Source organism: Microtus oregoni, unplaced genomic scaffold, assembly GCF_018167655.1.
Source record: "Microtus oregoni isolate MIOR12 unplaced genomic scaffold, Mior012 000153F_ref0000387, whole genome shotgun sequence".
Taxonomy (NCBI): Eukaryota; Metazoa; Chordata; class Mammalia; order Rodentia; family Cricetidae; genus Microtus; species Microtus oregoni.
This window is the reverse complement of record NW_024544808.1, coordinates 314,172-386,260: the sequence shown is the minus strand read 5'-3', so window position 1 is coordinate 386,260 and position 72,089 is coordinate 314,172. Positions and strand designations below refer to the sequence as shown.

The 72,089-nt window shown below is 39.7% G+C and overlaps 3 protein-coding genes across 3 annotated transcripts; all 3 read right to left on the bottom strand.

The window, feature by feature from the left end:
- Positions 1 to 26,127: 26,127 nt before the first annotated feature.
- Positions 26,128 to 26,508, bottom strand: LOC121445040 (histone H2A-Bbd type 1-like). The gene has a single exon (XM_041647014.1). The coding sequence runs from the start codon at positions 26,506 to 26,508 to the stop codon at positions 26,128 to 26,130; it is 381 nt and encodes a 126-aa protein (XP_041502948.1).
- Positions 26,509 to 32,243: 5,735 nt separating this feature from the next.
- Positions 32,244 to 40,623, bottom strand: LOC121445039 (membrane transport protein XK-like). Its single transcript, XM_041647013.1, has 3 exons — positions 40,379 to 40,623; positions 32,906 to 33,168; positions 32,244 to 32,305 (listed from the first exon to the last, which is right to left on the bottom strand). The coding sequence occupies exons 1-3, from the start codon at positions 40,621 to 40,623 to the stop codon at positions 32,244 to 32,246; spliced, it is 570 nt and encodes a 189-aa protein (XP_041502947.1).
- Positions 40,624 to 49,779: 9,156 nt separating this feature from the next.
- Positions 49,780 to 68,262, bottom strand: LOC121445038 (lanC-like protein 3). Its single transcript, XM_041647012.1, has 5 exons — positions 68,119 to 68,262; positions 63,964 to 64,087; positions 60,228 to 60,425; positions 53,870 to 54,077; positions 49,780 to 49,939 (listed from the first exon to the last, which is right to left on the bottom strand). Exons 1-5 carry the CDS (start codon positions 68,260 to 68,262, stop codon positions 49,780 to 49,782), a joined length of 834 nt encoding a protein of 277 aa, XP_041502946.1.
- Positions 68,263 to 72,089: the final 3,827 nt, after the last annotated feature.

Sequence of the window (72,089 nt, the reverse complement as noted above, 5' to 3'; positions counted from 1 at the left end):
ACACACTTTAAACCATTCAGAAATTTTTTCTGTCTTTGAATCTCTCTTTACTGTATATCTCTCTTTTTCTGACCACATGAATCTTTAATTTACCAAGCGATCTCAGTAGGATTAAAGGCGTGGCTTTGCCAGCTAGATCCAGTCCATTCCTTAGCTTTCCAGCCTCATGGCGGATATACAGGCTGTAGCCATGTTTACTGCAACAACTGTATGGCATTTCAAGGTCCCTGCCAGCAAGTGAGCTACAACAGACAACACTCACGTCCTCTCTTGGTAGCCGGCCCTCCTGCCTTAAACAGTCAGAGTTTGCCCTGGCAGGATGGCCCAGAAAGCTAGCATTTTTAAACGGCGCAGCTTTTTTCCTGCTATGGCTGAAAACCGAAAAGCATGCGTTCAGCTTTTCGTCAACACCATTTAAGTGTTTCGTGGCAGGACCTCTTAATGAGCTGCAGGCTTTGCAGCTAAAGCTGAGTCAGGAAGCCTCTCTTAGATGAGGCGCTTACTTGCCTCTAGCAAGCAGAGTAGAACCGAGAAATTGCTGCTACCAAGAAACCAGGCACAATGCTTTCATTTTGTTCTAGAATTACTTCCCAAGCTGTCTCAGGCTTTATGTGGAAGCAGTTGTCCACGTGGGCGCCATATGAAGTAATAAGGGCAGCGTGGCTGCATCCCCAACACCCCGGCCGCCTGCCCAGCTAGCTTATGCCCCAAAATAATTACACGGACACTGTATTCCTCCAAACACTGCCTGGCCCATTCTCTTCTAGGCTAATTCTCACATATTAATTTAGCCCACCTCTAATCATCTGTATGTAGCACCCCAAGGTGCGCTTACCAGGAAGATTCTAGCCTAGTCCATCCTGGGTCGGAGCTTCATGCCGGGAGCGGGGCATGGCGTCTCTCTCTGAGGCGTCTGCCCCCGAGAGAGCTGTGGAGTCTCTGAGCTCACTTCCTCTTCCTCCCAGCGTTCCGTTCTGTTTACTCCTCCCACCTATCCTCTAACCAATAAAATGGGCCAGGGCAGTTCCTTTATTAGCCAATGACCTTCCTCCATCAGTGGACCTCGCCCACCTCCGTTCTCTTCCTTCATTCCCTTCCTTCCTCACTCCTTCCCTCTCCCTCTTTTTCTCTTTCTATCTCTCTCTTCTCTCTTTTACCTCTCCTATCCCCCGAGACTGATCTTCCCTCTCCCCCCCAATTTCCCATTTGTTTTCCCTCAATAAAAACCCTCCACCTGAACTCTGTCACATGGTATCTTTTTCTCATCCACTGCTTTTTAAAAGTTACAACAATGAACTTCGGTAGTAATTTGAGAAAATTCCTCTTTTAACATTATTATTACTGTTAATTAACTAGTCATTTTAAAAGGCTTCATTGTGACTTTTTTGCATGATTGTATTATGCTTTGACAAGAATCACCTCTCCTCTATTATCCGAGGGAATCACTAAGCAAAATGCTGAACATATAACCTTTATTTTTCTTACTGCAAAAAACAAAATAGGAAAAAGATGAATTGAAAAAATTGTTAAAAATGGATACAAACATAAATATTTAGAATATTCATATTGTATTTTAAAAGCATATTCTAGTAAGTATACTATTATACCCATATTATTGCATTCCCCAAGAACATCACTAAGCAAAAGCCGTATGCAAAAGCAAAGAGCCTTTATTCATTTAAGTCTGAGTTGGGACCTTCTTGTGTGTCCGATGCGGCAGTGCAAATGGAGAGGTCCAGTCCCGGTGGGGTAGGGTTGTTTTTTTATTTATCATAGCAGAGTTTGGGGGTGAGGGTGTTTTCAGGTTTCAAACCCTGACTGACTGTCATTTGTCTAGGGGTGTTTTGGGGAAGGGAATAGGTGAGTTCTGGGTTCAAGGAATCTGGTAATCTCATTTAGTCTTACAGAACATTTAGTATATTCAGAATGTCAGGTACTTGTCCTTAGATACTGGCCTGTCCCTGGATGGTATCAGCTTATGGCTTTCCCTGGAATCGTGTGCTGCCTGCCAGGGAATGGAAACTCAGGCCTACTCCTTTGGCTGGTCTCAATCAAGCCTCTCATAGCAGCTGTGCAGCTTGGACCCCATATATGTGTCCAGGCTTCCCTTAACTCCATATATATCAAAGATGAGGTTGAACAAATTTCTAAATACACAACTACTGAAATCATGAAAAATATTCTGTAGTTTGTATCTTAGACGTTCTTTAAAGGCTCATATTATAACGGCTCAGTTCCCAGTATGACTCTGTGGAAAACATTAAGAGATTTAACATAGTGGATGGTTATCAGGTCATGTGGTATGTTATTCCTCATAGCTTGCTCAGCCTTTGTCTTAGTTAAAGTTTCTTTTGAGTGTTTTCAAGACATGGTTTCTCTGTGGGCATGGAGCCAATCCAGGAACTAGCTCTGTAGACCAGGCTGGCCTTGAACTCACAGAGATCTGCCTGCCTCTGCCTCCCAAGTGAAGAGACAGCATGATCACAAGAACTCTTATAAAGATGAAGAAAATCATTTAATTAATGTACTAGCTTATAATTTCAGAGGTTTCGTCCATTCTCATCAGAGCAGGAAGCATGATGGTTGGGACTATGGTGTTGTGCAGGCAACAGGAAGTGGCTCAAGACACTGGGTGCTATCTTGAGAGCATATATGAGATCTCAAAGTCCACAATGACATGTTTCTCTAACAAGGCCATACCCACTCCAATAAAGCCATACTTCCTAATAGTACCACAGCTTTGGGAACCATTTTTTTCTTTTTGATTTTTGAGACATGGTTTCTCTGTAGCTTTAGAGCCTGTCCTAGAACTCACTCTGGAGATTGGGCTGACCTTGAACTCACAGAAATCCCCCTGCCTCTGACTCCAGGGTGCTGGGACTAAATATGTACACTACCACCACCTGACTGCCATTTTCTCTAGAACTATCTCAGTCTGCAGGGAGGGCGAGGTTCTCAGGAGCCCCTCCTGTGTCCACAATGGACTGTTCTATAGCACTCTGCTTGTTTACTTCTTTATTGGATGTGGGAACATGAGGCTTCCAACTGTGTTTACATCTTTATGCATCTCTCTTCAATTCTGATATTTTTGGTACATATATGTGTTCATAATTATTGTATCTTCTTCATAAATTAGTTTCTTTATCAAAATTTTTGTCTTTACCTCATTATAGTTTTTGAATAAATTCTATTTCATTAAATGTTAATGTAGATATACCAGCTTTCTTGTTATCTTTGAACTTTTTGACTGCAGAGAAATATTTGATTCTGGGGACTACTAAGCTAAACCAACATGTATATTTTAAAGGCATCTTTACTTTGGAATTTGAGTCAAAGGAAGTGTTGCTTTGGAAAAGAGGTTCTTCTTTTGTTTCCACAGAGGATAAGAACCTGTGGATTCATTACAGACTAATGTGGTTTGATAGACCAAGAGCCCCTGAAAGGTCACCTTGAACACCCCTCAAAAAATTACTTCACCCAATAAATAGCAAGAAGAAGTTTGGAGAAAACTGTGCCAAAATGCCCCAAATATTGTTTATAAATGTTTCTTTATATTTAAACGGGGATATGCTATAGAGATTTGCATTGGTAAGGATTTTGGTTTATTGATACAAATTTAAGGTCAATTTTGTTATACTGTGTATATGTATTTCTTATCTTGATTAAGGCATTGTGTTTGTCTGGCTCATTTAAAAATGTAAAGTATAATTAAGAAATATAGGTTAATAGATAGACATCTAAAATAGTCAACCTTGTATTCATGTTAGTTAAGTTTTCTAGATATATAGAGATATATTTCATTGAGATAGGTATTTTTTAAATCTTTCAGAGACCTTCAGAATATGGCTTTTAAAACGTTTTAATTACTGAGGACTTTTTATGACAGTGAGACACATTTGCTCCTTGCAAAACCAATTTACTTCAAGAGGTTTATGGGCGTTGAAGAGGCTCCTTATGGATTTATTAGCTAGCCATTTGGGCCAAAAAAAAACCCCTGCTTTTGCCTGGGCAGCTTAATGTTATGCTGTATAAACCAGACATACAGGACCCATAGAAAAATGACTGCTAAAACTGCCTAAAGAAAGTGAAACAATCCTTCATGGTTTCTGCTTCATAAAAGAGTCTGCCAGACATTCTGTAGGACACAAAAGAAAGTGACTGTTAACTGCCAGTATAGGCGGAAATGTCTTTGAAATTTCCTGCTTCATGGAAGAGTCTTCTAGATACTATGGGCCTATGGGCCAAAGATTGGATGCTTCAACAATACAGAAGAACATTGGGTGACTGTCCAGGCAGTGAGATGTCTCTGTCAATACTAAAGTTTGGAAGTTGCTTATAATGTACTTCCTGTTTACTTAGGTTGTATTATATCCTTCTGTGATCTTTGATGGAGTTGAAGAATTGATAGTTATAGTTTTTATTAGTTATGATAAAAGATAGAGTAAATATAAATATTGTAACTATAATTCTTGCTTGATACCCATTTTGTTATATGTAATTTTACTATGTTAAAGTTAAAACCTTCCTTTTTATGTAAATAGAAAAGGGGAGATGATGTGGGATTCCCCTGTATGCTGTGAATATGATTTGTTAATTAATAAAGAAAACAGGCTTGGACTGATAGGGTAGAATAGAGCAAAGTGGGGAAAACTAAACTGAATGCTGGGAGAAAGGTAGACAGAGTCAGAGATAAGCCATGTAGTCCTAACTGAAACAGAAACTAGAATTTTACCCGATACACCACAGCCTCATAGCGATACACAGATTAATGGGGATAGGTTAAATTAACATGTTAGAGCTGGCCAATAACAAATTAGAGCTAATGGTCAAAGCAATGATTTAATTAATACAATTTTTGTGTGGTTATTTTGGGTCTGAGCTGCCAGGCAGCTGGGAAACAAATAAGTGGCCTCTTATTTCACATACCAACCCTATGGGCAAAGCAACCTTACAGAAAATGTACCAGAAACTTCAAATTGATGATTCATCAGGCCTATCAACATTTCCTCATAGAGAGGGAAGGAATCGAATCCATCCCCCAGTGACTGTTGTAGTAATCAGTTTTCAGGGTAAGGCAAATAATTTTCTTCAGGGGTGCAACCATTGATAAGTTGCTTTTGCTCCAATAAATCATCTCCTACTCATCGTGAAGCAACAAACTAATTAGTTTGTTATTAATTAACAGAAAAATAAAAGAGAAAAGCAGGGAAAGGACTTGTTGGAAAGAAAGGGTCCCATGAGAGACAGAGGAAGATGAGAGAGGGGAGAAGAGTGAAAATGACTAAACTTTATTATCTAAATATATGAAACTATCAAAGAACAAAAATATTCTTAGGAAATTGCCAAGTCGAGACCCCAGATGTTTCATCTGGGTTATGTTGTCCAGACTGGAGTTAACTTGTATCAGCCACATAGTTGTATATGCCTCATCTTTCATTGTTTACAAAGATGTAACCAAATCTACCACTTGAAGGTGGTGTGGATCTCCAAGAGGCTATAATATGCCTGAAAATTAGGTCCATTGGTGCATGGCTTCAACTCAAGAAACCTGCCTAAAAAACAAATACATGTTTTCAGTCTGGATCATGTAATCTTTGACTGTATGACATATGAAGATTGCTGGAGACAATACAGTGTACATTTTGAAAACATAATAGATTAAAAATAAGCTTGCGATGTCAACTAAGTTCATTGGAGCCTAAAAATGTTAACATTGATCCATACATGTTGGTACACAACATCAAGTCCAACAACTGGGAGGCAGAGGCAGATTCATCTCTGTGAATTTGAGGCCTGCCTGGTCTACAAAGCAAGTTTCAGGACAGCCATGGCTGTATCTCAGTAACCCTGTCTCAAAAACCAAAACCAAAGCCAAAAATGTTAATATTCTTTTTTTTCTTTTTCACTTATTTACTTCTTTGATCATTGATATAGGGTAATAATAAAAACACATGAATTCCCCCCCCCCCTTTTTTTGGATTTTTGAGACGGGGTTTCTCCGTAGCTTTTGGTTCCTGGAACTAGCTCTTGTAGACCAGGCTGGCCTCGAACTCACAGAGATCCGCCTGCCTCTGCCTCCCGAGTGCTGGGATTAAAGGCGGGCGCCACCACCGCCCGGCTATGAATTCACTTTTTTTTTCCATTTTTTTATTGAGAAAAGGAGAAAAAAAAACAAGTTTCCACCTCCTCCCAGCCTCCCATTTCCCTCCCCCTCCTCCCACCCTTCTCCCCCTCCTCCCACCCTTCTCCCCCTCCCCCCACTCCTCTCCCCATCCCTCTCCAGTCCAAAGAGCAGTCAGGGTTCCCTGCCCTGTGGTAAGTCCTAGGTCCTCCCATCTCCATCCATTTCTAGGAAGGTGAACATCCAAACTGGCTAGGCTCCCACAAAGCCAGCACATTACATAGGTTCAAAACCCCGTGCCATTGTCCTTGGCTTCTCATCAGCCCTCATTGTTCGCCATGCTCAGAGAGTCCAGTTTTATCCCAAGCTTTTTCAGTCACAGTCCAGCTGGCCTTGGTGAGCTCCCAATAGATCAGCTCCACTGTCTCAGGGGATGGGTGCACGCCTCGTGGTCCCGACTTCTTTGCTTATGTTCTCCCTCCTTCTGCTCCTCATTGGGACCTTGGGAGCTCAGTCCAGAATGGGAAGTATTTAGCTATGGCTGCTGAATGAAAACCTTTCTAAAGCTAAACTACATGCTATCAGCAATTAGGGCTTTAACCTCTGCTCTAAAATAATAAGTAATATGGAAAATATGTGTAGTTCAGTCTGGTAAGACATATGTCTTCATTGTTCCATACAGAGTCCAAAGTAATCACCAGGTCCTTCTAAAGTCCCAGACCAAATTGCCCTATGTGGCCTTTGATTTCATCCTTTTCTTCACCTCAACCACAGCAATTGTCAAGAGCAAACACTTAAATTGGAGCCTTGGGAATTTATCCAATGCCATATAAACCTGCTGAGTAGATTGTGCTTTGTTTGGTGAAATACTTTGACTATAATGGTGCTGTTAGGCATGGATGCCCAAAATCTCTGTTCTATGGCTTCCAAACTCAATGGAGGCAAAGGCTACTGGAGGTACATGAAAGTTGTGCCTCATTTTACTGTGAGAATCAACATGATTATATATATATATATATATATATATATATATATATATCACATTAAATGATACTTCCACATCAGAATGCATCTTACACGTATTGAGAACTGTTGTCTGTAGTTCATGGGACAAGGCAGTAGTGATTGTGGACCATTGCTTAAAGCCTACCTGTTTCTTCTTGGTTGATCCAACACAAATAAACATACTCTTAGGAAGAGAGAGGAAAAAAATGAATCCCTTATATAATACTCAATGAAAGTAATGATAGTAAGAATAATCTTCCCAGCTCCATCAAATCTCTAAGAGGAGCTGAAGTCTTGGAACAAATCGTCAAGTTCATCCCAGCAATGGCCTGAGCTGTTGCAGATATAATGACTGTAAGACCATTTTAGAAACTGACGGCACAGGCAACACAGTTTTAGACATTTATTATACCTTCTTTTTATACTATTGCCACCGGTGAATTAGGATATACTTTCCTTCACATATCAAAAGCTGTAATATGACTCACTATGCCTTGTTTTTCCTTGTTTGTTTTGAGACAGGATTTCTCTGAAGCTATGGAGCCTGTCCTGGAACTAGCTCTTGTAGACCAGGCTGGACTCGAACTCACAGAGTTCTAGGATTAAAGGCATGTGCCACCACTGCCCGGCAGGCCTTGGTTTTTTAATTGCCCTAATGGAAGTATGCTTTAAAGAAAAAAATGTTTGTTACCCCTCTCAGGGAAATTCAACCCCAGACTCTTCTATCTACAAAATTACTGGCTAGATGAAAGTCATTGACTCACAAAACTTGGGCTAAGTACTTGAGCCTGGTTCATCCACGTGCAGTATAACTGAATCCTGAGATTGTCTGTTGGCTTGTCATGCATGGTAAATCTCACTGGGATAATGTATGTAGAGTCAAAACATTTTCAGAACTGAGTTTTCTCGGTTTCTACAACTTAAGGCTATTTTCTCAGGTCTTAGTTATATTCTACTAGATCAGAGGTTCTCAACCTTTGGGAAATGACCCTCGGAGTAGAACAGCATTTTCACAGGTATTGCATATCACCTAGCCTGCATATCAGATATTTATGTTATGATTCATAACATTAGCATAATTACTGTGATGAGGTAGCAATGGAAATCATTTTACAGCAGGAGGTCACCACTACACGAAGAATTGCATTAAAGGATCACAGCAACAGGAAGGTTGGGAACCACTGTGCTAAATGAAGTTTTGTATACTTTGGCTGACTCACAGGATATTGGGAATGGACTAGTTATTAGGTCTGCCATCTGGGGCTGAAAAATCTAGAAAAGAAATTTCTACTGCTGCTGCTGCCAAACCTGAGTTTTCATGCATATGATCACCAAACTAATAAAATACTTTCTGATGAGACTGAAATCATGACCTAGAATTAGCATGCACTATCTAAATTGTTATAATTTGTGGCAGGATCCATCTCTGTACTGTACATGGTAACATACTGTCAAAACAGAGATTAAAGTGTACACTTCTACTCCTGCTGAAGTTTACTACTAGATGCTAGGTTTATTAATTTTTTCAAACTCTGTCTATAAGTGGGAGTTGTCATACTGTGTGAGGCATTTCCTCTGCCACGGTTACTAACACATTGGTTGTACTAGATTTTATCTTATCTCCTTTAGTGCTTGCCAGTTGTGTCTTACTACCACTAAAATTTTTCAGATGAGTGTCATTGATCCAATCTAGCAAGCCAACGCTGGATACAATATCATGGTCATTGATGCTAATGCAGTCATGAATTTATATTTTGACGTCATTTTTCAAAGGTGTAACTCTTGTCTTAGTGACTTACCTCTTGCTGTGATCATACATCCTGATCAAAGTAACTCATAGGAAGAAAGAGTTTATTTTGAGCTTCTGGTTCCAAGGGGTTAATATCCCATGATGCTGAAGTGGTGGTAGCAAGAAGCAGGCAACTGAAGTAGCAGCTGAGGGCTCATGTCATGAACTGCAAAGAACCTGAGAGCCCAGCACACTTCTTTAGCAAGGCCACACCTCTTAAGTCTACCAAATAAGGACAGAATATTCAAATGTGTGACATATATGGGAAGCATTTAAAGTGTCACATTTATATTTAAATATCACATGTATATCATTGCCTTTTTATGTTGGAAGTATGTAATCTTTTTTTATACTGATTTTACAGGGTATTGCAGTTAAGAGACTGCATGATGCAGGGCCATGGTAGGCCATACCTTTAATCCCAACACTTGGGAGACAGAAGCAGGAGGATCCCTGAATTTAAGGCCAACCTGGTCTACTGAATATATTTCAGGACAGCCAGGGCTTCACAGAGAAACTCTTGGAAACTGTAGATTTATGGCTACAAAAATCCAAATTAAAAAAAATAAAGAGACTGTGCAGTGGTGGCTCATATCTCTAATCCCAGCACTTGGTATGCAGAGACAGGTAGATCTTTGTGTCAGGACTGTCCCACAGAGAAAATAGCATGAATCTCAGAAGAGACTTTGAAATGTCACAACTTTCACTTGCAGAGTTTTGGACATTTGAGGCATTTGAATTGTTTAAGAACTGTCTCATTATTTGGCTAATATATGAAGATGTATATAAGTATGTTTTAGACACACATTCTGCCATGGATTATAGTTAAATTTGGTTGAATTTCTTATGTATTTTCAAATATTCCCCTAATTTGCTATTAGAGATTATGTGCACTGCAATGGAAGCATTCTCCGTTTTCTGGCTTGTTTGATTTTCTTCAGATGAATTCTGCAAGGAGAATGATACCTAACAATTTTATGCTTCCTTCCCAGATTGGGTGTACATAGTAATATCATGTCCAATAGGTAATAAGAAAATTATCCAAAAATGATGATAATTCTTTTGTTTTATTTTTATCAGCCTGGAAATACTCCAGACAGTTATGTTAGAATTGCAGAGAGTTAAGAAATGAACTTTTGATAATGAACCAATTGATAGCTAATTCAAAAGTTGTCATATATTGAAATTTATCTGAGTCTTCAAATGGTGTGTATATGAAATAAGGTTTGCTCTTGTAGCATGTCTGAGTAATATAGAGGTCTTTATACACAGAAAGGTTTTAAGGTGCATTGCCTACATGACACCCTGTTCCCCACATTCTGAGCTTAAAAATGGAAAAGGGTATTTGTTAGTTCCCGCCATCACAGCCGCTTGTCTCTGCTGTCAAAGCAGTTCCGTCATCACCTGTCACCAGATGCCTTTCCACAATCAGCTATGCAACATGTGTACCCTTTGTAGGAGTCCATGAAGCACAGCTCACCCTCTTCACAACTCTTTACCTCTCTTGTCTCTCGACTCAATTGCCTCTTACTCTTCTCTTTGCCTCTTCCCTCTCTTGCCTCTTCTTTTCTCTCTTGCTTCTCTTCTTCCTCTTGTCTGTCTGTCTCTCTCAAGTCCCTACTCCAATAAGGCCTTTCACTCTTCTGCTCTCCCACGCCCCCAATAAACCTCTTTCACTGACTCTGTTGCATGTGACACATTTCCTTAGTGGTATACCTTGACAGGGCCCACTGAAAGACACTATCACCTTTCTTTTTATTTATCCTTTCATTGGTGCTGAGACTTAATAGGTTCTCCTGGTGTTTGGTCTGGCCATGCTGGTACCTTACCTGCTCACTCTACTTGCAACAGATTCATTGTCTTCCCCCTGCAACAGATCTGCTTTCTCAGTCACTGAAGGTTTTTGCCTTTTATTCAATACCAGCGATTAGATCTCTGGTGAGGCTGCCCACATCTGTCCATTACCCTGGATGTGAGGCTTCATTTCTTGAACACATTCCTCCCTTCACCTTCTCACTTTTCATGAAGTCTGGTAATTAACGACTGTGTGTTTTTCGGGTTCAGAGTGCTTGGCCCCTGTTCTTGATTGACAATGGAAATACTGAACAGCATGTACACACTCACTGTGATCTTTTCTGTATCCCGAAAACAGCAGGTCATTCAGGCTTTGGACTTTCTTCCTCTACCTCACCTTTGGGAACTGTGTCACTCACCTCCTTGCTCCATTGGGATGTCTTTTGGAGACCGACTGACCACTGCTTTCAAATCAAACCTGGCCCCAGTATACTGTGGACAAGGCAGTCATGGAACTGACAAAGAATTCTCTACTCTTTTTCTTTGTCCAAGACCTGCTTGTGTGTCCCTGATCTCCCTCTCTAAACTTTGTCAATGTCCGGTCTCTGTTTGTCGCAATGTGGGAATCAGAGATGGAGAGGCCAGCTTCATCTTGCTCAGCATATGCCAGCTCTCCCCTGCAAAATCTGCTGATATAACCCTCAATAAGGTATGTAAGATGCAAAGTAAGGGCCTTCTTGGTAGCCTAGGAACCCAAGGTTATATACCTCTTAAACTGTTTAAGGGTGAAGTCGGAGAGGTGTAGTGCTAGGGTCTGGAGGAGGGCCTGTTGGAGCTCCTGAAAGGGCTTAGTATTGGCATGAGAATGGGTGTAACATGGAGTTCTGCTTGTTGGGGTTTCTGTCCTGCCCAGTTCCTACAGCCACTAAGGTCCCAAAGATCACCAGAGGTCTACATAAGTTATAAACTGATTCTCCCATCAGCTCAGGCTTCATAGTAGCTCTTATAATGTATGTATATTAACCTCTTATTCTTATCTATGTTAGCCACATGGCTCGGTACCTTTTTCAGCAGGGTAGATCACATCTTGCTTCTTCCATGGTCTGGGCAAGACTGGGGAGGGAGCTTCATTCTTCCCAGAATACTTCTATTCTCCTTGCCCCACCTCAACTTCCTGTCTGGTTTCCTACCTATACTTCCTGCCTGGCTATCGACCACTCAGCGTTTATTTAAAACATAACTGACAGATATAGAATTGTTCTCCCACTCCAAAGGGGTTCATGTGAGGGGTGAAGGGATGGGCAAGATGGGAAAAAGAGGGGATCCAGGAACATAAGAAGCCACCTATTCCTAGGAATGATAAAATTTCCTCTTTAGTAGAGGGGACTGTGAGACTGGATTTGGTGTTTTCCATCCAAGGTCATGACTTTGTGGGTTGGGGTAATGGTTAGTCCCAAGTAGGTGACTTGAGGGGCTGACAGTTGGACCATAGAAGATGAGACTCTATAGCCCCAGTTGGACAAGAAATTTGGCAGAGCAGAGGTGTCAGTTTGACTAATTTGTAGGGTAGGTGTTTAAAGAGGACAATGAGGGCAATGGGCTTGTGAGTTTATGTGTGTCCAGAAAGCATACAGGGACAGTGGATATATGAATGGAAGTACCCAAATAGGCCGGGGGCAGTGGGCATGTGAGTGTACTTGCCTATGAGGCCAGTGGGCATATGAGTACATTTACTGCAGAGGCAAGAGCAGGGCATTGGACATGAGAGTGAAGAGATATGAAGAGTGTAAGGTGATAAACTATTTGCATGTTATGGCATATTATTGTGAGGAAAGAGAAAAACAGGGAATGAGTGAGTGTTGGTATCTGCAGAGGACAGAGATGAGGGGTGGCCATGAGTGCAGGGGCCTGTAGGAGTCTGCAGTGACCAGGAAGGCAGTGAGCATGTAAATGCAGGTGAGTGTGGAGGTCTAACAGGGCCAGTGGGCATGTGATTGCAGGTGCCTGCCAAGGCCAGAGGTGTGTGGTATGCAGCTAACGCCGGTGGTGGTAGTGTTAAAGTAGGCAGTGGGAATGTGGGTACAAGTGTACACAGAGGCATAAAGGTGACAGATTGCATGGACATGAATGTTCCTACCAAGTTAGTGGTGGTCATGTGACTGTTGGTGCCTAGGTCAGGGGGCAGTGGGCATCTGAGTGCAAGTGCTTGCAGTGGGACTGTGTCCATGAGAGTTCAGGTGTGCACATAGACCAGAGTGTGGGCATGTGAGTGTAGGTTCTTGCAGACTCATGGTTGGCAGTGAGCATGTGAGTGGAGGCACCTACAAAACCAGATTTGGGCCGTGAGCATGTGCATGCAGGTGCCTACAGAAGCTTGAGTTGGAAAGTTGACATGTGAGTTCAGGTGCTTGAGGAGGCCAGAGTGGGGCAGTGAACTGGTGAGTGCAGGTGCCTGTAGCGGGTATGGAAACACCTGCTTTACCCATAATGGGGCAGTTATCATGTGAGTGTACTTGCCTATGTAGGCCAGAGGGCTGTAGCATGAATAATAAAAAAAAAACAGAGGCAGATACTGGGGTTCAAGCAGAAGATCAGAAAAGCAAAACAGCCAACCACTAGAGACTTTTATCTCTACCAAATCTTCAGCCCGAAAGGGCAATAGTCTGTTTCCACAATTCCTCAGACTCCACACTCTAGTGAGTTCCTGTCTCTTCCCATTTATAACCCACTCTCCCTAGCCATATTGCTCCCATCTCCACCTCCTTAGTGCTGGGATACTGGAATTAAAGGTGTGAGTCACCACCACCTAGATCTGTTTCTGGATATACATTGTGTAGCACAGGGTAGGCCCTGAACTCACAGAGATCCATCTGCCTCTGTCTCCCAAGTCCTGGGATCAAAGATTTGTGCCTTCACTCCCTGAACTGTAGGGTGGGCTAGTGTGGCTGCATTGCCCTATGATCTTCAGGCAAGCTTTATTTATCAAAACACAAATAAAATACCACTATATTTCCCCTTTTGTCTAAAATAAAAGAGAAGGCAATAACTAATACAAAAACTATATATACAATAAGTACAATAATTATAAACAACGTATGAGGTAATAAATACATCAACAGTGTCTAATCCATTTGTCTTTGAAAATTCAGAGAAAATACTTTATTATCTATCCTATCTTGGTGAGTCCAAAGTATTCTATCTAATTTACTTTCTAACATAGCTTGTTTTTGTGTCTGGTAAACAAGGAAAAGGATAACTATCTATCTAGTCTTCAACTCCTTGAGAGGTCAAGAAGGAAATAATATTAATTAAATAAGCAGGAAGTTCAAGCAGGAAACTTCCAAAAATTGTGAGAAATGACAGAAACCACTGGTTGCCTGAATGGTTACTTCAAATTCCTCTGCAATGTTGAGGCATCCATTTTTGGCCTACAGGTCTACAATATTTGACAGATATTTCAGTGAAGGAGGCTATTCTAAAGGATTGTTCCGCCTTGTCTTGAAAATATTTGGTAGTCACATTTTTGTATGTACTGCTAGTCCAATTAGGGCAGCCTACTGTCAGCAGTCAAGACAACAGCACTTTATTTCCCAGTGGCTTACTTTTGCCACGAAGAAAATAAACTGCATATGGAATTTCCTTGATGCTCATCATCTTCTCTGAAGTAGATTGCTGCTGTCAGGAGCAGATGTGTCTCACTGCCATAAACAAAAGAGCCAATCACCCGAAACAATGACAAATATTCATAACCCAATAAAAGATAAAAACTATCCACCCCACCTCTTGGGAATGTGAGCATTGTTTTCTTAAATTTATTCCTGTTGTCTGGAGGCAACAGAATCTTGAGGGCATCCTGAAAAGAAAAGTTTGGGTTAATTGTCAACTCCTAGGAGAGGTAGCATTGTCATTTGTTGCTAAATGTCTGAAAAATGGGGAAGTGCAGGGCTTATCTCAAGTCTTAGTTAGTGTTAGGCTGGATCATCTTACCTAGCCACCTTGAAATTGTTCTGAGAAGATTGTAACCCAAAGCCAATCTTTTTTTTTTTTTTGTTTTTGTTTTGTTTTTTATTTTTTTTATTTTTTTTATTTTTATTTTTATTTTTATTTTTTTTTTAAATTTATTTATTTATTAAGGATTTCTGCTTCGTCCCCACAACCGCTTCCCATTTCCCTCCCCCTCCCCCGAACAATTCCCCCTCCCTCATCTGCTCGAAGAGCAATCAGGGTTCCCTGACCTGTGGGAAGCCCAAGGACTGCCCACCTCTATCCAGGTAATCTTTAGGTGGTGTTTTTCAGCTTATTTGTGTTAACGCAATACTGGAGGAATCATCCTTGTGAGTCCCATCATCCTTTTGGAGACTTCAAAGGTCCCTGACATTGACCAATGGAATCGAATTGAAGACCCGGATATTAATACACAAACTTATGAACCACTGATTTTTTGACAAAGAAGCTAAAATTATATAATGGGAAAAAGAAAGCATCTTTAACAAATGGTGCTGGCCTAACTGGATGTCAACCTGTAGAAGAATAAAAATAGATCCTTATCTATCACCATGCACAAAACTCAAGTCTAAATGGATTAAAGACCTCAATATAAATCATACCACACTGAACCTGATAGAAGAGAAACTGGGAAGTAGCCTGCAATGCATGGGCACAGGATACCACTTCCTATAGATATCCTCAGAAGCACAGACACTAAGAGGAACAATGAATAAATGGGACCTTCTGAAACTGAGAAGCTTCTGTAAAGGAAAGGACACAGTCAATAAGACAAAAAGGCAACCTACTGAATGGGAGAAGATCTTTACCAACCCCACAACAGACAAAGGTCTGATCTCCAAAATATATAAAGAACTCAAGAAACTAGACTTTAAAAGTTCTGAATAACCTAAATAAAAAAAATGGGGTACTGAACTGAACAGAAAATTCCCAACAGAAGAATTTCAAATATCCAAAAGTACTTAGGGTCATGTTCAACTTCCTTGGCTATCAGGGAAATGCAAATCAAAACAACTTTGATATATCATCTTACACCTGACACAATGGCTAAAATCAAAAAGACCAATGATAGCTTATGCTGGAGAGGATGTGGAGTAAGGGGAACACTCATCCATTGTTGGTGGGAAACTTGTGCAACCACTTTGGAAATCAGTGTGGCATTTTCTCAGGAAACCGGGAGTCAACCTACTCAGCATCCAGCAATATCATTCTTGGGAATATACCCAAGAGATGCCCAATCATACTACAAAAGCATTTGTTCAACTATGTTTTAAGCAGCAATATTTATAATAGCCAAAACCTGGAAACAACCTAGATGCCCCTCAATGGAAGAACAGATAAAGAAAGTGGCACATCTACACATTAGAGTACTACTCAGTGGTAAAAAAACAATGACATCTTGAATTTTGCATGCAAATGGATGAAAGTAGAAAACACTATCCCAAGTGAGATAACCCAGACCCCAAAATAGGGTTTGGTATGTTCACTCATTTGTGTATTCTAGCCATAAACAAAGGACATTGAGCCTATAGTCCATGATCCAAGAGAAGCTAAGTAATAAGGTTAACCCGAAGAAAAACCTATATAGATCCACCTGGAAACTGGAATCAGACAAGATTGCCAGGCAAAAGTTGGGATCATGGGGGTGGAAGTAGGGTGGGCGGAAGGGGAGAGGGGATAAGAGAAGTGAAAAAGGGAGGATCGGGGAGAGCTTGGGGAAGTGGGATGGTTGAGATGGAGGAAGGAAGTATATAGGAGCAGCGAAGGAGATATTCTAATAGAAGGAGCCATTTGGGGTTAGCAAGAGGTTTGGCTCTGGAGGGGCTCCCATGTATCTATGGGGATGTCCCCACCAAGGTCCTTGGGCAGTAGAGGCGAGGGTGCTTGAACTGGCCTTGTCCTGTAGTCAGACTGATGACTATCTTGCATATTACCATAGAACCTTCGTCCAGCTACAGATGGAGACAGAGACAGAGCCCCACATTGGAGCACTGGACTGAGCTCCCAAGGTCCAGTTGAAGAGCAGAAAGAGGGAGAATATGAGCAAGGAAGTCAGAACCACTAGAGGTTTATCAACTAAGACAGTTTGCCTGATCTAACGGCAGCTCACCAACTCCAGCTGGACTGGGAATGAACAAGCATGGGATCAAACTGGACCCTCTAAATGTGGCTGACAATTGAGACAGACTGAGGAGCCAATTACAATGGCACTGGATTTGTCTCTACTGCATGTACTGACTTTTTGTGATCCTATTGTCCATGGATGCACACCATGCTCAGCCTGAATGTACTGAGGAGGTCCTTGGACTTCCACAGGCCCTCTCTTAGGACTGGAGGTAGTCTTGGGGAGCATGTGTTGGGGGGAGCTGGAGAGAAGAGGGAGGAGGGGAGGAAAAGAAAGAAAATCAGTGCCTGAATCCCAGAACATGAATAAAGACCTGAATGTAGAAAAAAACAGAAAAAATTGTGTTACTGAAATGGATTAATAAAAATGCTGCAGAATCCCTTACAGTGGCAGGCAGCAGGCCATGTGATAGCAGGCAGTGGGCAGGATGTCACATGAGCAGCCAGTCCCAGGCAGGGACAGCTGCAGGTCCCCAAGCAGTAGCTGGTCCAGTGCAGGGACACACGTGACAGCAGGCAAGAGACAGAGACATGGACAGGCACACCATGCAGAGTGAGGCTGGATATTTGTTCCATGGGTTATGGGGGGAAGGGAGAAGGGGAGAAGAGGAGAGAGGGGGAGACAAAAATGGAGAAGGGGAGAGAGGGGGAGACAGAAAGGGAGAAGGGGATAAGTGGGGAGAGGCAGAATTTGCCTCTTCGAGAGGGAGAAGGAAAAGAAAAGGAACTCAGGCTGGAAGCTGAAGATCAGCTTTCCTAAGTGGACAGTGGATGGAGTGGGTGTGGCTTGTTTCTTAAAGGGACAGAACAGATCATTACAATTACCTCTTCAGCCCCTGTAGCTACAATTTTAATATAATTACAGAATGGAGGAAGGCTTTGTATTATATCATTGTTATTGAAGCCCTTTGCACATATTTTCTTTTGGCCTTGATTAGAGGGACAAATATAAAGTTCTTCTGAAAGAAAAAGAAAAAGAAACCTTCAAAGCCCACTCCCAGGAACATATTTCCTCCAATAAGGCTACACCTACTCCAACAAGGCCATATCTCCTAATTCTTTCAAATAATGTCTCCCCCCCCAAACCCTCCTCCTAGGTACCAATGCTCCCAATTTACTCAGGAGATCTTATCTTTTTCTACTTTCTACTTCCCATGTAGATTAGGTCTAAGTAATTCTCTCTTAGTGTCCTCATTGTTGTCTAAGTTCTCTGGGATTGTGGTTTGTAGGCTGTTTGCATTACTTTAGGTTTAAAAACCACCCATGAATGATTGCATGTGATAATTGTCTTTATCTGTCTGGGTTACCTCACTCAAAATAATGTTTTCTAGCTTCATCCATTTTCTTGCAAATTTTAAGGTGTCATTATTTTTTTTTCTGCTGTGTAGTACTCTATTGAGTAAATGTATCACATTTTCCTTATTCATTTTTCAGTCGAGAGGCATTTAGGTTGTTCCCAGGTTTGGGCTATGACAATCAATGCTGCTATGAACTTAGTTGTGCACATGTCCTTATGGCATGATTGAGTTTCATTTGGATATGTACCCCAAAGTGGTATTACTGGGTCTTGAGGAAGGTGGTGTCCTAATTTTCTGAGAAATCGCCATACTGACATCGAAAGGGGCTGTGCCAGCTGGAATTCCCAAAATCAATGCAGACGAGTTCCCGTTACACCACAACCTCTCCAGCATAAGTTGTCATCAGTGTTTTTGATCTTGGCCATTCTTACAAGTGTAAGGTGAAATCTCAGAGTTGTTTTGATTTGCATTTCTCTTATGACTAAGGATGTTGAACATTTCCTTAAGTGTCTTTCACCCATTTTAGATTCCTCTGTTGAGAGTTCTCTGTTTAGGTCTGTACTCCATTTTTTATTGGATTATTTGTTCTTTTGATGGCCAATTTTTTGAATTCTTTGATATTTTGGAGATCAGACCTCTGTCTGATGTGGGATTAGTGAAGATCTTTTCCCATTCTGTAGGCTGTTGCTTTGTTGATCATGTCCTTTGCTTTACAGAAGCTTTTCAGTTTCAGGAGGTCCCATTTACTAATTGTTTCTTTCACATTTCTTGGGAAAGTTTTTCTAAAATATACATGTTCATGATCAAATGAGCTAGAATTACCCATAGCAAATATTTAAAATGACCAAAGTCTAAATTTATGTTTAAAAATTAATGATTTTTATTGAATTAGTATAATATATTGAGTGGGTTACTTTGATTATTATTTCTGAGGGTTTTTAGAAAACTAAAGATTAGTTATTCAGTGTGATTTTCAAAGATAATTTCCAAATCAGAAAAGACACTGAGAATAGATGGGTAAATATAACATCCACACTAGAGCTATTATATCTTTGGGTCTGTAAATGAATACGATCATTTCTGCCACATTATGGAAGGGAAATAAGTGGTGTAGGGATGCATAAAGTGTACCCATGAGACCTACTAAGTCTGATTAAAGGACAGAAATTTATCATTTTCCACCACACTTCTTTTCTTTAAGAACGACAATAAGCTACTTTATAGCTATAATATGTGAATGAAATTCTTTTAGGAATCTCAAGATAATAAGGTGTATTTTTTGAGACAGAGTCTTACACTGTAACTCAGGCTGACCTGCACTTGTGTCTTCTAGACTGGCCTTATTGAACTTATGGCAATTCTCATACTTTAGCCTCCCAAGTACTAGGAATATTTTAAGGGCAAAAATGATAGTGTTTCTGCACTAAAGCACAGTGATTTGCTGTTCTATGTAAGGATTGATGAGTCACAGGCAAAAACATCAAGGCAAAAGAGGTGCTTAGTCTTTTCTATATTAATTTCAGTAGGGAAAATGGCGTTGATACAAGTATAGCTAGGGCTCTTTATGTACGGCTTCTCCATCTGCAATTCAACCAACTAAAGACCAAAAATGTTAGAATAATGTGTACGCACTGAAGAGGTATAATTCCTTGTCATCCTTCCCTAAACAATATAGAATGAAAGTTATTTACATCCTATTTACATTGTGTTTTTATAAATGGCCTAGAGCTGACATGAATTACAGGCAAGTGGTAGTGTATGCCTGTACTCGTCCCAGATAGTTAGGAATCTGAGGCAGGAGGATCATTTGAGCTCACAAATATGAGATCAGTCTAGGCAATATAGCAACGTACTGTTCACATAAAATAAAATGAGGTAAAATATAGGGAGATATGGGTGTACACTATTAATAAATATAACACCACTATATATACTGGACTTAAGCATGAATCAGATCTTCATATCAAGAAGGGTATTCTGGGAACCAATATCAGATACTGGAGGGCAGAACTATTGAAGTTCTAGGTTATATGGAAATTTTTAGAGCCCAACTTCTAATTATCAAGGTCCAGTTGGTGCTTCCTCATGATATAAGGCAAAACATTATAGTGTTAGCAGTTGTTATTTTAGGAAACTAAAAAAAAATTAAATCTTTCTTTTCAAATTTTTGTTAAGTATATTTTAACAGTAAGTTTTGAATGAAGACTCATGTCACACTTTATTAAAAACATACACACCTAGAAAATAGTATATGTGTCTTTGAAAATATACTTAATCATTTTAATTGAAACATTTTGACCAAAATAATCCTTTTTATTACTTTTAGCATATTGTGTCTATCACTTTTTCTATTACAATTATATCCTTCATATTATATTTACTATGCATTCTCATCTGACTGTCCAGTTGGGAAAACTATAAGAAATCAACAGTGAACCACAGAGCCTTAAGTTTCAGTCACCTCTGGCTAATTTTTGGTCTTCAATGAACCAAAAACTGTCTCATAGTTCAGTGAAAATGGACTTCAGTGACTGTAGAGAAGAGGCTCTTAGACGCAGGCTCATGTAACATGAGGGTCTATTTGCTTGTGGAGGTTTCTGTCCTGCCCTGTCCCCATAGATGTTTAGACCCAAATAAAATCACACAGAGAATCTCCATAAGTTATAAGCTGATTGGCCCATTACCTCAGGTTTATTGTTAGCTCTTATGACTTATATTAACCCATTATTCTGTTCTATTTTAGCCATAGGGTTCGGTAACTTTCTCTGTAGTGCAGCTCACACCTTGCTTCTTCAGAGTCTGGGCAGGAGGGGGAGGAATCAGCTTTCTCCTTCCCAGAATTCTCTTGTTCTCATTGCATCACCTCTACTTCCTGTCTGGTTTTCACGCCTATACTTACATGGCCAATGAGCATTTATTTAAAACATGATTGACAGAATACAGACAATTCTCCTGCACCAGGCTCATACCATCATGTAAGCCCTTTTCAGAACACCAAAGTGGTCAGTTTAATACCAGGGTCTGCTAGGTAAAATGCATGGGTCTCCCTGGGAAAGGGAAATGGAAGAGATCTCCTAGGTGAACTAGGGGCAGATTGGGATGGAAAATTGAATGATTGGGTTTGGATGTGAAGTGTAAAAATATTGAAAGAGATGACTGGAAAGGGGTTATTTTGGAGTCAGGTAGAAACCTTATACAAGGGAAATTCCCATGAATCTACAAAGATGACTTGGCTATGACTCCTAGAAATACTGGATATGTAGGCTAAACTGGCCATCTCCCATGATCAGACGGGTGACTACCCCAATTGTAATCAGTGAGCCTCCATCCAGTAACTCATGAAAACAGATGCAGAGACCCACAGCCAAACATTGGACGGAGCTCAGAGAATCCTGCTGAAGAGAGGGAGGAAGAACTGTAGGAGGCAGAGGGATCAATGACATGACAAGAAAACTAACAGAAACTGCTAACCTGGCTCATAGGAACTCAAAGAGTCCGAACCAACAACCAGGAGGCCTTCACGGGACCAACCTAGGCCATCTACTTATATGTGACAGTGTGTAGCTTGATCTACTCATGGGACTCCTAACAATGGGAAGAGAGGCTGTCCCTAATGCTGTGGCTGGCTCCTGGGAACGTACTTCTTATACTGAGTAGCCTTTCCCAGCCTTAATACAAGGAGAAGTGCTTAGTCCTAACACAGCTTGATATGTTATGCTCTGTTGATACCCATGGGAGGCCTGCCCCTTCCTGAAAAGAAACAGTGGGAGAATGGATTGAGAGAAGGAGGAAAGGGAAAGGAAGGATAGGATGGAGGGGAAACTGGGGTTGGGATGTAAAATAAATAAATAAATTTTAAAAAGAAAAGGAAAAAATAGCAGGGGCTGGAGAGATGACTCAGAGGTCAAGAGCACTTCCAGATAATCAGGTTCAATTCCCAGTACCCACATGACACAACCAGCTGTAACTACAATCCCAGGGGATATGACACCCCTTTCTCACCTCCAGGAGAGATGCACACATGTAGTGCACAGGCATACATGTAGGCTAAACACACACATAAACTATTTTTAAGTTACATAACAGTCAATACTGGAAAGTCAGCACCATGTCCAGCAGAATAAGATTTTGGTTAACAAAGCCCAACTCAGTCCATTTTTCCTAACCTGTACCCCAAATAAGATACCAGCAGATATTCTTGAAAATGAGTTGTTGAGGGCATTCCTAGAAATCAGACAGACCCTACTATCTGAGTATTAAGGAGCTTCATTTTTCTAGAAGAGAACATCAAACACTTTACTCTAAGTCTCCTTTTAGGGCAGAGTCCAGGAAAGAGTCTCAAGAACAAGTAGGAGCTGAACTCTTATTCTCAATTTGCTGCCCACCAACTATGGAACCTTCCACGATCTGCTTACCTCCTCCAGGATTTGATAGCCTCAGAGAATCCTGCTCTATACTGTAGAAGTAAGAAGGAGACCCTCAGAACAAAACCCTGCCTAGCTAAAGTTTCTACTTTTAAAAGAGAGCCTATCGGGTTTTCTCTTCCTAGAAAGCATATAAAAGCTATCTTTAGAGTGGTCCAAGGGGGTGAGGGCCCATCTAAAGCAGGCATCTGAATTTATGAATGTCAACCATGTGGTGCTGGCTTTGGAGGCATGAAAGATACAAAAGTGAAGGGGTCATGAAATTATCCTCTGTGGTTCCAGGGAGCCAACAACGCTGTGCAAAGTATGGAAGTACTGGAGTCACTACGAAAAGGCAATAGGCTGGGGACCCTGAGAGGCCACTGCATGAAGCTGTGAAGGTGCGGCCTGGGTTTCAGTTAAGTCCCAAGGGTGATGGAGACGTCAGAGATGTGAAGCATCTGCCAATGAGAGTGGCATACAGGGAGTGGTTCAGCCCAGGCAACAAACCTGGAGGAGTGGAAGCATCCAAGCCCTTGGAAAGCAAAGCCTTAGACACCAGACATGGAGCTAGAGGATTTGCTATTTGCCCTGCTGAGTTCTGATCTTGCTATGGTATTGTATTTCCTCACTATGCCCCAAAGAAACTCTTTCTTCCTTAAGTTGGTCACAGCATTTTATTGCAGCAATAAAAGGTAACTAATGTAAAATGTATCTAACATGGTAATGCATTTAAGCATCTGCTATGCTGTTCATGGGCCCCATGTTTCCTATGAAACCTGTAGGCACAGCTGAGCACAATCCATAAACGGAGGTCAGTAACCTTGCTGATTGATCCTCCCAAGTCTCTTGATGCTGCAAAGACTTTGCTAGCCAGGCTGAATCAAATGCAATCTTCAAAATCAACCCCAGGAAAGATGCAGAGTCTCAGAGAGACTAGGAAGGCTGTACTCTTACACTACTACACGGACTGTAAAGTGATGATCTGACTGATTGCACAGGGCTGTTCATCTGACATTTTTAACCCACCTACTATAGCTCCTTTTATACTAAGTTAATTCAACTGGCATGCTGTCATGTTACACACCCAGGAGGTCATGTTTTAGATTATAATATGTGTCATAAGACAAATAAATGGCTTTTAAAAGTCAGACAGCTATCTAACCAATCTAATAGTCCAGGCTCAAGAACCAGGCTGGCTCTGACCAAAATCATTCTTTGAGAATAGAGCTCTGAATATAATGACTATTGTCACCGAAGGCCACAGAACTAGAAGAAACTCAGAACGTCTGGCTATAGAGATACTTCACCGCAGGGAAGGGAGGAGGTTAAAAACATCTTCATCCTGTGATCAGGGGAGTTGTCCATCTCCCCTGAGGTTACTGGGGAGAGGGAAGATGCAGTAGGAATGAGCAGGGGAGAATGAGATAAGTTCACAGGGTGCTCTGAGGCTGATGGAAGAATGGAGAAGAGGATCTAGGGGATCAAAAAAAACAAACTATATTTGAAAATGTCATAATGAAACTCAATACTTAGAAGTTAATTAAAAAATAAATTGGTGTTTTATAAGAGGCTTTACAAAGAAAATACACTTCATAGCTCTCCATGGAATCATGAATGTGTGTGAGGCAGAAATCTTGGGAGTAGGGTTTCGACACACACAAAAATATCACTGGGGATTGTGTGGTGAAAGCTGTTTCAGATTTTATAAGTACATTTTCCAGAGCCATAGCACAATTCTGGCCCTTCATTCTATTATTATTCCTGTAAATACATCAAAGCAAGTTGTTTTTTTTTCTACTTCTAATAAGCCAGGCATAGGGAACCACCAGAAAAATGAAAGAGGAGAAGCAAAGCCTGCTCCCTGTACTCATTGCCATTTGCCTCTGTCCTCTGCATAGTTAGTACTTTTCTATCATATCCCTTCAACAACAGAGGGTAGTAGTCATAACTAGTAATCCCAATTCCCAATAGGCAATGAGCCCCAGGCACAGCTAGCTGCTTTTTGGGAAAGTGGCCTGAGCTTGTGGGGACAGGAAAGGACTATGCAGCTATTATAGGAAACCAAAGAGGGGAGATTCTTCTAAGCTCCACATGAAGAACTCACTGCCCAGAGGAAACAGGGAATGTCCAAGACCACATGGAAAGAAAGTGGTGCACTGGGACCTGAAACTGAAGTCTTCTGATTATGTTGTGAAAGTTGACTGGACATCCTCTGAGAAGTCCCGTCTAAAGGGCCAACAGCAGCATAGGGGGGCATGCCAGGACCTGATGAACAGTGAAAACTTCAAGTGTGTACATTCACAGGCAGGGGCATAGATTGTTGGCACACTTGATTTGGGTCCTAGAGCTAAGTGCAAGCAGCACTCGAGAGTGTTAATAATAATCCCATGGACTTTCTGTGAAACACCAGGGACAGAATTTATATATAATTCAGAAAAACTCTTCAGACACAGGCTCAACTTATGATGACACTGTGTTGCTCTATGACATGCACCACCACTGACAACCCACAGCCTCCTTCTGAGAAGGATACTCACATTCAGCTCACAACTGAAGATCTGTATAGGTTCATTAATGTTCTGCTTAAATTATATGTTAGTTAAGTAACTGCATTTATATACTATTGTTATTTAGTTTACCAGTATGCCTAAGACTGGAGGCGCATGACTTTAGTCCCAGACCTTGAGAGACACAGGCAGGTCTATCTCTGTGAGTTTGAGGCCAACCTGGTCTACATAATGAGTTTCAGGACAGGCAGGGCTATGTAGAGGGACCTTTTCCCAAGAAAAAAGAATGATATAAAAGCATTTATACATATATTCCACACAGAATCTTAGTACTATACCTACTAATCCTTGTGCAAATCCTTTCAGAACGAGGCAAAAAATCAAAATCTAAAAGAAAACCCAGACTATATTTCCTAATTTGTGCATTTCCTTCTAGTTTCACCATCACTGTTCAGTGCTCTGTGAACACTTCTGACTCTCGAAGCTCATGCCAACGGTGTTCCACTTTCCATGATCTCCTCTATCCCAAGTCTTCTGACCTGAGATCTTCCCCCCAAAGAAGCATTTCCTACCACAGTCCATGTCTTCATCCACCCCTCTCCAGTTAGCACCATTGCACTGGGAATCCAATGTGCCTGGGAGGCCCAACCCAAATTTCTAAGGCTCCCAAGGCTTTCCATGCTCACAACTTCCTAGGACTGCTTCTCTGTCCTCTACCACAGTCAAATCCTCCTACCGGGGCCACCTGTGTTCACGCCTCACGAGGACCCCTTTCTCTTATCAAGACCTTCTTTTCTCTCTTGACCACCTCCTCCCCCCAAGACCACTGCTCACACAGTCCCCCGTTAGAAATTTCCCTTGTAAATCAAATCCCCAATACTGACCACAGCTCCAAACGCACCACCACCCTCCTGGGTATTTCTCTAGCCCAAACGACAAACAAAAAAGAGTCAGAACCAGCGACTTCAGTTTAGATGCTTTAATAGCATGTTTGATTAGTCCCCCAGCTAGAACAACATTGTGACTGGTTGAGGTTGAAGGGGTGGTAGACCCTCCAACCTCTGAGACCTAGGCACCATTAGTTCTCATTGAGTTCTGATGTCTCTTCATCCATAGATCTGGGGTCTCCGAAGAGTTCGTGGAGCTGCTCGTTGTTCTCTAACACTTGATACACGTGTTCTGGGGTGATGCGCTTCCTGCCGTTGGTGTGAGCCTCCTCACCAGCCAGATCAAGGATGTTAGATGCAATGTACTCAAGCACACCGGCTAGGAATACTGGTGCAGAAGAGCTCAGGCGGCGGGAATACTTGCCCTCTCGCAGGTAGTGGTCTACCCGGCTAACAGGAAATTGAAGCTCTGCTCTGGTGGAGCGGGAGATGTTGCGTCTGCTGGAGATTTTGTTTCTGCAGGAGGTGTTGCCTTTGCAGGAGATGTTTCCTCTGGATCTTCTTCTAGCCATGGTGCTTGTTTGAAGAGACTGGCTGAACTCCAGGGCTCTTCTGGCCTTGGTCTCTCACAATACCCAACCCTCTGAACTACACATGTATTTATCTCTTCAGGACAGGTTTCTGTTACAACACAGACTTTATGATGTCACTGGTATCCACTGAGCTCTGATGGTCAGCACAGAAATGCCCATATTAGGAAAGAAACTGCCCACCTTTTCATGTGTGTGTGTTATACATATACATATGCACATGTTGCCTGTGTGTGGGTGCATGTGTGTGCGCCCTGAATTTGTTATCTGGAATCATCCTTGATCACTTTTCTGTCTTATTTACTGAGACAAGATCTCTCAATTCAAGTCAGAGCTCACCAATACAGAGAATCTTACTTACTAGCCACCTTACTTGAGAGATACTGCCTTAGCCTTTCACAGCTGGAATTACAACAAGCCACCAGGCCCACCTGATTACATCCTCTTTTGATGGGAACCCTTTCTATTGATTTTTATATTCTGACAAGACCTCTGCGTCAATGGAAAACTCCTACCGAGAGGATTAAACTCTATGTTATGTATCAGACTCTAGCTTTCTCTCAATTGATATAGTTACCTTAGTGTTCCCAATCAGTATTCCTGTTTGTAGTTTTTACTCTTCTTTGAACTGCTCATCACATTTGCCATTTCATTTAATATCTGCCAGATATTTACATGTTAAGTATGTAACAGGTGTTCATATCTCCTTGAGGATTTTGATTTTACAATTTTAGATCATCTTACCCCCTCCCCCCCCGTTTTGGAGCACATCCACAAATATACTTAACTGATTTACTTTATCTGAGACACTTTACAGCTATTTCCAGTTCAATGACAGAAATGTACTCCCATGCCTACCCTTTTCATCAGTTCATGTGACTCCTATACATCAACAGAACACTTAAAATTTATTTTTAACATATAGTCATTGTACCAATTAATGGATTTTTCAAATTTTGAATATTTATTTATTGGGGAGCATAATGTTCTGGCAAGCATTTGGGAGTCGGGGAAAAACTTGAGGAGTTGGTTCTCTCCACCATATGGAAGTCACTAGTGTAAGTACTAGTCTGAGCCTCCATCTTTGTAGGCCCCCCACCCTCACCAAACCTGACCCCTCCCCGAGGAGTGGCAAGACAGCCCTGCCCCTGTGCCCACCAACCTGACCCTCCCCCAAGGAGGGGCAAGACAGCCCCACCCCTGTGCCCATCAAACCTGAATCCTCCCCTGAGGTGAGGCAAGGCAACCTGCCAAAACCTTGACCCCTTCCTCAAGGAGGGGCAAGACAGCCCCAGCCCTGTGCCTGCCAAAATCTTGACCCCTCCGCCGAGGAGGGCCAAGACAGCCCACCAAAACCTTGACCACTCCCCAAGTCTATTTAAACTGCTCCTGGGAAAGTGAGGCCTTTTCTCCCCACTCCTCTACCGGTTACCCCTACCCCCACCCCTCCCCCAACCCCCCACTTCCCCTACCCCCAAATCCCCATCTGAGAATGCAGAAATCCCATTAAACCTGGATATCCTTTAATTCGACTCTATGTCATTTGGCTTGATTGGGATTTTTGCTAGGCACAGAGCTAGCATTACGAAAATTCCTAACAACTAGGTGTAGAGACAGTGCTCTTAACAGTTAAATCATCTCTCCAGCCCTTGTGTAAAGTTCTTTTTGATTCCGTTTTTACTATTGTGTTTTCTTCATTTCTAATTTAGTGTGCTGGCTTTTTTCCCCCTATTCCTTTACAGTTGATAAGTTATTGCCCATTGTTAACAACAGTGACTGACACTTTTCTGGTTTTGTTCTATTTTCTATTAAGATAAAGTTTACAGCAGCGTAGTACTCTAATGTGTAGATATTCCATACTTTCTTCATCCATTCTTCCATTGAAGGGCATCTAGGTTGTTTCCAGGTTCTGGCTATTACAAATAATACTGCTATGAACATAGTTGAACAAATGCTTTTGTCATATGATAGGGCATCTCTTGGGTATATTCCCAAGAGTGGTATTGCTGGGTCCAGGGGTAGGTTGATCCCGAATTTCCTGAGAAACTGAAACACTGACTTCCATAGTGGTTGCACAAGATTGCATTCCCACCAGCAATGGATGAGTGTACCCCTTCCTCCACAGCCTCTCCAGCAGAGGTTATCGTTAGTGTTTTTGACTTTAGTCATTCTGACAGGTGTAAGATGATATCTCAAAGTTGTTTTGATTTGCATTTCCCTGATTGCTAAGGAAGTTGAGCATGACCTTAAGTGTCTTTTGGCCATTTGAACTTCTTCTGTTGAGAATTCTCTGTTCAGATCAGTGCCCCATTTTTTAATTGGGTTAATTAGCATTTTAAAGTCTAGTTTCTTGAGTTCTCTATATATTTTGGAGATGAGACCTTTGTCTGTTGCAGGGTTGGTGAAGATCTTCTCCCAGTCAGTAGGTTGCCTTTGTGTCTTAGTGACAGTGTCCTTTGCTTTGCAGAAGCTTCTCAGTTTTAGTAGGTCCCATTTATTCAATGTTGCCCTTAATGTCTGTGCTTCTAGGGTTATACATAGGAAGCGATCTCCTGTGCCCATCTGTTGTAGGGTATTTTCCACTTCGGTAAAAAACAATGACTTCTAGAATTTTGCATGCAAATGGATGGAAATAGAAAACACTATCCTGAGTGAGGTATCCCAGACCCAAAAAGATGAACATGGGATGTACTCACTCATAATTGTTTTCTAGCCATAAATAAGGGTCACGGAGTCTACAATAGGTGAATCTAAAGAAGCTAAGTAAGAAGGGGAACCCAAGGAAAAACATATAGTTATCCTCTTGGCTAAGGGAAGTAGACAAAATTGCCAGGGAGAAAATTGGGATCTTGGGGGTGGGGTGGGATGGGGGTAAGGGGAGATGGGGAGAGAAAAGTTAGAAGGGAAGGAGGTCGGGCCTTGGGAAAACAGGAGGATTGGGATAAAGGAAGGTTGGACAGGGGAGCACGGAACCACAATTCTTAGTTAAGGGAGCCACTTTAGGGTTGGCAAGAGACCTGACCCTAGAGGGGCTCCCAGGTGCCCAAGCTGAGGTCCCCAGTTAGTTCCTTGGGCAGTTGAGGATAGGGAACCTGAAATGACCCTATCCTAGAGCAATACTGACGAATACCTTGCATATCATCCTAGAACCTTCATCTGGTGATGGATGGAGACAGAGACAGAGACCCACACAGGAGCATTGGATTGAGCTCCCAGGGTCCCAATGAGGAGCAGAAGGAGGGAGAACATGAGCAAAGAAGTCGGGACCACGAGGGATGCACCCACCCACTGAGACAGTGGAGCTGATCTATTGAGAGCTCACCAAGGCCAGCTGGACTGTGACTGAAAAAGCATGGGATAAAACTGGACTCTCTGAACATGGCGAACAATGAGGGCTGATGAGACGCAAAGGACAATGGCATGGGGGTTTGATCCTACGTAATGTGATGGCTTTGTGGGAGCCTAGCCAGTGTGGATGTTCACCTTCCTAGATATGGACGGAGGGGGGAGGTCCTAGGTCTTACCACAGGGCAGAAAACCCTGACTGCTCTTTGGACTGGAGAGGGAGGGGGAAAGGAGTGGGGGGAGGGGGAGAAGGGTGGGAGAAGGGGGCGTAGAGTGGGAGGAGGGGGAGGGAAATGGGAGGCTGGGAGGAGGTGGAAACTTGTTTTTTTTTTCTCCTTTTCTCAATAAAAAAAGAAAAAAAAGATAAAGTTTACATAACATAAAATTTACCATCTTAGCCAGTTATAAAATTTGGTGTCTACTGGCAATGTTATGAAACTGTTAGGATCCAACCATGGAAACTGCTTCCTGGAAACCAGATTCAAATGTCCTTACAGTTCTCATACCTCCAATCCTTTGCAGAGTAGCTTTAAGGTATTATGAGGTCTGATGCCCCAGTCTGGTATCGAACTCTTATATAGACATGGACGGCCTTGAATTTCTGATACTCGTGCCTCCACCTCCCAAATGCTGAATTATAGGCATGTGTCACCATACCTGGTTTATTCTGTGCTAGTGTAAGGGATTAAACCCAGAGAGCTTCAGGCAAGTTAGGCAAGCATTCTAGCGACTAGGCCACATTCAAGACTTCCACCCCTTTTTGAGACAGAGTATCTCTCATATATAGCAGACTGGAAACAAGGAATCTTAGACTTCTTATTTTCCTGTTCCAAGCGCTGTAGTAAAGTGTGCACCACCACACTTGGTTTGTGTGGTTCTGGGGACTGAACTCAGGGCTTCATGTATGCTAAGTAAACACTCTACCTACTGAGCTATGATACATTCCTAGCCCCTTTTGTGTTTCTTCCATTTCTTTTTCTTTTTTCTATGGTAATGAAAACTGAACAGAAGGCCATGCACTTGCTAAGCAAGCGCTCTTCCACTGACCCACATTCCCAGTCCTACCTTCTGACATCCATTGAAAACAGACTTACCTCCCTTTATGCACTCATCTCAGTACTCCTTCTTATATCTTCAGGTCTGTTCTTTGGTCTACTTTTTGAGGTAATTTTAACATCTTTTTTTCTCATGATCTAAATAGAATCTTTAAATATGTTCATTTTGTAAAAACTCTAAATCTTAAATTACAAAAAAATTCACAGAATCTTGCTTCTTGTACAGAGAGCTTCAGTGACTATAACTGTGGCAGGAACCTGAAAATACTTTTTAGCATCTCCTCTGCTTTACCTTCATATCTAATTAGTCATCAGTCATTCCTTCTCCATATCTTTAATATCGTTTCAAGAATCCATTCTGACCATTCTACTCCAATGCATTATCACTGTCCCCTACACATTGTAGTGACACACTTACTGTCCTTCCTATTCCTTCCCAGACTATCTTCCAATTCATTTCCAAGGGTGGTCATTTACTAATACTAAATCTGCTTGTGACACTGTATCACTTAGAACTCATCAGTGGCTTCCCATTCCATGTGGGCTAACACTTTAAATCTTAAGATGCTCTATATTGTTTTTCCGTAGTCTCTGCCTCATTGGCCATTTTTAAATATAAATCTATGTTCTGGAAAAGTCTGACTCATTTCCAACCTTGGTTAGAATCCACAAAGTCTCCTTAACTTTTACTTTGCATACTTTATCAGAAGTAAAATAAATACATGATTAATGATTTATTTCATGTCTGTCATTTTCTTTCAAGGTGATAGGAGCCTGTCCATTTCATTAACACTTTATCGTCAGAGACAAGCGCAGAGGCTAGAACACAGAACATACTCAATAGATACTACACTGCATCCATGAATGAAACTACACAAATCTAATCTTAGCTCACAGTTCCTCTAGTAGACTGTAGGTATGATTTCCCTCTTCAAGTAGATGAAAAGAACACCCTCTACCTCATGGGACACCATGAGAAACAAATGCTACGAGGTTCAGCACAGTACCTGCCATAAAATAAGTGTCCATGGAACAATCTTTATTACAGTCAATTTTACCTCTTATAGTAAAATACAGAAGGGTACCCTCAAGCAAGACGAATGGTAAGCTGTCTGAACCTTCCCAGAGCAGAATAATCTTAGAATTCTAACCTGGGTTTAAGAGCAACATATCCTCTAAGATCCCAGTGATTTGATCAAGCTTCTGCTGACTAAACTGAAGAAGTCAAAGACTGCCCACCTTATCCAAAATGAAGTTTCACAGAGACAGGGTGTGTTATTTGTTAACTATACAAAAATTTTGTAATAGTGCATGATGTTATTTATATAAAATAGGCACAATAGACATATCCACAGAAATAGCAAGAAGATTCGCAATTGCTAAGGACAAGAGAACAAGGAAAAAATAGTGACTGATAATGTGTAGGTTACTTCTATGTTCTAAATTTTAGAGTCTAAAATGATAGGTAACAGTTATGTTGGCACAACACTATAAATATACTAAAACTACTGAATTTGCTTTACAAATTAGACTGCAGTTAAAAAGAAAATAACCCTTTAGCTATCATGTAGATGGCTCAAGACCACAAAAATGACTCAGTTTCACAACTGGAAGCAGTACCACGCTGTAAAGGAGGCCTAAACTCTGCCCACATGGACAAGAGGTGAGTCTCTAAGAACATATCAGTATATTAGTCTTCAATAAATTCTAACTCCCACATATTTGAGCCACCTCAGCTGGTCCACACTAGAGCACAGATAAACTTATCCTTTTGAACCCTGACCAAAATACAGATTCATAAGCCCCCTCCTCCAAAAAGTGTTACCATTTTAACTTACTGGGAGTTTAGGTTAGCAAAGAGAACACAGATTCAGAACAAATGAACATCTAAATGGGTTTCACCCAAATAAAAATTGTTTTGCTTCTCATTTTGAACCTCAAATAAAAACAGAAAATAAAAAAAAAACATGCATACATACTTCTTCCAGTAGAGATGTTCTGCTGCAACACGGTAATATACAGCTGTAGGGTCAGTTGTGGGGCAGAGCCTAGGAAAGCCTGGATCACTGATGCCCGACTGAAGGCGGAACGGTGGGTAAACATCTTGCCTTCTGCCTGGCCCACCTCCTTCTCAACCTCCTCTGAGAGGCCATCTTTTGGCATCTGTCGTTTCTTAGTGATGCTCACATAAGGCTCTTCATTCGGGTTGGACTGACAGTAGAGGCAAAAGACTTCAAAACACCTAGGAACAAATTAATGAGTCATTGCAATTAATGACTGGCAGAATTCTGTCCTTTCCCAGTCATCTTGTTTTCACTTAGCCTGATTCTCAAACCCTTGCCCGGCTATTCTAAATCTCTAAGGATCAGTTCTTAGGGGTTCAGTCTTCTACAAGGACTCCAGTAGACCACTGGGAATTGAGCAAGAATCAGGAAAAGGTGACACTGAAAGCTACCAAGGCAAAGAAAACAAGACAATGGGAAGCAGTTAACACTCTAGAGCCACAGAAAAAAATGGTTAGCTTTTCTTCCTGACATACATTACCTGTGCAGCTGTAGATAAAGCCCTTAGATTCTGAACTTTCCCTCTCAATAATAAAATAGAGAAAACACATACTTTGTCATCCTGCTACGAAAGAGGACTAAAGGGTATAGGGCTGTGTGTAAACGTTCCACATAAAACTGATGCCACAAACCAGCCTAGTTAAAAAAGGATGTGCAGGCTCACTTAATCATCTCAGCACTCTCTAGAGTCTAGAGGCTGGGGAAGAATAATTGTCAAGCATTCAAGGCCAGTGTGGGCTATACAGTGAGTTATAGATGAGCCTCAGCTACAATAAGGCTGAGAGATGGTGGAGGAAGCGGGGATGGAGGGAGGGAGGAAGGGAGGGAGGAAAGGAGGAGAGGAACATGAAGATGAATGAAATTAGGTACTTTTATAGCACATAGTTGCTAAATGCTAAGAATTTAGAATTCATTGAAAGACCACATATTATCTATTTTTTTATCCTAATAATCCCATATTGGCCATGGTAAATTCAAACATGCCTGGGGTTGGCAAATGCCTTATTTAAGGAGTCCGAAGCCTGCTCTAGGGACACATCCTTAAGGAACCAGTGTCTAAAATTTTTGTCTCTAGATAATATTATAGATAGACACTGATGGAAAGAAAAAGTACTGGTGGCTATGATTCGTTTAAAACAAATACACACAGAGAGAGAGAGACAGAGAGAGAGAGAGAGAGAGAGAGAGAGAGAGAGAGAGAGAGAGAGAGAGAGGATAGATTTGATGGATGGATCAATGGAACAATGGAAAGGTACATGAAACAAAATGTTAATTATAGAATCTAGGATGCAGGTACTTGGGTGTACAAGTCAATAAGATTTTCTTTTGCATGTTTGAAAGCTTACATAATGAAATGCTAGGAAAAACAAGTTTTCCCTTAGTTTTAAACATTGACTTTTATGCCCTAAAACAAGCACTTTCATAACAATCTTATAACGCTGCTAGATTTTATGGCTTCACTGGGTTTATAGAATGTTGTTAACTTTATAATATCACCTGGAGGTATCTATGACAACCTAAGTACATTTATAATTTGAAATAGTAAATTAAAACCTTTTGATGCATGAAAAGAAATACAACAACCTTTCCGGTAAACACGAAGTGGACAGATTTCATGATTATTACCTTTGTTCACTTCTTTCTAGGGGGAAGAAAGTGTGTGGTTTGTGTATTGGGGAAGTCTGTCTACTGTCTTGTAATATATATTCAATCAAAGATGATTGTTGGAGCATCGAAAGTGGAAATGCATAGAAGATCGAATAAAATGGTCATGGTATTTATTCTCAAAGTGGTGATGACAGCAGATGTAGTTTACTAAATCTGTCTACTATCTATCTTGTAATATGTTTTCAATCAAAGATTCTTTAATATATTTCATCAAGACATGGCAGTATAGTCTAGTTTGTTCAGAAGAAAAAAAGATAATACTTTAGTTCATGAATTCAAGGCTATCTCCTCCAAAATTTAAACCTTTGACTGACAATGAACACCTCTGTTACTATTGTTAGACCATCAAAAGTGGTAAGGTGTAGAAGAGAGGTTAACGTGGTCGTGATATTTATTCTCAAAGAGGTGATGATAGCAGATGTACTTTACTAGATAGCTTGAAGACTCCGACTCCATTCATTCAGAGGTGCTCACTTTCTAGATAGGATAATGGAGCATATACAGAATAAATATAATATGTAACACAACAATATTTATGTTGTACTTTTAGTTCACATGATAGTTTCTGATATACCAGCTCACAAAGAAACCTTACAAAAGAATTTAAATCAGCATCACTTCTAATAGCAAAATAATGGGATTATTTTAGAGGTCTTTAAAATAAAAGGATAAATATATACAAGCACATCCATTCAACTAAATACTATGTTGTTCTCAAAACCAACAGTTGAGGAAAATGTCTAATATAAATAGCATCTGGTGAGATGGCTTAGTGGGTGAAGGTGCTTGCTACCAAACCTGAGCATTTGAGTTTAATCCCTGGGTTTCTGTTAAGTAGTGAAAGAAGAGAACAGACTCTCCCAAGTTGTCCTCTGACCTTCACACAGGCACCCAGATATGTGTGAGACATGTGTACATGCACGCAAACACAGACACACAAATACACAATCAAATTTACTTTTTCAAAGAAATTAAAATCCTGGGCTTGGAATATAGTCTGCTCAGCATGTATTAGGCCCTGGATTCAATCCATAACAATCTAATTTATTAAAATAAAAATACATTTATCATATTTGAAAAAATATTTTATCATATTTGATAAGGGAAGCAATTTTTTCAGTTTCTTTTTTTTCCTTTTTGTAAATTGATTTTTATTGAGCTTTACATTTTTCTCTGCTCCCCTCCCCTTCAACCCTCTCCCAAGGTTCCCATGCTCCCAATTTACTCAGGATATCTTGTCTTTTTCTACTTCCCATGTACATTAGATCTATGTAAGTCTCTCTTAGTGTCCTCACTGATGTCTAAGTTCTCTGGAATTGGGAAGCAAATTTAAGAGAAACCGTCAAACATATATTCACACAAACATACACATGAACAGTGAAATGACAGAACTGAATTATTGTGACTCAAAAGTGCCAATTGTTAAAAAGAAATTGTGTAAACAAGTTGTTAAACAACTAGCACATTGGTCAGACTTGATGGGGATAAATTTTGTAAATTAGTAAACTGCTGAAATTTGGGTTCATTTTTCCTGACAGTTTACAATCATACCCCATAAAATTACTAGCAAGGATACAAAACAAAGCATTAAGAATTATTCTGTTTAGGCAGTTGAATTAAAGATTTTATTTTCTTCACTGTACAAATATATTTTGTTTCTCTGTTATTTTAACAAATATTCTTTACTCGTGATTTAAAAGTTAAAGTTAGAGATTTTAAAGACCAAAATAAACAAGCAAAAGGTAGAACATGCTAAAAGCTGCTCTAAGAAATGAATGAATGAAATAAGGGTTTGTATAAAAATGAAACTCTATTGATGTTTGAGGAGAGTATATAAAATAGGAATCATTTATAGAATTTTTTTAAATGAAACTTGAGATCAACTTATGCAAATGACAAAGTTTCCAGCAAAAATAAAAAAATAAAAAAAAATAATGGCACAGGAAGCTCCAATGTTGGAGCCTCTCACAATTCACTGCTTTCCCCAAGTGATTTATTTGTCTTTGTCCTCCTTTTAGACAGGGTCTCTCTATGTTGTCCTGGCTGTCCTGGAGCTCACTATGTAGACCAAGCTGGCCTTGAACTCATAGAGATTCACCTGCCTCTGCCTCTGAGTGCTGGGATTAAAGTTATACACCACCATGCCTGGTATATCTTAACAAAACTTCAAACAATGTATCTTATAAATTTATGAACTGTTCCAAGACCTCTTACTACTACTACTACTAAACACTTACTACTACTTCTAAAAACTAAGAAACAAACTATTGTTTTCTTAAAATTCTGCCAAGAATCATCTAATTACTCCAATGTTGCTTAGAGGGTTTGTTTTAATTGTTTCTCTGCACGAACTACTTGAATAAAATCACCCAAGGTAAGAGCTAAGGATGTAGGTCAGTGGTAGAGGACCAGCATCCTTCATAAAGATTATTCAAGGTAGTTTTTCAATATCACATACTCCTTTGGTCAGGAAGCTTTTGTGTAATGTAAGTATTTTAGGTTCTATAGGCTATCAGGGTCTCTGCGCAACTCTGCCTCTGCAGACAAATAATATATAAAGAAATGGCTATAGATAGTTATATTCCAATAAAACTTTATTTACGGGGGCTGGAGAGATGGCTCAGAGGTTAAGAACACTGACTGTTCTTCCAGAGGTCCTGAGTTCAATTCCCAGCAACCACCTGGTGGTTCATAATCATCTGTAATGAGATCTGGTTCCCTCTTCTGGCCTCCAGCCATATATGGAGGCCAAATGTTTTATACATAATAAATAAATCTTAAAAAAGAAAGAAAATAGAAAAAAAAACTTTATATTTACAAAAACAGGTGGTGGCATGATTTGGCCAGTGGAGCACAGCCTGAAAACCTCATGATGATCTTTGCTGTAGATATTTAGTAATTTGATCATTTTTTTCACTCAGTTCCATTTTCTAGCATAATATAATTTATTTGTCAATCATAACAGCAGTTTGTCCCCTAGGTAAAACTAGGCATGTTGGTGGCAGCACAAATGACTTGAGGTACCAAGGACCCTAATGAAAATACTTTTTCCAAAGAAATATTTGTTTTTTCCAGAATATTTAGTATAACTTAAAGATTTTCCTTCAAATTGGAAAAAAGATAATTCAAGACACTATCCAGTTCATATTAGAAAAAACTATAGAAACTATAGCTAAACATTTAAATATATGACTAAAATTATAATAAATAAATGAACTAAATAGTTCTGCCAATGACTCCCTGGAGTAATAAAGGGGTAGAAGTGAGCTAACAGTTACAGTCCATAATCATTAGTGGAAGGTATTACAGACTAAGGATCTGACATATTAAGGCAAGCACTATATAGAATAAAATATATATGCACTTTAATTGGGTCATATTGTATGAACTCAATAACAGCATCTCCCTAAAAATGGTAGTTTGGCTACCCTAACTTGAGTAGAAGTAAATTGCCCCCAAACAACTTGAAAATATTACTAAAAACCATTGCTAAGGGGTAAAAGGGAAGAAATGTTGTGATTCCCTTGTTTGTGGAAATAACTGGATCTTTCTGAAAAGCTGATGATTTCAGAGTTCAAATTAGAACCTGTCATTAGGAAGAAATCTCAGTAATAATTTTTAAGTCCCATTAACCAAAAATCAACAAATTTCCTTTTCATTTGCAAGCTAAGGGTCTTGAAACCTTATTTTGTGTATCTCATTTCAAAGATCATGGGTCCATTACTTCTTGACATAAATCAGCTAATATCTGAATATGAGACTCTTTTCCTTAATAAAGTTTTTTAAGTACATTGATGACTGAAGAATACCAAAGAATTTATAATAAAGAAGAAATTTGTCTTATGTTCATATTTAGGAGGAAAAAACCCTAAACTCACACTCTGCCATTCAGTTCTATTGTTCTTAACATCTTAATATACACCCTTGAACTCTAGATTATAGTTGCTGTTTTTATAAGCAATATTCTATCAGCTTTGTGTTGAGGTACTCTTAAGGTTAAGAGACACTTCTAAATGACAGCAATGATAGAGGATTCTTACTTGCCTGGTTACTTTTGGTTGTTTATTTTTTTTTTAAATTTTGCTCACAAATAATGAACCATTTAAAGCTTTGAAGATGGAACTGCTGATAAAGTGTACTGAACACTCTACTTTCTTTTACAGAACACAGAGAACATAATGAACCTAATTGCCTTTTGGAAGGAAGCCTTGGGAACATGCTCCAGAGCCTCATTTACTCCTTGTATAAAATGGGGACAGGGATTGAGAGCGCCTATAGCATTGGCGGAGCACGGGTTTAGTATGCCTAAGGTCCTTGATTCCAGCACCAAAATAACAGATACGCAGTGAACAAATCCAAGAGTCAATCAGCTAAGGCATGGAGGTGTGAACCAATCCTCTCAGCACCAGCAACCTTTGTGAATTCTCAGTTCCCCAAGCCACTCCACCCAAACATGAGTTTCCTCCCCACAGATGACATTAAATGATGAGTGCCTTGTCTAAAGTCAAACCTCACTTTGCTTCTCGAGCAGGGGCACTAGCAGGACCACAGGGCTTGCTTAGGAACATGGGTTCCCTACTAGCTATTTGATTGCCATGCTTCCTAAGTACCCCCAACCCAATTTTCTGATGCCTCCCTGACTGCCAGCAACACTACTACCAGCATAGATTTCTTGTCCTTTCTAGGAATCCCTAGTTTCTGAAGAATGGGGAACCTGTTTCCCGAGTTTGCCATAACTGTTAAACTGCACAGTACAGTAAGCTAAAACGGTTGTGTTTAAAGTAGCATGCAAAGTTTTAATATTGTGAACGCTTTTTTAATCTGAACATAAACTTTTACTTTCGCATTTCCCCGAGTAAGATAAAAGATAGGAAAATAATACATTTAAATTCCCTTCAAGTTCTGAGATTAAAATCAGGTCTATTTCATGACTGTGTACTTCTTGTTTTGTGTTCATAGAGATTAATTCTCAGGGCTAAGGATTTAGCCCAGTGGTAGAGCATTTGTCTAGCCTGTACCAGGCCCTGGATTGACTCCACAGCACCACAAAGAGCAACAACAACAACTTCTCCCCCCAGAAATGGCATTAACAGTTTTTCTTAACACATAGTAACTTCCTGTCTTCAAGGCACATTGTGTCCCAGATTTCATGACTATATTAGAAATTGGGCAGACTCAGAAGACATCTCTGGTACCGTATGTTTTCACGCTAGACAATAATCATCACGCTAAGAGAAAAGTAGGGTGCATGAATTTATAGACTTCTGTATATGAATTAAATAAATTTTAACAAAGCACTTAGAGTAGTGCCTGGTACACAGTTAAGTGCCATGTGCTTGATAAACAAAATTAAATGACCCATAAAGGCTCTGACTTTAACCGCGCTTAGAGTAACTTCTAAAGACCACGCATGCCAATCCTGCAGAAGTCCACTTGACCACAGAGAAAGCCACATACTTTTAGGAGACCAAAAAAAAAAAAAAGGCAAAGACTGCTGCTCTTTTTGAGCAAATTCAAGTTAACATTGGCAATTCTATCTATGGGTTCTGAAATCCAGGACATCTCCGGAGACTGGAATGGGAAGGTTTGGGCAAGCAGGGCAGGTCAACCCTGGTTCTGGCCACCTGTCCCCTTCAGGAAGGCCTCTTCCCCAGCTGGGGCAGTAGAGGGGGACCGGCCAGGGGCTGTGGCCTAAGGGCGGGTTCTGGGTTCCACACGCACCTGAACAGGGGCCCAAGCTGGAGCAGGTGCATGAGCAGCACCAGTGGCCGATCGCGGCTGAGGTCGCGGTGGACGAAGAGAAGCGTGAACTGCACCAGAGCACAGGGCATCAAGGAGAAGAGCAGCGTCAGCGCCTGCCACATGCGGTCCCCATCAGAGCGGTAGGTGCTGCTCAGGTAGAGCGCCGCTATCGTCTCGGCCACGAACAGGAACAGGGACGCTAACACCAAGGCCTGGAATTTCATCTCCGTGCCTCAGAGACTCGCCCGGCGGGTGGCGGCGGCGGCAGCGGCGGCGGCAGTGATGGTTCACCGAGCGGTTCCCAGCATGCCCGGCCCCGAGCCGCCAGCACGCAGCGTAGCCCGCCGAGGGCACGCGGGCCCGGCCACAAGCCCCAAGCAAGCCTGAGCCCAGCCTGGGGGCAACCGCCACAAGGGGGTGGGGCGGGCAGCATGGCTCCGCTCGGACACGCCCACGCGCACTGTGCGCAGCCACCAGCGCGCACCACAAGCTCATGGAGGCGCTGGGGACACTGTTCTGGGCGGGTCGCGAACCCGCGCCTTCTGACCACAGCTGCCTGAGCACGCCTGGAGGCCGCCAAGCCAGCTGGCCCGCGCGCAGCCTCTGGGTCCTAGAGTCCGTAGGTCTAGGCTGTCTTGAATGCTTGCTTTAAAAGCAGCAGAAACCAGAATTGGGGGTGAGGGAGTCTGAATTCCTTCCTGATCCACAATCCGTCTGGTTTCACGGACGGTTTTCAAGTCTGGTTTTCACTAATAAGGAAGCAGTTTCCAGACCCACACACACCTACCTCTGTTGGTATGCCAACCCCTAAGGCTAACACAATTCTTTTTCGCTCAACTGTTTATTTTAAAAACCTGAATACAATATATTTCAACGTATTCTTTCCCCTATCCTACTCTCCCATCCTTCCAAGAACCAAACTTTATGCTATCTGTCACAAAAATACCTAAAATAAAAAACAGTAAGACAAAAAAAAGTCAAAATCAGCAAAATGAAACAAAAAGTACAAAAATAATTTAAAAAAAAAAAAACAACCAACAAACATGGAGTCCATTTTGTGTTGGCCCACTACTCCTGACCATGAGACCTGCCCTGGAGCGTGGCTGGCAGGTACTCACTGACACTCAATCGCAAAAACAGAACATATCAACTGCAAATATCTTCTTGGTTGGAGGTTGGAATTTGTGTCTACGTCCTTTTATCAGTGCTGGGATTTTGTCTGGTTTTACCCTGTACACATCCTGTGTACCCACTGAGTTTTTCACAACCTTCTATACATCAAGATGGACACCCCACCTCCCACAGACACAGACACACACACACACACACACACACACACACACACACACACACACTCCTCCACACCTTCTAAGATAATTTTCCATGAAGAAGCCTAGGCAGTTTGGACGCTCACCTTACTAGACCTGGATGGAGGTGGGAGGTCCTTGGACTTCTCACAGGTCAGGGAACCCTGATTGCTCTTCCAGCTGATGAGGGAGGGGGACTTGATGGGGGGAGGGGGAGGGAAATGGGAGGCGGTGGCGGGGAGGAGGCAGAAATTCTTAATAAATAAATAAATTTTTAAAAAAATTAATAAATAAATAAATAAATAAATAAAAATAAAAAAAAGAAATTGGATGATTTTAATTTTCAGGCATCTTGGGCATTTTACTATTTTGGAAAATGATGTAAATATAAACAAGATGTAAAGATTCGTAAGATCTCCACAAGAACGAAGAGAGGTGTGGACAAGTTGAGTCGTTTGACTTGGTTGTTGAAGTGACCTCAGAAAATCTATTTATAATGGTTGAAGGAGAATTGAGCCAAGGCCTGAGAAGTACCAGGCCCTTTCTCCAAAAGGATTACGAATGCCTATTTATAGAGACCAGCATGCCACCACGTCCTGGATCCAGATACACACAGTCACAAACAGAATCACCAGCAGTCCTCCACGGTGTATTTGTTTAATATTTTATTTGATACCATCATTAGCTTTAAAGGGTAACTAATGAGTAGCTACAAATAATTAATTAGAACACAATAACGGTTTAGCATCAGATCTTAAGGCAAAGGATTATCACAGGTTTTACATTATTAAGTGGACCGTGTTGTGGAGCAGCGGTGCAATAAGCCAGCAACATCACTTTAAACAATAAAGTGCAGTTTATGGCAGATTATTTTCTACAGTACAAAACTGATACAGAAAACACATTGGAAAGATCACAGTGTTTTTGATATTATAACAGCAGCTAAAAAATAGTAAGGTGCATCACTAAGTTTCTAAGTCAGTCTTGCTTCGGAAGAGATGGCATTACACCAGGCAGTGGACTGTAAGCAACCCCCCCCCCCTCCGTGAAGCTGAAGCAAATTCAACTGACAATTGTCGTCCCGCTCCAGGAACAATAGATAACAAAAGCTAAAATCTGATGAGCATTTATAAGTTGACCTTTCCGAATTATCACTTGTCATTTTATCAGTCAGATGAACATATACATTTACAACTTAGTTTCTCTACCCTACATTTAAATGGATTTTCATTAAAAATCAATGTCAGATATTGCATCATACTTCCTCACTAAGACCAAAATACCCACTGTGATTTTTTTAAAAAAATATGTGTACTCAGTAATAGACTTATAGAAAGTGATGTTTGGGTATAATAATATGTAATAGGCCAGAATACTTGATAATTTTGTTTTATTATAAAATATCATAGTATAACATTTTGTAATATAGTAAAATGATTAGCAAAATGTTCTGCACTAAGATTAGAACTGCTCCTGATATATCTTTCAAACCCCTCAAAGTACCCCTACAGACATATAAGAATTAGCAAGAAGTCAAAGAACTTGATTTTGGCAAAAAGGCATTTTTACAAAGCCTCTCAATTGGTGTGCAAGTATTTCAAAATTCTTGTCATATACAACAGATAACTGGTGTTGAATTTAATGTTAATAAAAATTAAAAGAATTTTAAAGTACTAATAACTAATTCCTATCATTTGGTTTATTTTTTATAATTTTGCTTTATTCGTAATTGGTGGAGAAATACAGCAAAGAGCGCAACTTTATTAATAATACTAATTTATCGAGCACATCTTTAAACTTCAATAGTACATTAAATTGTGGCGCTCCTTTACTGTTAGGTGCAATTAGGAGTAAGTTGTTATACTATATTGACAATTTCCTATTTGGGGTATTGCCTCAAAAGATTATGGAATTGCACTGGTTTGCTGCTTATGAAATGTACCATCAGGAAGATTAACTTTGTTTTAACCCAATGATGATACAAACATATTTTTTTAAATATTGCAAATTGTGCAAAAATGAAAACCCTTTTGGTGAAGTAGATTCTATTCACTCTAGTATGTGATGTTTGACCAGTCCCTAGTTATTTATGGCTTCTCAACATGGTTCACTGATTTCTACAAAATCCATTTTAAAAATTCTGTTAGTTTGGTGCCACTACATCCAAGAGACTGGAGTGGCCTATACCAGATCCTGAGACCAAACTATTATTCTTACAGTGTTCCATTCTTACTGCTGGGACATCTCTATAATACAAATAATACTGCATTTTCAAGAGCAAAAGGAGTTTACCGCTGCTACAGTCTTCAGAAGACACCTCTAATATTAAAAGCCCTAAAAGATACAAGACTGATTATTTGAAGCAATATGCTTATTTGAATATATCTATATATAAGTATTACCACATTCAACTTGAATCAAATTTAATGACACAATTTATTTTACTGGTAATTGCCACTTACACACAGACATCCCACTAAAATATGCTGTAATAAGGTCATTTGCTAAAGACAGTAGACAAGTATAGATTTTATGCCTTTTTTATACTGATTGCTAAGTCACAGCTATTTCACACACAATACAAGATTATACACTGAGGAACACATCACACAAAATATATGAAGAAAATTTCAGTAGAACTGCATTATTCTATATGAAGGAATTCTGTTTACACATACACACAGGTGTTTTACCCATCTCCATTCTTTTGGAGTGCTCATTGAAAGCATAACACAAGGGATCGTATTGGGGTACTTCAGGAAGACCTTTAAGACATAAATCTTCAGCTACTTTCAATTTAGTAAGTGAATATTCCATAACAAAAGTGGTATCTTGCCTTTCAGGTGATTCTGAGTACAAAGATAAGTCTGCTTCATGTGTCATACAATTCGCTGGCCCTCCTTCCACCCCAATGCAGAACAAAAACACAGATTTGGTTTTCCATTTAAGTAACTTTTCAAAGTTGATTCAGAATGGGTGAATAACAGGTACCCCCAAAGGAAATGAAGACGCAGAGAATCCTGAAGATGAGAGACTTTGTCATTTGTGAAGGGAACTAGATGGAAAGGACAAGGTTCAATATTTAAAGATAAAAATGAATATTCTTTTAAATCTTAACAGCATCACCCATTAGGTCCCAATTTATTAACACTTTCAATTTATAAAATAAGGGGAGAGACTTTGTTCGTGTAGGAACTACTTTGGTTTTTGTCTTTTATGACATAATAAAAGACATAAAAACAATATGGCCAGTCCTGTTTATGGATTAGAAATAAGATACATGTGGCCACTACCTTATTCTCATTGCACAGGCACTCTTGTGGCAGCTTGCCCTGTACTTGTGATCTGACTACAGAATAGTCCTAATTCTGGTTGCAACTGACCTCGAGGTCAGCCCTTCTGTCTAAAGTAGAATCAAGTCTTGTTGAGCCCCATGCTCTTAGCTAAGGACAGATGTGGACAAAGATACAGAGGAAGCCTGCCTTCGTAGGAGAAGAGAGGTCATGTGTGTGATTAAACAGACATAGGGGGTAAAAAATCCATTATCAGAATGAGATGTTTAGAGACACGTGATGACACATGCTGACTTGAAGGTGAATTAGGATTAAAGAGATTTCAGTAAGCAAAAACAAAAAGGCCCAGTGGTAAGGCTATACTTGTTTAGTCTCATTAAATGCACATGTACAAATTATCTTCAGATATCACGCTTTGGTAAGCAACCCCCAAGCCTGATCCTGTCTTCTAGCTTGCCTTTCTCTAGCCAAATTTATGCTAAGATCACATGACCTTGGTAAATTTGAGGGTTAGTCATCCCAGCTATTAATTTGAGACATAATAATTTAAAGGAGGCTTCACAAGCAGCATAATTCTATTCCTACAGGTAACACACTTCTGATGACCAAATTAAAAAAAATGCAGATCAAAATCAGTGTTAAATTATGCTATTTCCCAATTCATTTTTTGCTATATAGTTATGGCCTGGATGTTCCTTTTCTTCAGTTATTGGCAACAGAATCCTTTATTTTCAGTCAGCAAAATAAATATTTGTGTTAAAGAGAGCGTCTAGACTATACCACCCATTCCTCTGGAGGAAATTCTTTCAAGTCAGAACCTTCTGAGGCACAAACACCACAGTCAGAATTGGTAGTGGAATATAAAATATATAGTTACCCTTCTAGTGTTCTGGGCCCCAAACACTGCATCTTCATGTGAAATGTGTTTGTTTAGTTTTTAAATATAAACTGAGCATAATTTTATGTGCACATAGTAGGAACCTAAAACATAGAAGCCTTTTTAAATAATAAAGAACCCATATTGACAAATAACTCCTATGACAACTGTATGAATTAGGCAAGGTACCTAACTATATAAAATACCCCCCAAAAAGTGTCAGAACAAGGATTTAGGATTTCTAACATGGTTCTCTTGACATTACTACTTCCTTTTAATTGTGTCTTTTCTTTGATGATTTGTTCTTAACACTGGGACTACGGCCTAGGGCAGCATGCATGCTAGAAAGGTGTTCTACTATAGAATTACATCCTCAGCCTGTGTATACTTTCTTAGCCTGGTTATATATCCCAAACTCATATTTTTTGCATTGAAATTACTGAGATATACTCTCTACAGAAACCAAAACACGGGGAGGAGGCGGAAATTTTTTCAATAAAAAAAAAAGAAAGAAACCAAAACAATTTGCATAACACTTTGATTAAAATCTCAAAGAAAACTAAAGAAGTAAAAAGAAGAGATGGGATTTACTAGAGAGCAAGTAAGCTGTTCTATGTAATGAATTGTCATAATTGAATACTATTATCTTAACAACATGGTCAATTGCCTGGAAAAAAGTCAGTGGGAAATATACACTGTCAAGCTTCTGTTCTCTTCAAATACCAGGTTACAAACTGAAAAGATGTAATGTGGCAATGAGATAGGGTAAATTAAATATAGACAGTTAAGGGTAGAAAGAAAGGCAAGTAACTGTGTTAATGCCACAAAGCTACAGTGTTTTACAATATATTGCTATTGAAGTATAATGCGTCTCCTTCCTTATTGTTAAGGCTCTTTCAAAGTATCCTCAAACATCTCCACTCAGCATTCAGGACTGATTTTGTCCCATATAGTAAATAGCATGATAGCATGAACAGTAAGAGCTGAAGGGATGGCTTGGCGGTTGAGAGCATGGAGCTCCACCCCACTTTCTGGGAACCCAAGTTGGATTTCCCTTCCCAGAATTCACATCGGGTGGCTCAGAGCCGTCCATAACTGTAGTTCCAGCACTATTATGCACATATCCACACATGTACTTGTAATTAAAAATAATAAAACTGCCACAGTAGCCTTCATGCTTTAACATTAAGAATGTTACTACACATGAAATTGATTATGAAATAAATGACATGACTTAATTTCCTGCTGAAAATATGTGTCTTTCATCCCTTTCTTGGGAAAGTAATATAGAAGAGGACTCTCTAACTAGCGGTGCTTGTCTTTCAGGAAAATGGAAATGATAGGCTTAACAGCCAAAAAAAAAGTGTAGCCTTGTTTCAAATTTACTGAGATGGTACTTCAGAAAGACCACACCCAAACATGACCCCTTTTTAGACATGATATACAAAAATAGCAAGCTTTTCACAATGATCAGCACAAAGTTACGGTCACTCTATTGTATCTTTAAAAGATAGGTTCAGTTTTTCTAAAGCTCCTGGAAACATAACAGATACAACAAAGCTATGTGTCATTTCCTAGTCCTTTGGTTTTCTGGTCCACATAATGAATGATGGAAGAGGTGGGCAGATTTTTAAAGGAGGTTCCTTTGAGAGAGGGGCGGATTTGTCTACTGCAATGTTGGCATATTTCTAATCTAGAATACTGAATAAATGAACCTGAAAGGAGAAACCAGACTTCGAATCCTTGTTTTGTTCCCTCCTAGCTCTGTCTTTGGGGGGACCACCTAACACACATTGAGGGGCTGCTCAGACACAATGAAAGCATGTATTCCTTTATTGTAAAAGGCCTAATTCTGCCTGGTTATCATTAGCCTGTAGGGCCCATGCCAAAGGCATTTTAAATGAGATGTTGTAGGAGCTGTCACTGGTCCTTTCAGAAGGAGAACATTCTGTAAACAGAATCTTCCTTAGGGCTTCCAAAAGGTGCTTGCCCTCCTCAAGAAAGAACTTCTGGAATCGAATTAAGTTTTACTCCAAACAGTATTTTCACAGATGGGCAATTAAAGCCAATTTTATATGTTGAAATATGAGGGTGTGAAATGGGACCATAAGCCAACAAGGTACATATTTTGCAAAATTCATTTTGTCCCAGCTTGTGTTAACGATTGTAAACATGCAAAGAGTCATAAAATATAAAAAGACAAGTTCTTTTCTTTGGTAAGATTCTTTGAGAATCTTATGAATACAAGAGATCCTCTTTTTCAAAATAGGATCACACATATAACATTCATACAAACCCATACAAATCCATTGGTTCATACTGCTCCACAAGCCAGCACACACAGAAATATTTCTAGGCAGTAACTCCTCCCAAAGTCTATCTACAGTTCAAATAGTGCTTCAAATTATATGGTATTAAATGTATCATGTACACATATGTACCTATGTATATCCAAATAGCTAATGACTATTGAAACAATGACATCTTATACAGCATAACAGTTTTCTTTAATATGATGTTTGAACTTCAGTGGTTAAATACCGGGACTGTGGTAAACTCATATTCTCTGTATGGAAGTGACAGTTGCTTCTATTAGTGTTTAGCAATCCACTATTGGCTTGAAGTATTTTTATAACCTTTGTTATTAGCAAAAGTAAACTTAATATGATAACTAAAATCAACTGGTATGATAGTAAAGCTCTAGCATGTCCTTTGTTTTGCAAGGTAAGGTGACCAGCCAGGGAGTCCATTCCGCTCTTAATCTAATAGGATAAAATAGAATAACATTCATTCGATAACCACTTCTATTTTCCTCATTCCATGTCTTTCATGGTATTCTATGAAATATGAAAATGACTTACCTTTGTGGTAGTTACCCTGATCTTTGAGATGAGTGATTTTCACCGAGAGCATATTTTACAGTCTAATAGCTTCATAGAGATTACAAAGATGAAGGCATTTGAAGAATTACTAACATATACAATATACAGGTCACACTTCAAGTTGAGACAAACACATGACAACAACACTTATTTGCTAGATAAGAATTTCCCTGTCTTCTTTTTTGTTTGTTTATGGTACTAGGCATGGAACTAGGGCCTTGTGCAAGCTAAACAAGCCACACCCCTAAGCTACTAAGCTTAGGCTGCCACTAAAATTACACTCCTTCCTGCCCGGAATCTCACTATACTGAGCTCTAGGAAAGAAAACAAAACTAGGGAAAGAGATATTCTAAGACCCAAGGAAGCTTGAAATTTCAGTGTTTAAAATAAGTTATGATATGATGTTTTTAAAGTGCCCATGATAGTGATTTAAAAAATACCCACATGCATATTCAAATATCTCCACTCAAAAAAAAAATCATGAACTTCAGCAAGCAAAGGCCTAGGACAATCAAGGGTTTCTTTTCATGTCCTTCACCATGACACTTGATCCCTGCTAACAGTTTTTAAGAGGGCAAAATTATTTTACATATTTTAGATTATTAAGATTGTCTTCACTTCTAAATTTAAGGGTGGAGGGTATAGACAGATGGTCAAATTTGCTCTCAAGTTTTCAAAGGGTTGCCAGTCTATCCCCATCATCTCCAGTTCACTTTTGCCTTCAGTGTCATGAACTGGAAAACATTATTTTCCTTTTGCTTTCTCTCGATCTTCGGTTTTACATCTCTCCCCTGAAACATCAAATCTGTGATTTTTAGATGAGTTGTGGCATCTTTGCTTGGCAGGCTCTCTCTCCAGTCTGGTATCACGCTGCTTCATCAGGCTGAGCTCATCCTTCTGGCAGCAATGTGAAGGCTCATAGTTGTGATGCCATTGGATGTGGATTATGTGGGAAACTGCCTAGAGGAGGCCCAGGAAATCTCAGGGGACTTCTGCCAGGATGCAATGGGAGATGGAGCCTTTAAACAAAGACGCTGAAGAGAGGGAATTCAGCCTGATTGGGCTGTAGCAAATCAATGAGAAAGCAAACCGTGCCAGAGAAGCCTTCATACAAGCTATATATGCTTTCAAGGACCCATGAACCAGCTTTGAATTCTTCAGTGAACAAGAATTGTGCAAACCTAAGAGAAGAAGAAAGCACGAACAGATTTAATATGACTGTGTCCATGTGACCTGCTACAGGATGCTCTTCTTCTTTTATGAAGTTAAAGTTTTAGTGTCAGGTTGTTTTCAGAATTATGTAATTAATTTGAGAAAACTCCATTCTCTAGAGAAAAAAAAGATCAGTTATATAAGTCTTTGTGTTTTGCAACAGAGTTTGTTGCCAAACAAATCCAACTATTTTTAGGAGCTGCTAATCAAAGCACATTGGAATTTTCTGAGATTCTATTCCTTCCACTGTCCAATAATTATAAGTGAAAAAGTCACATAAATCATCCTACTTTTGTTTATCTTGAACCAAAGCAAACTTATATATCACTGTTCCTTTTTTAAAAATCTAAATATTTGTGTTTCTGGAAGCATATTATTTCTGAACTCGGTCTCATTTATATGTGACAGAGCACAGAGGCTGAAAATAAATGTGAGGGTTTTACACAATCTGCTTTGGGCAACAAAGGATGAAGATGAATGGGAGAATGCAAGCAACTTTTCATAATGGTGCCATCAAATAGTAAATTCAACTATGAGGCATTGCTCTTAAGACAATTTGCCTTTAAAATAAGTCACTGATCTCTAAAATTTTGGTGAAAAACATTTTTCTTTGACTTTCATTTTCTTATTTAAATTAACTAAACAACATTGTATAGTAGTCTCCAGCCTTTCCAATGCTCTCACCAATATCATGGTTTTTAACTATCTTATTCCTTTGTCATCATCAACAAAAATATTCTCCAATTCTGATGCTGGTGAGGCCTGAGAGTTTGTACTGTCATAAAGTTAGATTATTACAGCCACCACAGGAGTCCTATCAAGAGTAATTACTCATTAGGTCTTTTGTGGGCCATTGAAACTATTGCAGGCAGCTTAAAATAAATGAGGAAATAAATTGCAATTCCACTTGTTACTGATTTTCTATCAACTGTTTTCTTAAATATGCAGTCATTTAAATAAGAGTTTGCACTTCTAAACAGCAAAGAATTATTAATATTAAGAATTGAAGAAAGTGTGGAATATCTACACATTAGAGTACTACACTGCAGTAAAAAACAATGACTTCTTGAATTTTGCATGCAAATGGATGGAAATAGAAAACACTATTCTGAGTGAGGTAACCCAGACCCAAAAAGATGAATATGGGATGTACTCACTCATAATTGGTTTCTAGCCATAAATAAGGGTCACGGAATCTACAATTGGTGATCCTAAAGAAGCTAAGTAAGAAGTTGAACCAAAGGAAAAACATATAGTTATCCTCTTGGCTATGGGAAGTAGACAAAATTGCGGGGGAGAAAATTGGGATCTTGGGGGTGGGGTGGGATGGGGGTAAGGGGAGATGGGGAGAGAAAAGTGACAAGGGGAGGATGGGGGGAACTTGGGGAAAAAGGAAGATTGGGATAAAGGAAGGTAGGATAGGGGAGCACGGAAGCACAATTCTTAGTTAAGGGAGCCACCTTAGGGTTGGCAAGAGACTTGAACCTAGAGTGGCTCCCAGGAGCCCAAGCCGAGGTCCCCAGTTAGTTCCTTGGGCAGCTGAGGATAGGGAACCGGAAATGACCCTAGCCTCTAGCAATACTGACGAATATCTTGCATATCATCATAGAACCTTCATCTGGTGATGGATGGAGATAGAGACAGAGACCCACACTGGAGCACTGGACTGAGCTCCCAAGGTCCCAATGAGGAGCAGAAGGAGGGAGAACATGAGCAAAGAAGTCAGGACCACGAGGGGTGCACAGTGGAGCTGATCTACTGGGAGCTCACCAAGGCCAGCTGGACTGTGACTGAAAAAGCATGGGTTAAAACTGGACTCTCTGAACATGGCGAACAATGAGGGCTGATGAGAAGCCAAGGACAATGGCACGGGGTTTTGATCCTATGCAATGTGCTGGCTTTGTGGGAGCCTAGCCAGTTTGGATGTTCACTTTCCTAGATATGGACAGAGGGGGGAGGACCTAGGACTTACCACAGGGCAGGGAATCCTGACTGCTCTTTGGACTGGAGAGGGAGGGGGAGAGGAGTGGGAGGAGGGGAAGAAGGATGGGAGGAGGGGGAGAAGGGTGGGAGGAGGGGGAGGGAAATGCGAGGCTGGGAGGAGGTGGAAACTTGTTTTTTTTTTCTTCCTTTTCTCAATAATAAAAAAAAATGAAAAAAAAGAATTAACTCAATATGTATAATTACATATAAATAAGTTTATAAATTATTATTTAGAAGTAATAATTTATAAATGATGAGGTTTTCTTAGCTCAGTGTTTTTTATAGAACCATTAGGCTTTTATATGTACTGTACCCAATATTGTCCATTCTTTTTAGTTCTGTAATTACCATTCAGGCTCCCATTTTAGCTGAGAATTATTGAGAAAAATGGTTAATTTGATTTGGGGAACAGTGAGTACATTTTTGACACAACAGTTTTCATTTTACTACTGATACCATTTTCAGAAATGAGTAATGTATATATATGCAAAGATAAAACTTAGAAATGATAAAACTCAAATTTAGTAATAACAAAAGTTAATCTTTACATAGAAGTTATATATTCCAGGCATTATTTAAAATGATTTTCTTGTATTTATTTGCAAATTTTTTATAATAAAGTTTTAAAAACTTAAAAAATAAAATAATTTTCATGTGTTAACTTATTTAAACCAGCCAACACATCTGAGAAATGGGCACTATTTCACATAACCAATATGATTCTGGGTATATCCTTTCAAAAGGATTCTCACAACTATGAGGGACCACTCTTTGGCCTCGACTAAATGACAACTCAGATACAAGAGAATCAAATCATATGGGGGGTGTGGCTGAAAAGCCTCCTAACTTATCAGACATAAGTGCCACCCAGAACACCAAGACCTCTTCTGAGGACCTACACAGACAGCTTGCACATGCCTTCAAAGGGACTGCTCAGTTTCCTACCAGTTTATTTATAGTCTATTCATAGTCTTTCTGACACAGCATATACAGTTAATCAGTATGGAGTTATTTCTATTCAAAACAATGCTGTCTGCTCTACATCTGGTTTCCATATGTATCAACGCTTCAGGGAATAAACTACAGAGACTAATTTAGGAATTTACTTGCTAACAAAACAAAGGTAATATCCACTACAGAAGCAAGAGAAGAAACAAGAGACATGGTAACTATTAATAGAAATTAGGAATTAGAAATTATTTCCCTTCAGTTGCAAGGTCTGGAGGTTCACAGTGTAAGAAATTAGTAACCCATGATGACTCTGCCTCCTGCATAGGCAACTTCCCTCCTACACAGAAGGCAGGAAAGAATAATCTATTCATACAGGGTAAAAGGCAGCACTGTTTATAATGAAATTATTGGAAACTGGAGTCAAATATTCTTGTTTTAGTAAGACTAACAAAAATGTTAGACAAGGCCCTTTATGTATTCATATAGCATAATCAACAAGATAACAAGGCACTATCATTTGTATAAGAAAAACAAAATTTGATATATATTCCCATATTTGCAGACAACAACTTGGGAAGTCACACCAGACAATATCTCCAGGGAAGTCAATTAAATGGCTGGGGGGGGGGGATGATCGTTATGCTATGCTCCTTTTTATTACACATTTGAAACCAGGGGACTATATTACCTGCTTAGAAAATCAATTAGATTAAGATTTCAAAAATTAGAACTCAGAATGTAGTAGACAAATACTAGCACATAAGAAGCTCTGGTTTTAATCCTTAGCACCTCATAAAATGGTGTGGTAGTGTACATCTGTAAGTTTAGAACCTGCAAAACTAAAGAGTCAGGAATTCAAGGTCGTTGATCACTATATAGGGAATTTAAGACCAGCCTAAGACACAAAAGATCTTGTCTCAAGGGCAAAAGGGATTTGTAAGAATATGTGCATGAAAACAGCTGACCTTTGAGCACGGTAGATGTATTTGGAGTTTCCTGTAAGACGGTATAGCAGAAGGAAGACATAGGCACTGCCGGCTACACCATGGCAAATCCCTGGCCCCTTCTTCAGTAGGCCTTTCTGCCATGTTAGCTCCCCACAGCGTATGCATGTATCCAGGTACTGTGGTTTCTTGGAAACAAGATAAGCTTTGGCAAACAGATAAGCAATTCCTGTAAAAACATCAATGACAATAAGAGGTGACTTTCAGGACTTAATAACATACTTCTCAAAGGTGTACACCTCCTGAATCCCCATCCAGTGTCTTTTGTTTTTACATTCCTAGCTACATTTCCAAAGAGAAGACTTCTAAAGCACGGCAACTAATATGACCCATTATCCCATAGAAGTTCAGAATTTGCAATGTTTATATATTTATAACAATACCCGTTTGCTTAAGAGCAAAGAAGGAGCCTTTCCAGGAATAACAGTGCAATCAGACAACCTCAATAAGATGTCTACTCCAGCTTTGAGGTTAGCCCTTCCCATATTTCATGTTCCACGGAAATAAACATTCTTTCGAAACTTGCCAGTACAGAAGCAAGAGCAGAAACAAGAGACATGACAACTATTAATTGAAATTATTTTCCCCAAGTTGCAAGGTCGGCCAGTCCATAGTGAAATTAATAATCCAAGATGACTCCAGCTCCTACATAGCCTACTTTCCTCCTTGCCAGAAGGCAGGAAAGGGCTAAGAGACTAGCACAGTGGTAGAAGGCTTGTCTAGCGAGTGTGAGGCGCTGGGATTTGTGCCTAGCACCCTCCAAAATTATATTTTTAAAGTGGAAACAATGGCCTTGAATAGAATAAATGTCTTGATGGGCTCACCCACTAAAATTTAGGTAGACACTGTGACTAAAATAAGGCATGGGCCCATGCTGCTGTCAGCAAAACTAGAGATCAGACAAGTGAAAACCATCCTGATGGAAACAGTCAGGGGAGGCCTTGGATGGAAGCTGGCGTTTTCTGGGGTTTGTAGGCTACATAAGAAACGCCAGGCCCAAGACGAGGCAGGGAAAACATATTAGGCACCAAAGATCACAGAGGCTAAGAGGTTCAAGACATCTAAGTTTAAACCACAAGTCAGGGTGGCAGCATCCTAACCAAGGGACCAGGACGGTAAAAGAGTAAGAATGAGTTCAGATTCTGGATGGTATGATAGTTTTGTTAGGCATTTTAGACTGTATACTGTGGGTGATAGGGAACTACTAGAAGTCTTTTATTATGAACTGGTTGGTTTTGATTTTTGAATAACAATGTGATTGTTCGTACATAGTATTATGAGGAAACACCTAAAGAAAGACAGAAGAGCTCCGAGCTAGCTTTGTTAGCGGAAAAATGGAGATGAAATTTGCCGAAGAATAATTTCATAGGACATAGTGACTGTTTAGACCAACTGAGCATGAACTATATGGCAGAGGCTGATTTTAAAAGGCCTCTGTCTGAACCTAGACAAAGAGGACCCTAAGAGAGACATATGTGGATCTAATCTACATGCGAAGTAGAAAAAGACAAGATCTCCTGAGTAAATTGGGAGCATGCAGACCATGGGAGAGGGTAAAAGGAGAGGGGAGTGGCAGGGAGGGGAGCAGAGAAAATGTACAGCTCAATGAAAATCAATAAAAAAAGGCCTCTGTCTTTAATGGATTTTATAGCTTAATCTGGAGGTGCAAACTAGGCTATGTAACAACAAATATAGTTATGGAAACACACAGGAAGAGTCCCTGCTGGTGGGAAAGGCCTACTAGACTATCATCTTATAATTGAGTTCTGGATGATGAGCAGTAATCAATGAGGTAACTGACTCAGCTTCCCTTTATCTTATCAGGAAACAGACCACGCCTGAATTCTTTTAACAGCTGGCTGCTAACACACGTCCTGGATTCCTGCCTTTAGAGATTGCCCCACAGGCAAACAGAAAATTGTATCAAATACTCAGCCCTCTGGAGCTATCATGGAATACAAAAGTCTACTACTCCCTTGCCTGAACACAGAACCAAACTTTCAGTGGATCTTGTGCCTATTAACATCCCTCAGAATCAGACAGAATAAAGCCAGTCTCCATGAAAGCCATTTCTCTGGCTTTTATTAGCTTCTTTGTCCAACAACCCTTGGCCTAGTAGGTTCCCTTGAGAGTACAGCCTGCTTCCAGACACACAGAAAAGAGTGTGTTAGGTGGAAAGTGGTTGAGCCAAGGAAAAGCCAAAGGGTTCCCTATTATACGGGCACCATAGCATGATACAGAAAGCCCTTCATGAACAACATCCTGTTCTGTCCGCTAGCTGCTTCTTCATTCCTGGACTGAAGTTTCTGACTTTCATAAAACCAGACTACCTACAGTGCTCCAATGCTACTGAGTGCCTGTTATTCTTGGAAGAAGCCTCCTGTATTTCCTGGCACAACTCAACTCAGAAATCACTTTCTTTAGGAAGCCTTCACTGAATCTGGAGGCAGCATGAGAAATCTCTCTTCTTGGATCCTATCTCACACTATATATAATGTAGCACTTATACATAACCAAATTTAAACTATCTGTTTCCATGTCTGCCTCCCCTGCTCTAAGGCAAACCACTAAAGGGCAGGAATTTTTATCATATTCCTTTTCTTTTCTCCTCATCTGGTGTGGTGCTTTGCTACCAAATAGTTCCACAAATGTCTGTTGATCCTGCAATACCTCATTTAGCACCCTTGCACAGTGGTTCTCAAACTGTGAGCCTCAAACCCTTTCACAGGGATTTCATATCAGATACCCTGCATATCAGATATTTGGATTACCCCTCATAACCATTTCAAAATGACAGTTATGAAGTAGCAATGAGAATAAGTTTATGGTTGGGATCACCACAATGTGCGCAATTGTATCAAAGGGTTGTAGTTTTAGGAGAGGTCACCACAACGTGCGAAACTGTATCAAAGGGTTGTAGCATTAGAAAGGTTGAGCACCACTGATTTAGTGGAAGCTGGCACTAGAAGCAGAGCAGAGATGTATAAAAGAAGATAGACTGAGATGATTTCAATTGCTATATCAAGCATTAGCCCCAGATAGTAAAAAAAAAAAAAAAAAAGCTATGGATCCTAGGGCTCTGGACAGAGTAGGGCCTTGAACATATTCTAAATTTGTTAGCACCTACTCTGACCTAATGGAAACCATCCTAACGCTTCTGATTCTTAAAGGAAAGGATGTCATGTTTCTTTGACTGCGATGGGAATTAGCACAGCTCTTTCCTACGACCACTAATTAGTCTTCAATGATATAAAACAGAAGTCAGTGATGGTAGATGACTTTGCCAAATACAACCAGGAAATTAAATCACAACTTAATAAAGATGGTTTGGGGAGACGAAATCTTTGAAATGTGGGGTCTTCAGAGACTTGTGACAGATAGAATACACTACTTCAACATACTGGAGCATCACCACCCAGGTTCATGCTAGGATGTGTAATTTTGTTGAGTCATTACAAACTTAACTACCAATCTGTGCTCCAGGAGCATTGCTCTTTATTCAAAGTCACCTACCCAAGAGCCTTAGTGGAATGAAATTTCAAAACTGCTCACACCTGTGTTTCACACAGAATAAAGGAAGTGCACTGTCAGTGTTATCAAAGTAATGCTGTAACCTGATGCAGCCAGGAAGGTTATTTTAGCCACAGCATTTGTTTTAATGATTCTGCAAATGACTTCCATCCTGTATTTCAGAGTTATCAAGGTTATGAAAGGATCACATGAGTCTTCCTGCAATACTTTATTGTATTTAAGAACACAAAGCTACATGTCACTGTAGGTATTTATAAAAGCATCTGAGATACTTCCCTTAGGAATGGCAAAGGTCCAGATGTGAAGATGTGTCAATGATGACAAAAATACTGAGATTCACTACTCCACTTCAGCATACTCATTTCAGATTTTTTTTTAAAAAAAAAGAGATTTTTTTTCATGGTCACTTGTTAGAGTTACAATTAGACCCCAGGGTTGCTCATCTATAGTCAAGAACTAGTTATGTATTTCATACCTAATATCTAGGGTAGTCACTTGTAGAGGTGAGCTGAAAGAAAGCCCATAGGAAGCTAAGGTGTGAATAAGGTAGCATTAATGAAGTTCCACACTATAGATTATCTCTGGCAGATTTTTAATCATAGGAATGGTCTGTCATCCCAAACCATCTGTGCTGTTCACAAATCTGTTCTCAAAATTTTTCTCAAATAAATAAAATTATTTTTTTCTAGGCCATTTCCTGTTGAATTTGGAGAGAAATTTCTTGTAGTCAGCTTCAGTGAGATCTTGACTGTCTCTGACTTGCAATGACCAGTTTTATAATCACTATTAGGTGAGGGCTGAGGTAAGCAGAAATAACGACCTTATTTAATTAGCTAATCGGTTTCTTTTTCATACTCTGGTGACTACATGGACTTAGTTTTGATTTGAAGCAATATATTTATGTTACTCTTCTTAAAACACTTAGAGTGAATGTTACAGGAGGGTAAATAAAGTCTCCAATGTCATGAATCCTATCCATGACCTGCTGAAACAGATGGCATTTGGTATTCAGAAAGGGTACAATAACAGTCATTTAAACACCTACTTCAACAGGCTCACCCACTCATTTTAGTAGATTTCTTTCTACTCTATTAAGGGCTTTTACTAGCATACTGAGTCCTTTTAAAATAGTCTATATTTAATTTGGGACATCTCCAGAATTTAGGAATCCTGGGATGCTTGGAGAATATCCAGAGACCACCGCTGAGAATGATTAAGGGGAAGGAGAAATAGAAGTATTGAGTATAACAAGAAACATGATTTCCAGAATGGGAAATAACTGCTGTGTTTTTTCTCCCCAAAAAGGTCAAAGCAAGAAGTAATGGGCACAAATTATACCTGACAGCAACTAGGCCGAACATAATGTACTATGTCTTGGTACTTTTAAAATACACAATTTGCCATTCCTTCCATAGTTAAATGTGGCAGGCAAAGAAAATATGACAGTAGACAGTGACATATTATTCAAACTGTATCAAGGATAAAACAGAACTCTAATTTGATTAGAGAACATTAATTACAGGAAGAAGGGAGGCAATAAAAATCAGGTAACAAGACAAAAATAAATCAAATGCAATTTAAAGTTGTGCTCTTCTGTTTGAAGCACAGCCTGGTAAACTAAATTCATTCATAATCAAAATATTTTGGAAGGGGAGATTATAAAAGCATTATATACACATGAAATTGTCAAAAATAAATTTAATAACTGTATTATTTGATAATTCCAGTCTCCTTGTCAATTAACCGAATTTATTTGTTTGAATTTAACTTCTTTTAAATTATTCCTTCTTCAAAAGGCTAGTTAGTTGTATAATGGGATTTGTAAAACGTGGGATAGAATAGTGAAGTTTTTCTGGGTTCAAGGCTCAATTTCAGAATTCATTGGGGGATGAGTTGTTATTTCATTAGACATTTTATTAATTATTACTGGAAATACTCAGTTGACCAAGAATTTCAAAGCCATGCATCTGAAACTTAAAGATTAACACAAATTTCATAAGGATACTGGTCAAATATACGTTGTAATTCACTGGGTTGTGATAGATCCTAGGATTAGAGATTTACAAGCTGTGAGGCTCCTAGGCATGACAGAGGCCACCACGTAAGTGATCAGGCTGTGGATGTGCACTTTCCAATGTAGCTAAAAAGACTCTAAAATGCAGCATTTGATTATAATGTTACATAACTTTAAAATCAACAGGAAATTTTAAGGATTTCAATGTCTGAAAGAATGTACACTAACATTATTTTTAGTGCTCTGGATTGAACCCAGGTCCTCTGTGTTCCAGGCAAACATTCTACCAGCAGTGCCTTTAGTCCCTAGCCCAGTCATATCTATTTTTAAATTTGTATTCTACTAAAATAATATTTGGGTTACATATTATTAAAATTAATTCTACCCATTTCTTTTTTGCTTTTGAACATGTGGCTACTGATTCTTTTTGTGCATATATTCTGGGACTCAAACCCAGAACGCTGAACATACTCATCACTCGTTCTAGCACTCAAATACCTAATAGTTCAGACTACATATGTGACTCACATTACATTCTGAGGGAGTGCTTGTTTAACACTGTGGATAGAGAGCTGTGTTTTTTTCAACCTGTGGAATGATTTTCAGAAATCCTTTAAAGATCAAGATATTATTTTAGTTTTCAAAAATTTCAGCTTGATAGCTATGGCCCAGGATGAGAAATACCCTCGGATGTCAGAAAAATGAACCTCCCTCTGTGTAAGCTCAGTGAAAGGCAGCCCTGTTTCTGTTTTCAGACAACAGTGTATGCGAGACCTGGAGCACCGTGGCACCAGTGGACCAGTTCATTCTCTCTCTCGATCGTTTCTCCCAGCTCAGGTGGCCAGTTGCAATTCTGTTCCTGTTCCATGAGGAAATCCACACTCTGCCACACCAGCTCCCGATCTGAAGGCTTGAGATGCTCGTGGTAAGAAAGAAGCATTTGCAGAATGGATGACAGGCCATGAGCTGCCCCTGTGTGGACAAAGCAAGCATCATTTATCCATCAAGCGAGGTGAGGTAGTTTGATCTAGTGAAAAGAAAATTGTGAGATTTGTTTTACACTAAAATATTATTTAAAAGCACTTATAGTACTATAACAATTGAGTTGCTAAAACCTAAACGAGCAGAAAAGTATAGCTTGCAGCCCAAATCTGACTCACTCATTACTTTTGTAAATAAAGTTTTATTAGAACATAGCCATTTGCACATTGTTCTCTGCTTCCTTCGCATCGTACAGCAGACTTGAATTTGTGACTGAAACCATATGGTCCACAAACCCTAACTAAAACTGTTAAGCTTTTTATAAAAAAAATTTGATCTTATAAAAATATTCCCAAAATGCTTAAGATCAATTTGGTCTTGATATCTTAATAATTCATCAATCTATTTAAAATATAAGTATTAAGCATCTACTATGCACCAGATGCTTTAGATCTTTAGATGCTAAAGATAGATGAGTAAACAAAAGAGGGAAAAAATCCCTTTCTCTTGGCATGAATTCATTGAAGTCTTCACAATGAATACTTGTGTTTTGGACGTTATCTCACCATGGAGACACAAAGATGAATATGAGTTTGCCTATACTCTTGAAGAGACCTCTCCTCATTCAGTTCAGAAAGTGAATCATATTTGAAAAAATTTTTAGAATATAAGTGAAGTACTCTATATAGTAGATTGCAGCAGGAGCATAAGTGAGTCTATGTGGCAACTGAACTGGGCAAGATGGTACCCAGAGATTTTGTTGAACATTATTTCTAGGTACGTCTTTTTGAGTGCTTGTAGAGACAATAATAAAAGTTGAACCTGGCATCGGGTAGTGGTGGTGCACACCTTTAATCCCAGCTCTCTGGAGGCAGAGGAAGGCAGATCTCAGTGAGTTCAAGACCAGCCTGGTCTACAAAAACAGTTCCAGGACAGCCAGGGCTGTGACACAGAGAAACCCTACCTTGAAAAAAAAAAGTTGAACCTATAAAAATGATTAAAGATTTCCCTTGCTAATGTTTGTAGTCCTCACCCACTCATCAAGGCCTGAATGGAACAAAAACACTAAGAAATAATTCTCCAGCTTAGGCATTTGCCTTCTCCCTGGGCCTTAGACTCAGCCTGAATCTTACAATATTGACCTTTTTAGGTCTGGATTTTTCAGCCTTATAATCCTTTAAGCCAGTTCCTTTATTAGTGCTTCATTATTTATACAAATAAACAATATTCATATAAATATTCACATATTATATAACATATACAGCTTAGAATATATATGATGCATATTGTTTAGTCTTACATTAAAACATATTGCATATTATATATGGTAATAATTATTAAAAGAAAGCTTGAGTTTTCAGGAAAGTATTTCCATATTTATCATAAATGTGGTATGTAGTATGTATATCAATGTCCAGAATGTCAATTTATCTTTAAAAAATACTGTTAATGAAAGAACTGTAAAAGACACTGCTCGTATGCTGGCAAACTTTCCACTCAGGTACATCTATTCTCTCCAAACTCTCTACCTTAAATAGTTCTTATTTAGCCTGAATTCTTCTCTGGCCACAGGAATATGCTCAACACATACAGAATTAACACCCCTGGAGCAGCCAACCAATACAGCAGGAAATGCATAGATACATATCTGAACTTCTCAGACTGGGTAAGACAATTATGAGGTATGTCCTATATGTCTTCTAAGAGTCTCCAGGGAAAATGAGTTTGAATATGAAATATTTGCCATACAGTAAATGCTTGTGCTCCAGTGAGTGGCGCTATTTTGGGATATTGTCGAACTGTTGGAATATGAAGCTTATCTAGAAGAAGCACATTGCTTAGTATATATCTTTGACAGTCTTCTTCCTTCCTTCTCCCTGATTTTCATCTAGCACAAGAGGAGTAACTGCTGCTATACGGTTCTGCTCCCATGATGTTCTTCCCTATTATGGGCCCAGAATGAGTTCAGTCACGTGACAATAGAATGTACCTTCTGAAATGTCCCCTCCTTTAAGTTGTTACAGCAGGCCTTTTGTCAAAGCAGTTCAAAAGTCTCACACAGAGACTGTGCTATCTAGAACTGCTCATTATATTGCAATGAAATTCTTCCTCTTCCTTGTCTCATTTCTCCACTCCCCTAGCAATGCTTTCTAGGATCACATTTCAAATAAGATTTTTATACTCAAATCCTGTTTCAAGGTCTGATCCTACAAAGACTTAGAAAAGAATGCAAGACTTCTTTGAAAAAGCTCACACTAATGTTGCTCATTAGCCATTCGGCCATTCATTCAGATAACCTCATTAAATGTAGCCTCGTGGCAAAGGTCCAAGGATCACAGAGCTAAATGAATTAATCCCTAGCCTGAATGTGCATAAAACCTGACAGGGCAGTTGAACAAGTGAGTCACAAATTATAATAAGTTACAGTGAGGACTCCCTCAACAGTGTGGGCGCGATACCATGATGTCACCCTATTTGCTTCAGGGGAAAATACCTGAAACATGTTAATGATTCTCAAGATAGGCTTCAACTACCTTTTTCCCTAAGACACAGAATGAGTCTCAGTATATCTCATAAGGTTTGCACAAAGTTGGGAAGTGTGAGTATTAGAAGCAGATGAGGGGTATCTGGGAAGTGAAACATTCTAGGTAAAAGGAACATAAACAATAATTAAAAGGTAAGAGGTCACTTTGTGACACAACACCACTTGTAAGTATGTCTTACAAGTCTTGCTCAGGAGTGTAAGGACTCAAACTGGGGTGGGGGGAACTCATCTTTTGTTTACATGAATCGGACCTCAAAATTAGTCACTGTAGATCAGTTGCCTGTTATGAATCTGCTATCATTAAAAACTTACTGAATTGATCTTATTCCCCTATTCAAAAACAGTACTTAGAATCAGTGTAATAATTGTTCATCATGTTTCAACAAAGTTAAGCCATGTATGATGATATATGCCCATAGTTCCAGTCCCTCAGGAAGCTAATGTAGGGTATTTGTTTGAATCCAATACTTCAAGGGCAGCTTAAGCAATGTATTGAGACTTCTATCTCAAATAAATAAGTGGTTGATAATAAGGTTTTCATCTTTAGTGAACATAAATATTAAAATATTTATATTACCGTCATTCACACTTTGAAAAGGTATTAAATTATATCTAAATTTTTGTTTTCAAATGCTTTAAAGTATTTCTTGCTCATGAATAATGACCGTCTACAGCAGTGGTTCTCAACCTTCCTAATGCTGTGATCCTTTAAGACAGTTCCTCATGTTGTGGTGACCCTCCCCCATAAAATTATTTTCATTGCCACATCATAATTGTAATTTTGCTACTGTTGTGAATCATATTATAAATATTTGGTATGCAGGATATTTGATATGCGACCTCTGTGAAAGTGTCAGTAGACCCCCAAAAGGGGTCATGACCTACAGGTTGAGAATCACTGTTCTATAGCAAAACTGAAAGAATTCGTTCTTTATTCAGTGTTACCAGTAGAGACTCTCCAGCCTATAGGCATGTGCCACTCACCCAAGTATTCAGTTCCATAGTAAGAATACATCAGGGGGAACGGCTTTCTCTTCTTCAGGGCGTACTGCTTCCCAGAGTACAAAATTGCCTGGCATATTGATTTAATTTGTGCTGGGGTCAATACCTGAATAAAGAAAGATCAAAAAGTCAAAGTCGAAGCAGGACTTCTATCTCTGGCCCCTCAAACATTAAATCAGAGGGCTTAAAAAGGCTATCCTATATGTAAAATTTAGCCAAACTTCCTTCCTATTTTGCCACTTGTTCTCCTTCTTTTGATTCAAGTTTATCTACCCTCTTCAGAACATTTAAAATAGACACTTTAGCCGTGATAGGTTGTTACAAAATACAAAGACCACCATATACATGTTCTATCATTAATCCTTGTCATGGCGACAAGAATTTCCTCAGGAATGAACAAACGCTGATGCTAATGGATTGTGCTTAACAAAGCCACTACTCCTGCCACAGCATATGCTACATACAGGTCTGTCCCAGACATCAGACCTTTAATTGGAGGCATTTAGGCTGTGCATATAAAGCCATGTCTCTACATCAAGCCACTGAGTGACAAATTTAGAGCATCCACTTGCGTTCCCGGAATGAAAGCAACGTCCAGTTGTGCCAAGACAAAAATCACTTAATCACTAAAATGATTCCGAATTGAGAAAGGCTGAAATCCAAGGGCTTGTGGTCTTTCACATTTTCCTCAAACTGTGTATAATCAGTTTTAGGATTATGAAAGGAGAATCTGTCAAGCCTCCAAAGCACAAAGGAGCTTGTTAATATTCTCCTCTGGTTTGCACTATGCTCAGTGACCTGTCTCCCCTCAGGGGCCAACTGGATGCTTCCTTTGGTTTGTTTACTCTATTATCGAGCTTCCTGTTATGATGAAACACTTCCCCTCTTGCTGTCTTAGTTCTGTATCTCACTAGACTATCAGTCCCTTAAGAGCATCAGTCTGATTAAGTTTCATTAGTTTGAATCTCTGGTGCCTAACACAAAAATTGAGGTTGGGGGAAGAGGAAACTTTGATAACAGATGACTAAGTTTTAGAGGAAATATAAAAAACAGAAACTTCCTTCCTTTACCCCTACTCTTGCTTCCTTTTCTCTTCCCCTTCTTTTCACAATCATTTCTTAAGCGTGTATTCCATTTCAAATAAGCTTATTGTAGGTGCTGGCGCTAGGACAGTGAACATAATAGACTTTGACTTGCTCTGAGGACACCAAGCTTCCCAAAAAGGCAAACAGTAATAGAAAAGTACTGGTCAGGCTGACCTGGAAAAAGCTATCTACAGTCCAGCCTGATTGACTCTAGGAGCAAGAAAAACATCACTGAATCTAGGCCTCTCTCCTAAAGACCCATAGGGCTCACTTATCTATATCTGTCATTAGACCAACAAATTATTTTTTTAAATAAAACAATAATGATCTAAACCATAAATTCCCTGTTTTAATCAATATTAGGAAAATAAAGTACAATCCATTTTCTGGGTTCCTCAAATCTAGGACTTACTTAACAAGATGATTACTTAAAGAAGAATCCGTTACTAAGTATGGCACATATCCTGTAATCCAAGCACTTGGGAAGCTAAATCAGGAAAATCTCAAGTTCTAGGTTTGCCCAGCTTATATACTGATACCACATTTCAAAATGTATTCAAGAAAAAAGGAAACTATCTACTCATTAATTTACCAATTATTATTTATTGAGTTTCTATTCTAGTAAGGCCCTCACTTGATCTCATAGGGAGATTCTTGAAAGTATGGGCTACGTTCTGCCCTATAGGGAATTTACTATCTGCTGATGGAGATGAGAGACAACAGTTTGTTGGATTCATGAACCTAGAGATGGAAAGAAACGTGGACGATGAAGTGCTGCTCAGCTTCCCTAAGATTTTACTCTATCCTCAGTTCCACTTGCTCAGAAACATTTACATCATGACTTTTAATTTCAATTTTCCTTTTACTCTCTACCTATCTTTGTCTCTTGAGTTTATCTCTCTTTTCTTTCTACCCATGAAATCCCCATCTTCCTATGTACCGCCAGTGTCACATCCACCCAAACTCGGGTCTTTCCTTAGCCTAATGGCATATTTTTCCTAAATGATTTTTTGACTCAACTATGTAAGTTGTTGGCCCCCAAATTTACCTGCCATATGAAAACACTCTTTTCTTTAGTAAGAGCAACTGATTTTATACTGAATCTTACTGTTTAAAGTCTTACATCATTAATCTCAAATCAGCTCCTCCATCTTGGCTCTCTTTCAGAAAATTGCTAAGATCCTTGGAGGGTTTGGATCTAATACAATTCTAATCTGATTCCATTCACCTTTTATTTTCCTAGGAATATATCTTGCTCCTTGGCTATCCACAGGTCTTATCTGTCCTATATTGATTCTGAGTTCACGTGACAGACAATTTCTCTGGCAGAAAATTGTCACCAAATTACTAAATTACTACAGTTTTTCTATTTGTTTTTCATGTTCAGAACTGAAAACTGACTCTTTCCTCGGCTGCACATGTACTCTTATTCTCCTATTTATTTTGAAGCCAAAAAACAAAAAAAATCAGCTTGTTCTGTGCATGGTACCCTCCCCCATTCTTTTCATCCTACCATTCAAAATAGGGAATGAATTCATAAAATAGTCTCTCAAAAACCTTGCCTGGTCATGCATCATGTCTGGGCGGTCTCTTCTTATCTCACAGAAACACCGTGAAAAACAAAGCGAACACCGGTGCTTGTTCAGCTGGATAGAGAGTAGTTATGCCCGCAGTTCTTTATCTCTGAGAACAGACAAGACCTACCCTTGAGTTTATTGATCAGCAAATAAATACTGAAAATACTTCTCCCTAAAAGTCTGTGTGTGGGAAGAAAGATTGAGAAAGAAAATACCCCTCCCCCTCCAACAAACAACACAGAAGCAAAGTATTGGGGCATGAGTCTTAGGGGTAAGAGTTGAGTTTGGGTCCCTTTCCTGTCTGCTTTCTCAAACATCTCATTTCCTGCTCCATCACTCAGGAAGGCGAATTGAGCACGTGCACTCCCTCTGAGGATATGGCCCCTGGGTACACTCAGATAGCGGGGAATGAGAAAGCAGCCTTTCCAGGTGGAAGGGACAGAAAGCAACAGAGGAGCTCCCTATCCACCGATCAAATTGTTCCTATAAGAAGCCTGATGCCTTCTCCTGTATTCTTAACCCTGAAGGCCTAATGCTTTGTTGATACTTTGGATTAATTGGTGTTTTTTTTTTTCAACCTCCTTGGCTTAGGCTGAATTAAAATAAAGATATCTCAAAAATGCTGAAGCAGGTCTATGGTGGTTTGCTTTAAACAGTTTCATTAGTTAACTGATTCCCTTCACTGACCGTGTAACATAGTCTTATTAGGCTGGCCTCTAGTATGAAGAGATGAAAAAGCAATTAAACAAATGGTATGTTTCTTGCTCCTGCCTGAAGGCTGTGACTGAACCACATCCATACAGAGATGACCTTCATTAAGGAAATGAATAAAATGGAGTAGGCTGCAAGATGCTTGCCCCACACCACAGACTCTGTACTGGCACACAGCCCCTACGAAAGAGCAATCTTTGCTAGCTGTATTTCTTTGTCTGGGCATCAAATACCATTTGCCCTTCCCCTATTGGCAGTAATTGGATTTTCAGATAGTAGCAGTGAAATCCAAGGTCTATCAGTATACTAAGGCATCCAATGCTACTAAATTTCTCTTCTCAACAATTTGAAATGCATATTCTGAAAGAAATGAAGCTGCCAGCAATGACAGCTGATGCTGACAGCAGGTCAGGTTACGGCAGGGATGGACCCATGTGCAGCTGAGACTTTGCAGAAACATGCAGGAGCTATGGGGGAGAAAGACTGTGGAGCTCACCCCAAACTCAGAGTGAAAGGAGGCTAGGGCAGAAACAATTACGTGGAAAGGAACTTAGAGAAAGGTAGCTGGTCCCTATAACTCTTAACTCATGACAGTTTAAGGAAATCCCTTTTCGGGCTTCCTGTCAAGTTTTTATACAGCACACACTCTCATCCATCCTCCCAATTTGAGTTATTTGAGAGAGCCTCAGGCTTGTTGTCTCCCCTCCCCAGAGCAACCCTTCCTGGAACAGCATGGATAGAAAGCCAGTGCTTTCTCTACTTACACTGCCATCCTCCACATAAACATCAACTCTGCTACCTACCAGTATGGATTGAACAATGATGCCTGCATCTAAGATATACAAAAGAGACTTCAGTCCTTGGGCAGTATCAAAGCTCACTGTAAATATCTGAAATCTCAGATGCATATTCTCTTCAAGTGTGGTCTATGGACCAGAAGAAGTCCTGCCACCATCCAAGAACCTTTAGAAATACAGATTTCCAGCTCCGGTTCAAAATCCACAGAATCAGAAACTGAATTTTCACAAGATCGCCAGGTGGCATGAATTCAGATGAGGGCTTGAGAAGCATAGGCTTCTGCAGTTATTATCTGTGAATTCATCTGGTATTAGATGAAAGCCTGATTATGCTGCATATTTAAATTACATAAGCCAGGCTTTCCATATTTTAAAAACACTTTGCAAACGATTTTATTTATTTTCAATTTTATGTGCATGAGTTTGTGCCTGAATATAAATCTATGATGCACCACGTGTACGCAGTGTCCAAAAGGCCAGAAAAGGGATGGGATACCCCTGTGATGGTAGTTGCTGAAAGTTGTAAGCTGCCATATGGGTGCTAGGAATCAAAGCTTGGTCCTCTGGAAGAGTAGACAGTCCTTTTAACTGCTAAGCCATCTTTCCAGCCCCCAGAACCACTCCTCAACTGTAACTACCACACCCTTGGTTTCTTTTCTTTTTTCTTTTTGTTTTTCTTAGAAAGCATTTAATTGGGGGCTTGGTTACAGTTTCAGAGGTTTAGTCCATTGTCATCATGGCAAGGACCTTGGTTTCTATATTAACAAAAGGAAATTGACAAGTTTTTATAAACAGGTATTAAAGATAGTGCTTTAGAAGTCGTTTAGCAACTTAGAAAATCAATCAAATTGATGTTTTGATTTTATTATAGAGGGACAGCAAGAACTTTGTGATAAAGTTTAAAACCAGGAAACAGAAAATTGAAAGTCAGCATGGAATTCTCCATTTCCTACTTAGACATTTTTGGTTTTGATACACAGTCTCACTATGTAGTCTTAACTGGTCCAAACTCACTATGTAGACCAGGCTAGTCCCAAACTCACAGAGATCTGCCCACCTTTCCCTCTGGAGTACTGCAATTAAAGGTATATGCCCCCATGCTAGGCTCCTACCTACACATTTTTTGTATCAACCCATAGAAAGGATACTATAGCCTCCTTTCACCCAACAAACAAGGGTTATTACAAGTAGTTAGGATGTGTACTCCCTCACTACTGGTACTCAGGAATACAGCAGCTTCAAAGACGTGTCTCTTGTCTCAAGGTATGGTACCAGTAAGATAAATACCAACACATGGCATGTCTACATGACAGAAAACAATTCTGCGTTTCCAGGGGTTAACAGGGCAAAGGAGAATAGTATCCTATTCTCCACTGTAGAGTTATTTTTTAAAAAATTACCAATCTAAATAATGTCAATTTAGAATGTTACAAAGGTTTTATATAAGAACAATAATCACACATGGTTGGAGTTATACTTCTGCTGTCTCTAGGGCTGTATTCTGCTTGGGGTTCTCTGGGTTACTTAGAAATGCCAGGCCTTTCATGAAATCTCTTTAGTGGGTGGGTATTTACATAGGGCACTGAGAAGACAGAAACTTGGACCAACAATATACACACAAGTCAAGTTGAAGTTATTGATAATAAATGAAGATTCCAAATCTGTTAGGTTTAGGGTGAGGCTAGGGTTCTCCATTTCTAACAATTGCCAGATGAAGCTGAGGCTGGTGATGCTGCCTCTGGACCACACCTGAAGTGGCAAAGGACGATGCGAAGACAGAGGCTGGTTACTGAACAGGACTTCTCTTGGGAAGTAGTAAGAAAACTAGAATAAAGGAACTATAGGAAGTTTGAAAAAACAGTCAGAGAAGCAAGAGGGAGTGTCAAGCATCATGTTATACAATCATTAGATTACTCAGAAAGAGGAAGCAACAATGGGACATTGTCTATCAATATGCTGCATGCAGGAAAAACATGTCCAAATTTACAAACCCCAGTGGGAAGCGCTCTCAGCCAATGTGGCCAGGTTTGTTGTTTTCTTAATTAGTCTCCAAATGGGGCATGTGTGCTGGTGCAGAATGAGCAAGTTCCATCTGATTTTCCTGATGCTCCCTGACTATTATTATGCTGGGCAAGTAGGAATGGGAGGCAGGTTGCTGGAGCGATGATTATTCTCCAGCCATTAAAGGGACTCAACAGGGAATTTCAGTTGTAAACATTTGGTCCAATACTATTTCACTGTTGTTCCCATTCCTTTCTCATGTCAAGAAACAAGAACCAACAAAACACTGAGAGCCAGAAAATGAAAAAAAAAAACAAAACAAAACAGGTTTTACTTCATTTTTGTGGACTGCTAATTTTTAAGACTCATTAGAGATACTGGTCACCCAGTCAGGATCCAGTGACTAGATGATGACTCAGAGCCTGAACCAAAAGCAAATCAAGACACTTACCACATCTATTTACTCAGGTAATAGTGAGACTCCTACAAAAAAGGCAGTTCTTAATATAGGGTTGTACATTGCAGTCACTGGGGAAATTTGAAAATTATTGATGCCCTGACCTAAGGCCAAATTAATGCCATCATAGTCCCTGAGGAGAGCATTCCAGCATCTCCATATTTTTTAAGTTCTCCAAATAATTATAAAATTTCAATGTTGAAAAGTATTACCATGAAATCACAAATTACTGAAAAAACGTTTAAAGGCAATATGGAAAAGAAAAAGGGGAGGAGGAAGAAAAGGAAGGTTAAATGGAAGATAAACAGCAGGTTGCCTAGGTACAGAAAAACAGACTTTAGTGTACAACAAACACAAGCAGAAGGAAGACAGTGACGTGCACATAAATGGATATGCTGAGTCAGGCTAGAGGCCTTATAAACACTACCCAAGGTTTCCAAGCCAGCTAGAAGTATACCACTTGTTGGAGGTTAATGATGAAACTGCAGATAGTGAGCTGGATGAGGAATCTGGAAATTTGGTGCTTGAGATCCAATTTTGGCACCATGATCATGGTTAAGTGATGAGATTTCAGTTCCCTCTTTTTTAAAATCAAGGAGTGAAGCTGAAATCTGTTCTTATATATATGTTTCTCAACTTGTTGGTGACTACTGGGCTTGCATTAGTCAGGATCATCCAGGGGCTGAGGGGCCCTTAATATTTATTGACTATTGGAAAATGACAGATTCTGGGAAAGAAGGAGCCATAATATCCAGTTGTGTGTTTAGCCATGAGGCCCTAGTTAAACTCTACAGGACACAAAACAAACAAAAATGAATATTGGAAAGAGATTTGCAGGAAAGAAGGGGAACTGATGGGGAGTAAGGTCAGAGAGGGTGTGAGGAGATCGATCAGAATGCATTACAAAAACATATGAAATTGTCAATGAACAATGTTATTAATAAATGTACATGAATGTATATAAATATAACCCGTTGAGTCCATTTTGTTGGAGGTGTTATATGCATTCAAGGATGATCACTCTGCATTGGACAACTAATAAGGCAGTTCATCCTCAGAGAAGGCTAATTTTCCTCTTCTCTCTGCAGTAATTAGTTGCCTCTAGTTTTTTGTGTAGGGATGAGAATCTTGTGAAAATTTTCCCCTTACATCTTAACATGTTCACTGATGTATCCGTAGCAATAGCATATGTATATACACATATATATGCAGCAATATATATTCAAATACACATTTTATCTGTAGTAATATAGTCAAAGAAAAAGAAGCTATCAATTTGACAGTAGGAGGCATGGAGAAAGTACAATGGAGGATAGCTGGGAGAAGCTGAAAGGGAGGAAAGGGAGGTGTAGTGATGTAATTCTACTTTAGCTAAAATAAAGTTAAGAATTTTGCCTAAAAATCTGGGCTAAAAATCTTTCTAAAACACAGCTTCCTGGGCCAGAGACTGACTGGGGAATGGTACCTGAGATGATGTATT

Excerpts from the sequence above, each read along its gene's own strand:
- LOC121445038 (XM_041647012.1), bottom strand. The coding sequence starts at position 68,262 with ATGCATCTGAGATTTCAGATATTTACAGTGAGCTTTGATACTGCCCAA. Across the intron at positions 60,426-63,963 it reads CTATGGAACTGAATACTTGG|GGGCAGCTCATGGCCTGTCA; the intron begins GTGAGTGGCACA and ends TTGTCCACACAG. Across the intron at positions 49,940-53,869 it reads TACATCTACCGTGCTCAAAG|GTTTGCACAATTCTTGTTCA; the intron begins GTCAGCTGTTTT and ends TTCTTCTCTTAG.
- LOC121445039 (XM_041647013.1), bottom strand. The coding sequence starts at position 40,623 with ATGAAATTCCAGGCCTTGGTGTTAGCGTCCCTGTTCCTGTTCGTGGCC. Across the intron at positions 33,169-40,378 it reads CAGCTTGGGCCCCTGTTCAG|GTGTTTTGAAGTCTTTTGCC; the intron begins GTGCGTGTGGAA and ends ATTTGTTCCTAG. Across the intron at positions 32,306-32,905 it reads GAACATCTCTACTGGAAGAA|CAATTGCGAATCTTCTTGCT; the intron begins GTATGTATGCAT and ends TCTTGTCCTTAG.
- LOC121445040 (XM_041647014.1), bottom strand. The coding sequence starts at position 26,508 with ATGGCTAGAAGAAGATCCAGAGGAAACATCTCCTGCAAAGGCAACACC.